This window comes from Sceloporus occidentalis, unplaced genomic scaffold (assembly GCF_023333645.1).
Source record: "Sceloporus occidentalis isolate IW3139 unplaced genomic scaffold, rSceOcc1.0.p SCAF_173, whole genome shotgun sequence".
NCBI classification, from domain to species: Eukaryota; Metazoa; Chordata; class Lepidosauria; order Squamata; family Phrynosomatidae; genus Sceloporus; species Sceloporus occidentalis.
The window spans coordinates 155,667-216,614 of NW_028317153.1; the positions used below are offsets into that span (position 1 = coordinate 155,667).

At 45.5% G+C, this 60,948-nt stretch overlaps 6 protein-coding genes across 9 annotated transcripts; 3 read left to right on the forward strand and 3 right to left on the reverse strand.

Annotated features, from left to right (window-relative positions):
* The first annotated feature begins 3,993 nt into the window (after positions 1–3,993).
* On the forward strand, positions 3,994–8,803 carry LOC149279262 (histamine H3 receptor-like). The gene is made up of 3 exons (XM_089501381.1): positions 3,994–4,231; positions 4,485–4,651; positions 7,901–8,803. The coding sequence occupies exons 1-3, from the start codon at positions 3,994–3,996 to the stop codon at positions 8,801–8,803; spliced, it is 1,308 nt and encodes a 435-aa protein (XP_089357507.1).
* A 4,703-nt stretch (positions 8,804–13,506) lies between these two features.
* LOC149279263 (mitochondrial ribosome-associated GTPase 2-like) lies at positions 13,507–15,576 on the reverse strand. The gene is made up of 6 exons (XM_089501382.1): positions 15,367–15,576; positions 14,985–15,132; positions 14,769–14,884; positions 14,424–14,642; positions 14,039–14,177; positions 13,507–13,898 (listed from the first exon to the last, which is right to left on the reverse strand). The coding sequence occupies exons 1-6, from the start codon at positions 15,574–15,576 to the stop codon at positions 13,507–13,509; spliced, it is 1,224 nt and encodes a 407-aa protein (XP_089357508.1).
* A 3,809-nt stretch (positions 15,577–19,385) lies between these two features.
* Positions 19,386–26,605, reverse strand: LOC149279264 (calcium-responsive transactivator). The gene is made up of 11 exons (XM_089501369.1): positions 26,537–26,605; positions 25,736–25,812; positions 25,330–25,414; positions 24,809–24,953; positions 23,168–23,365; positions 22,904–23,068; positions 22,357–22,458; positions 20,451–20,546; positions 20,211–20,330; positions 19,776–19,903; positions 19,386–19,412 (listed from the first exon to the last, which is right to left on the reverse strand). The coding sequence occupies exons 1-11, from the start codon at positions 26,603–26,605 to the stop codon at positions 19,386–19,388; spliced, it is 1,212 nt and encodes a 403-aa protein (XP_089357495.1).
* Positions 26,606–27,124: 519 nt separating this feature from the next.
* Positions 27,125–29,546, forward strand: LOC149279265 (proteasome subunit alpha type-7-B). The gene is made up of 7 exons (XM_089501366.1): positions 27,125–27,220; positions 27,603–27,729; positions 27,911–28,035; positions 28,358–28,480; positions 28,568–28,687; positions 28,766–28,828; positions 29,457–29,546. The coding sequence occupies exons 1-7, from the start codon at positions 27,125–27,127 to the stop codon at positions 29,544–29,546; spliced, it is 744 nt and encodes a 247-aa protein (XP_089357492.1).
* Positions 29,547–32,189: 2,643 nt separating this feature from the next.
* LOC149279266 (protein LSM14 homolog B) lies at positions 32,190–36,255 on the reverse strand. 4 transcript variants are annotated; one of them, XM_089501360.1, is made up of 9 exons: positions 36,135–36,255; positions 35,417–35,580; positions 35,131–35,266; positions 34,607–34,726; positions 33,332–33,502; positions 33,012–33,065; positions 32,722–32,883; positions 32,480–32,635; positions 32,190–32,362 (listed from the first exon to the last, which is right to left on the reverse strand). In XM_089501360.1, exons 1-9 carry the CDS (start codon positions 36,253–36,255, stop codon positions 32,190–32,192), a joined length of 1,257 nt encoding a protein of 418 aa, XP_089357486.1. The 4 variants fall into 4 exon arrangements, with proteins under 4 accessions (XP_089357486.1, XP_089357485.1, XP_089357487.1 ...); XM_089501359.1 differs by having other exon boundaries at positions 33,012–33,083; positions 33,329–33,502; XM_089501361.1 differs by lacking the exon at positions 34,607–34,726 and having other exon boundaries at positions 32,190–32,355; positions 32,479–32,635; positions 33,012–33,083; positions 33,329–33,502.
* Positions 36,256–39,398: 3,143 nt separating this feature from the next.
* Positions 39,399–53,959, forward strand: LOC149279267 (transcription initiation factor TFIID subunit 4-like). The gene is made up of 16 exons (XM_089501383.1): positions 39,399–39,672; positions 40,347–41,267; positions 47,573–47,739; positions 47,982–48,101; positions 48,628–48,747; positions 49,033–49,155; positions 49,270–49,359; positions 49,925–50,158; positions 50,539–50,686; positions 50,904–51,018; positions 51,330–51,499; positions 51,718–51,848; positions 52,013–52,138; positions 52,347–52,403; positions 52,490–52,609; positions 53,792–53,959. Exons 1-16 carry the CDS (start codon positions 39,399–39,401, stop codon positions 53,957–53,959), a joined length of 3,084 nt encoding a protein of 1,027 aa, XP_089357509.1.
* Positions 53,960–60,948: the final 6,989 nt, after the last annotated feature.

The following is a 60,948-nucleotide window of genomic DNA, read 5'->3' on the forward strand; positions in this document are numbered from 1 at the left end:
ACATTAACCCCATCTGCGCTGGATTTCTGATCCATTTCATGTTATTTTAACAGACAAAATCTGTGTTTCTTTAAAAAAAAAAAAAAGGAAATTTCTAACCCCACACTGTAGTACATCAAAAAGAAAACTTCAACATTATTTAAAAACCCACCCAACTGAGTCTTAATACAATTTGAATTAAAGTGCTGGATACCGGGAGACCGAGTGGTGCAATATTTCCAGTGTCAGGGTATAAAGCCGCGTCACCGCTTTTTCCGAGAGGTGTCTTACCGTAGGTCAGGAGAGGTCGACTCGGTCCATTTAAACGTTAGTCCCCAGGCAGATTCACATTTAATGAGCTAATTGCGATGTCAGGGGCAGAGCAGGGTTTGAGATGGGGTTAATGTGTCCAGCGCGATGTTGCCATGCTGAAATATCATTAAGGCTTTGACTGCCATTCACTCCTGATTAAGAACCCTGTTCCAGATACTGCCCCTAGATTCACTGTAACAGAGCGACACGGGCAGAATATATACAGCATCTGCCCCTGAGCACAGAACACCAGGTGCCCTCACAGCCATCGCCCCCTATCTTTGGCTGTCAATCCCTTGTGCGGCGTTTAAAGGAATACATAGAACTGTATAAAAAACGTTTTAGGCAGGTGTGAAGGAATGTTTTCAAAAATAGTTTATTTGTGAGTGAACTGAAGGAAAATCCAAATCAAATCAAAATTTGGTGCAACCGCCCTTTGCCTTCAAAACAGCACCAACTCCTATTATTTTTATTTTTTAATGCTGCGATTGGCTGCTGCTACTCCTGTTGATTTAAATGAAAGCTCTAGAGCGCATGTACAGGAAGTGTACTTAAGTACACTTCCTGTTTCAGCAGAGGCGGCTGTGGGAGGAGTTAAATGACACAGAAGTCTCATTTTATAACTCTAATAACTAGAGAATACCTGCAGCGATTTGCATGCAGTAAAATGCACAAAAGTCTGTAAAAAATGGACTCTAATATGCGTTTGATGTGAAACGGAGCCCGGGACTCTTAAGCCCATGCTCAGGGGATGCTAGCTCTACAGTCGTTCTTTTGGTACGTGGATACATGGAGCTGTGGGATGTGCTGAGTTATCCCCTCTCCCCCTGTATACAGCTGCACTTGGCTATGAGTTCTTCTTCAACTCCAATCCTAAAATACCTTTTCCCAAGTCACAGCGACCTCGCCTGGTGGGAGACGAAACTATTCCGGTCGTCTCTCTGCTGTACAGACTGACCCAGATCATTGCAATATCTACGGGTCATCCCTGAAGCCCAAGACGGCTCTGCCCAGCGCAGATCACTGTGCTATTATGTGCGACATGCTCCACTGAAGGGGTTAATACAGTGGGAGCCCTTTTCAGCATCCACAAAGTGACTTGCATAAAGCGCACACGCGATGTGTTTTCATATAGCAACCTCCTAGATACGGTTACATAGTTAAATTATTATTTATTGTTTTAGTGTAGCACCATCTTATTCCATAGCTCTGTAAATAAGGTAATTAAAAGAAAATGTAAAATTTTTGCTGGTTTTATTACCAAATGATTCACCTTGGGAGTCCTCTGCCATCCTCAAATTTCTCTCTAAGTGGAAAAAAATAAAATAAAAAATTGCGTGATTGGTTTTTTTGGGGGGAGCTTCTTTTGGATCAAAATCAGGAAGGATCGGTAGAAGGGGGGACGTGATGGTCTTAGGTCTTTTTTCAACCGTAATTACTAAGTGAATTCTGGAATTTGTGGCAGTAAAAGTAATTCTCAGAGCTTGGGGGGTATTTATTAATGGCTATTATCCTGCATACGGACCAGAGAGACCCCGGGGGATGCACAAGTCATCATTACGGATATCCTCGGATTCTATCCACTCCTATTATCTGTATCCAGAAAGTTTCCTACGCAGTCCAATTAGAACTAAGTGGAATCGATGACTTCCAGTTCTGTGTCCACGGATTTCTATAAAAATAATGAGACTGTACATCAGTGTAGATTTCCGGGTCAAAATAATGAAAAATACGTAATTTTACAAAAAAAGCCCTCGGTTTTGTCTTTCGTATTTACTTTTCTCCCTATTCTAACGTAAAATATACTGACATTAATAACAGCTCCAGCAGATCTTCCCTTTACAGAAAGGCTTGTGGTAGAGGACCCCAAATTATTTATAGTCCAATTAAAATTCCAAAGCTGACATTTCGAAAAATCATTTCTGAAGGAGAAGCGTTTAAATTCAACCCGCAATATTTATCAGTCGGGGAGAATCTAGATATAATCATTTGCCTAAAATGGAACGCGGTCGTATCCATGTTGCAAGAATGTTACTGCTCAGGGCAAAGTTATTCGGGATTCAGGAATCACTGCTCTTCTAAGCTTTTCTGGACCACGGAGAACATTGATTCTGCCTCTAGACTATTCTGGACCCAGAACACGTTGATCGCGTTCACCTCCATTCTCTTTTGGAACTCATAAATAGAACGTTGATCAGGTTCAACTCTCAGTGCTTCTTGATCCTGTAAAACACTGATCCTGTTGAGCTGTAAGAGCTTCTAGACCCAGGAGCTCTAGAGACTCTAGAACACCTGTTTTCGTTCTTTCCAGATGCTGATTCTTTTCCATGTTCCGTCTCTGTTCCAGAAATAATCCAGGTGTTTTAAGTCTTTCTTGCCATGTCATGCATGAACTAACACCGAAAGCCCCTTTTGGATCTAATCCAAGACAATGAGCAATGGAGCTAATGCGCGTTCTTTAATGGGGGTATGAGATCCATATTTTAGATCCAACACGGGTTAGGTAGGAAGTATAACAGATATTGAGGTATTCCAAAGAAACTGATCACCGGAAACGTCAGATCTGGTTAAGCGAATCTGGTTCTAGGTACACGGCTGGACTCGTGATCTGGTTACCGAGCATCCTACACAGAGATAGATCTCTAGACTGTAAGCCTCATCATCTCTCCTGGGATCCTTGGCTTCTGTCTATGACAGTGTACTCCAGCCGTGATAATATGTTTCCCCGGCGCAGAGACAAGAGATTATTAATGAAAAGGACCGCTGCCCTCCTTGACAACCCTCAAACCGTGGGAATTAACTCATTTCTGACAATGCGCGTGGTTTTTTTAGAGACAGATGTTACAAACTGTTCAATCTGTAATTGGAAAAAAAAAAAAAAAAAAAAGGAAATTGTACGCATCGTCCTGTGCCAAAAAGGGCTGGCGCGGTCCTTTTACTACAATCAACCCCGTTTTCCTCGTCGTGAAGCAATCGGCTGTTGTCCGCTAAATCAAAGAAGAATTGTGATGGTAATAAGGAGCCGAGAGGATTACGCGGGACTCTCAGCGGTGCTTTTATCTGAGCCTTGATACTAGAGATACTAGTAAAGAGCTAAACCGAATCCCAATTAGAGGTCCCATCTCCACCGGGTGTCCTCTGCATACACAAATAGTTTTTAAACCCCCCAAGGCAGCCACTAAGCTGCGACTCTAAGGGGTGAAAGAGTTAACACGGGGTATCTCTTCGAAAAAGGTGATTTACGGCTGATTTGTGGCTGAAGAGTCCCATATTGTTCTCAGGAAGGCTGCTAGGAGTGTGAATTGCGTCTGAGGCTTCATTAATGGGGGTGGGTAGATAGGAGGGAGGGGAGGAGCGGAGGAGGTGGTATAGATCTTACAGTGGAGATACCGGGTCGTGTTTTCAGTATATTATTGGAGTGGGACATGCAGGTGGTGATCACATCAGATGGAACGTGAATCCTGTGACATTCAGACAGGCTGTCAGAAGGACGGGAACGCGGCTCGGGTTGGTAGATTATGCAAAAGTTGACTTGAATGGATCATGAAGACCCTTGGATATAACACCCTCCTGTCTTAATGACCACTTTGAGGCATCTCCTCACCAGTCAAATGTCTTCCATCCGTTTGAGGATGCACGCAGGGCTCTCCGCCGGTACGATGGTCTGATTCCTGATCTCTCAGTGGACGCTGTGGTACTGAAATGGACAGCAACCAACAGGACTGGTTCTCCAACGGGTCATGGAGGAGCGGCGGACTCGCCTTCAGTAACAGCTACCCCTTCTCCTGGACAGTGTTCCTCGCTGTGTTGATGGGGATTCTTATCGTAACCACCGTTTTGGGGAATGCTCTGGTCATGCTGGCTTTCTTGGTGGACTCCAGTTTGAGGACGCAAAATAATTACTTTCTGCTCAATCTGGCCATTTCAGATTTCCTCGTAGGTAAAGTATGTTCCGTTTCCATCCTTCCGGTTCTTGTGAAGCAACAAGTTGCGGGGAAGTAAGTATATGTGTAGACTTCTAATTTACCGTGCGGAAGGAAGATGTAAGAACGTAGAAGATGAAATGGAAGATACAATGTATCCGTAGGGCTACAGGCAGGACGATGAGGTCTTTAAGACCTCCGCTATGCGTGGGGAGGGGGTATGTACGGTCACAGGCTGTATTAGTGAAATACAATGTGTCTTCATTCCAGGAGCCCTGTGCATCCCGCTCTACGTGCCCTATGTACTAACAGGCAGATGGAGCTTCGGCAGGAGTGTCTGCAAACTGTGGTTGGTTCTGGATTACTTGCTGTGTACTTCGTCTGTGTTTAATATCGTGCTGATCAGCTATGACAGGTTCATATCAGTGACCAGGGCGGTGAGTATCTTGAACCCCAGGGTAGGGGTATTTGGAAAAGGCTCTGATAGCATACAGCGATACCCCATACTGTTAACCCTGTCAGAGGCAAGAATCGGGGGGGGAGGGGGAGTAACCTTTCTCTGTTAATCCTTTTAGAGCAGAGAAATGGGAAGTGTAAGGAGATAAACCTTGAACGGTCAGCCCATAGTGGGGGCAACTGACGAGCCTCAGGCACCCTAAGTACAGTTAACCCATTGACAGTGTTGGCTTTGTCCGGTTAACCCTTCTAAGCAGTCAATCCTGCGGTGGAACTGACCTTGTATAGTTAACCCTTCTTGATCCAAGATCACTTTCTTGACATGTAGGTAATCATGTGGGCTGTGAGTTAAATGGCAGGTGTGATCCCACACAAAGATGACTGAGCAGCAGAGGGTCTTTTATTGTATACTTAAGACTCTGTATAACCATTTCAGTGCCAGAAGGGGCCGTCGCCCGCTACAGTCTATGCACTCCATGCCAAACTTTGCTGAGTGCACCTGGTATTGCGTAGAGCCATAAACCATCATTAACTGTGTACGTACTTCACATGCTGCCGGGCTACACCTGCCAAATACCAGCCTGGAGCAAGCAGAATTCATACACGTCCGGCTTTACATGCGTGACAAACACCCAATGGGTCAGACAGAGGCTGGAACGCCCTACCCTACCCCATAGCGGTTACAAATACCATCTAGATTTCATTCTACCCTATACAGTTACTGGGAATTGCAAGGTACATGCCATTCCATTGACTGGAACCCATCAATCGCCCAAAACAGACCGTACCCCATAGGGTGGAATTCTCGCCCCCATATATTCTATGGTTTGTAGTCAAAGTTCAGGAAGAGACCTCTGAGGTCCTGAAAGCTTATGTAACTTGCGGCCCTTTTCTATGTTGGGACTCTCAGAGCAATATCTCTATCTAAACCCATTTACGTGACTCCAATGTATAATCCAGATACAGCGTATCATGCAATAGCACCACCAAGCGCCATCTCCCCGGTGCAACAACTGTGGGGCTAAGGGGTAAAAGCGCGTCACCCACTCGTGATCAATAGGACCACGAGACGCTTCCTGAAACGTGTCCCCCGTCAGTATATTACCCGCATTAAATGCACATCACACGGGACTGTCTGTATGGATTGGATTATGGACACTTAGTACATCTGTAGTTAGTTACGTTATTCTCCGAGGAACGAGTCTGTTAGAGGTAGACAGGATCGAACTGCTACAGGGAATCCTTATTGGATTTCGACCTTCAGATGAAATACCCCCTGCAGTCAGAGGGCCGGGGTAATTACTCCAAGCAGGCAAACTCCAGGATCTGTAACCCTCTGGCTGCTGGAGACTAGTAGAGCAGGATTTCCTACACAAAGCAACCAATTACCCCCTTGCTTCACTTTGAACTGCAGGGGCATTATGCCTCTCCGAATGCCCTATTAAGGGTATCGCCCAACCGTACGGACACAATCCATCAAAGTTGCCCTTTCCATACCTTTATATTAATCCATATAATACATATACATACAAAACACAAAATATATTTAACAAACCAGGCGGCTATGTTCGGGTTAAAACAATATCTTTTCGACACTCAAACAACAAGGTTTTGCTACAAAGTCTCTTCATCTTTTCTATGGAAATTCCTGGGGCTTGTAATTTATCTATGCCGGGGGTAGGTCTAGAACTGCACGGTGGCGACAAGTAGACCACAGAACGCTTATTACAGTTTCCAAGAACATCACGGACCGATAGGTAATAACTCACAGCGGGTGACAAAGTCCGAGACGTGCCCGATGCTTCATCTGCTCCACGTACTAATATTGTAAATAACCAAGATTATACCACACGCTCTGGGGTAATAGAGGGGTTTATCCATGACCCCCTAAGAGGTTCGATAAGAGGCAAAAATACACATTTTAATGAAAAAAAAATTATACTGAAGAGGGAAATTCACTTGGATCACGACGAGAAAAGATTTTGAGAAGGTGTAGAACCCTTGCTAAAGTTGGTTAAATAATATCACAGTATACTGGTTTGTTCTGAAACACTAAAAATTAAACAGCTGTTTTATATAAAATATAAAACAATAACTAATCATAATAATAAGAATAAAAACTAAATAACTAATATAAAACAATAACTAATCATAATAATAAAAATATTATTATTATAGTGGTTTTATATAGCGCCATCATTTTCCATGGTGCTGTACTAACATATAAATTAAATTATTTATCTGATACTATATGATATCGAGAGAGAACAGCATGGCGGATAGGCAGGTTCCGCTAAAAAACCAGTACATAAAAAAAAAAGCACAAATATGACTATTTTAACACTTGAGCTTTTCTTCTTCCCTTATAAAAAGACTGAGCAGCCGTTTGTGCTTTTTTTGAACCCAAATTTTGGCACAGTTTTCACCTAGCGGGGGGTTATGAGAGGTCTGATCTAGTTTTACAATTGGAGCCTATTTTAAACAGAAACGCATTAAAACCTCCAGTTACCGTGGCATAAGCGCTGCCTGGATTGTGGGAATTATAGTCCAAGGTGTCTGGCGGACCAAAGGTCCTTAACTCCATGGTCGCCATTCCAAAGCATCAAATAAAATAAAATAAAATGCAAATGTATCAGATAAATAAAAAGGGGCCACGTTATCCAGATACTTTCTGCCGGGAACAGAGGTTCGAAGCATCCTTCATTTTGAAACTGGTATAACAAAAAAAGAAAAAGAATGGTGTGTTCCGAGTGAAAAGAGAATTACATTAGAAATACACAAAGCAAACAGATAAAAGGTATCACAATGATTCGTTTGACACCAGTAATCAGTGGCGAACAGGCGTTGGATGTCAAGCGCAGCGGACACGCGAGTAGCCTCTGAATATGACCGACCGCGTGGTTTGCTACCTCGTAGTCTTGGTGGTCTGATTGGAGCCCAATGGTGTGGAAAAGGGGTTTTGTGAACCCTAGACGCTTCTCCTCGTTTATCTATTTGCTGTTGTTACGGGGTAATTGTGAGTCACCACCAAACCTTGCCAACCCATCTGATTGCGATGCCTTTTTCACCTACGTACATTGTATCTGTTCATTCACTCGCCGAAGATGTTTCTTTGTCTCTTTCATACGACAAGTGATTCAGTGCTGAAGACACAATAGCAGATGTTTCTCGCGGTATCATTATGTCACAGGTTCCCTACTAATAACGAATGTATTTTTTTTTTTTTTTAGGTAAGCTACAGGGCTCAGCAGAGTAACAGCAAACATGCCGTGGTGAAGATGTCCATGGTTTGGCTTTTAGCTTTCCTGTTGTACGGGCCGGCCATCATCACCTGGGAGTACATAGCAGGAAGGAGCATCATCCCAGAAGGAGAATGCTTCGCTGAATTCTTTTACAACTGGTACTTTCTGATGACGGCTTCCACCCTGGAGTTTTTCACCCCTTTTATTAGCGTGACGTTCTTCAACATGAGCATCTATCTAAACATTCGGAAACGTACCAATACCCGACTGGACCTCCTGCAGGAAGCTCAGAGCCAAACCACCACTGAGGACCACAGGGAGACTGCGGAACCCAAGAGGTCCAGCTCTTTGAAATGTTGGAAGCTGCAGCAGAAGATTTCACGAGCTGGAGGACAAGGTCGAAAAGTGGCAGGGAAGCCAACGGAGGCCGAGATGATAGGGAGGGTGAAAGAGGTCAAGAGAGCTTCATTAAACGGGAGCACACTGACTGTATTGGGGAAGTCCCGAAGCACTAGAAGAAGCTTTAATGAATCTGGCTCCACACCATCTCTGGAGAAACGCATGAGGATGGTTTCTCAAGGAATTGCTCAACGATTTCGATTGTCCAGAGACAAAAAAGTGGCCAAGTCCCTGGCAGTGATTGTTTGTATATTTGGGCTCTGCTGGGCCCCTTATACTCTGTTGATGATCATCAGGGCCGCTTGCAGGGGACACTGCGTTCCCAATTACTGGTATGAGGCTTCCTTTTGGCTGCTGTGGATAAATTCAGCCGTCAACCCCATTCTGTACCCTCTGTGCCATTACAGCTTCAAGAGAGCATTTAAAAAGATCTTGTGTCCCCAAAAATTAACACTTAAACCCAATGGCAAATCTCATCGCTGTTGGAAGTGAGCGCGTTCCCGGGTAACGAGACCGTTCCGCGTGAGTAAGAGGGGAGCATTACAAGAAAATCAGACAATGGGTGTTTAATGTATAAGTGTCCTTGTAATGCTTGAAGTGAAAGGTTAGTCTGGGGCACAATGGCATTCCCGGCTTGCTGGGCCATTAGTCTTCAAATGAAAAGGCTACATTGGATGTGGTCAGAGAAGGTGGGACGAGGAAATGCCACCTTCGGCCATTCCTTTCGGGAACGTTGTCTAATTTAGCCGATCCATACCTTTGTACCTCCTCTGCCGTCCCAAGAAGGCGCGTCAATAGTTTCACCCTAAGGAACGTTCTTGTGGCTCAGTCTACGTGGCCTGTTGCATGCGTGTTTCTCCACGACCCCTGAATACCAAGTCGTGGCTGGTGCTTTTATAATTTTTTTTTCTCTCCTTAGCTTTCCATGCCAGTTAAAGCAAAAAACAAACAAAAAAAAGTACAAAGCTATTCTAATATTTCTGGATATTCTGTTAAGATGATGGAGACAGCAAAGATGTAAATCATGCATCGGGGGCGCGTATTGTGACATCTGCCATTGAACATTGTCGTTTATGGATAACGTTCTATGTCGGAACAGAGAAACAAAAGTCAACATGTATCTAAACATATAATGTAGCAGGGATCATGTATGTTGATCTGTGATATGACTCCTGGCTTTAATCCACTGTTATCTCCCACGTGGTCTGAGATCTCTGTGTGGAAACAGGCTGTGAGCTTCACGTGTGCTCTGCATGTGCGTGTGTCAGAAGGTCCCAACTCGGTCAAAAGACCACCTTTGGTAACAGACACAATTCCTATGTGACGTGTGGTGTCTCTGTGCTACCGTCTGGAATAAAATATATTTTCTTACACAAAAGGAGTCTGTGTTGCAATAACTGTAACTTGTTACTAACAATATTTCCACGAGTTCTACTCCAACCCTGGAGATACAAAGTAACCTCATTGAGTCTTATTACAGGTCTACGGAACGGAGAAGGTTGAGGAGATCTGATAAATACATGGTTACTTAGTTTCCTAACTAAACCATGAATCACCTAAATACATTGGAGGTTTGATAGGCAGGGACCCCAAATTTTCCTGCAGGAAGGTCCAAGCTATGAATGGCCAGGGAATAGCACAAGAAGAAACCCAATTCATTTCGGCTCTTAGCAAAAAGTCCAGAAAGAGTTGAATAAAACCCAATTATTTATAGAACAGAGCGACAGGCTGAGACGACCCCATCCAGCAGCCCTACGTAACGATTTATAGAAAAGGCAATAAAGCCAGCTAGAAATACCATCACAGACGAGGTGAGATCCCCGACAATGTCTGCTGGAAACATAAGATGTTATTTCTTAAGGACAGATATCTGGATACCGGCTGCTCTCTCTCCAGCCTGTTAAATAGGCTGATAAATGCGTCGGGTGCCGATATGAAGTGCCCACCCCAGCACTTGGTCTCGAGTTTCTAATTAAGTTATTTCGGGGGTTGGCAGGTGACAGCGTGACAAGAACCAGAAAGATGAAAGGAGACTGATAAAAGCGAGGATGAATCCTGATCAATTTCGCATAAGCAGCCGAGGAACAATGAGAAAGAAACATCTATTCTCCGAGTGCAAATCAGGAAGGACGGCTGCATAAATATATAAAGGCAGACACGCAGCCCTGGGGGGGGTGCGCCTGCAGGATCTATTATCTGCCCCTGTAGTCTCAATTAGCCCTCGCACAATAGTCCAGTGATAGATACTTTATATCCCAATCAGGCACTCATTTACAGGTCACTCGGAACCCATGTTGGTTAATCGAAAGATACATTGTCCCTCCTCTGTCTCAACATGGGGTATCCCCACGCTGGTAATATTAGGACCCCCAAAAACCCATTAACACAAAGCGAACTTACATTTTTTAAAATTATAATAATGATGTAGGTTAAATGTGCGCAAACGCTTGATGCAATGTAACAGGACTATTTAATTAAGCTAATTACACATTAAACGAATTAATAGGGGGCTGTCGATGCTAAGACCCCATTTGCTGTGACGTTAACAAAACCAAACTTGGATTAACTAACGGCTGCTGCCACAAGAAAGATCCGAAAAGGCTTATTTTATTATTTTACACTGTATATTATACATTTCCACCTAACATATTCCTGCGGCGCTGACAGGCGCACTTTAATGTATGCAGCTTTTTTAGAATCTCATAAAGAAATCAAATGTATGCGGTTCTGCAGGAACTCTTTGCTAAAAGCAAGAGAATATTATCATGTTTTTTAACGCGTGAAACTTCTCGGCGCAGATAGTGATTAGGATAAATAAGGAATGCGTTACTCAGACCGACACGTGACGCTCATACTCAGGACCAACTTGTCTCAAGATGCTGGTTGTTGGACAGAGGAGGAAACGAACGTACGGGTCCCGGGCGATCGCTTGAAGGTTGGCTGAACCTCGTGGAGAATGTAGCCTGAAACAGTAGGATTAGAGACAATGTATCTCTTTCCAAGAAGAAGCTTGGCGTCCATGGCTAATGGCGCTCATCTTCAGACACCATAACCAGATGTTGATCATTTAAGTCGAGGAGAGGGGCTGGGGGTCTTCTATCCCTCTCGTAATTATGGAGGAAAGGCTTCGCGAGATACAGAATAATCCTCCAATGAAAAGTTGTGCTTAAGGATATAGCGATACATTAATGTTAACTTAAGACCTGCTAGCGGAACGGCCTTCGTAAAAGTATCTTCTTGGTTGCCAAACACACAAACAGCCACCGCGCGACCCAACCGGTCAACCGAAAGTGTCTTCTGCTCCGGAGACCATCCTCGTTGACTCGATGTTGGGCTCTCTGGCCTCTAATTATGATGAATGTTTCTCGAAATGATCTTAATCCAGTTGCTGACAAATACAATTTCTGCCATTTAACCATTTGGAATTAAGCATGGGGGGAGGCAAGGGGCATTTCAGAATCAATCCATCAGTCTCAATTGAGATATCACGCAGTCCCCGAGAGTTAATTGCCCGTGGGTGAGACTGGAGACTCGTTAACCCTCCGTCAGCCGGAGGGATGAAGGTCCCATCTAAAAACTCAGCATATCCACAATTCTGCTAGACGCCGGAGATCAAATTGGTATTAAGGGGCATGGGATTTTAATTGTCTGCCATTTTCTCGACCTCCCACCAAACTAATTATCGATCCTCCTTCTCTTAACGCGGAAATAAAGAGCATCCCCACACCATCCGGCACCTTGGCATCCTGACGATTAAAGTAGAAAATGACTAAATCCCTAGAGATAAATTAACAATTACAAGGAATCCGGAAGCTGCGGGATATTCGCAGCATTATAGCACAAACCGACAATGATTACTAAGCCAAGCCGTAACATTCACGTATATATAGAGCCCGATAGACAATAAGCAGCAAAGCCGATTATTTTAAGAACAAAGACTAGAATTTGAAGAGTAACAAAAACCTAAAAATTAAAAGTTGGATGCTGGGAAGTAAGAGCAGATTACCTGCTCGATAACTTTTTTTAATCTCCGTGGATACCAGACAGGTCCTGCATTCCTATCCTATCCGCTGTTAGGGTAAAAATCCCATTACTCTCAGCCTGCCTCCTCTAGGCTTTGATTAAATCAAGAAATCCACAGAAGCTTCCAATGAAACGAAGAGCGATTCACGACTACCACGAAAACGACTCGGGGACCCGTGGAGGCAGCCCCGCAGGAAGGTCTCCACCGGTCATTGGACTACAATTCCCATAATGCTCAGACGTCATATTGGCGGCTGGTTAGCAATTGAGCATTATGGCTTTCCATTTCGGGAAACACACGGCTGCAGCCCGTTCTCATTAGATCGAAAGTCCACGGCAAAACGTAACCGTGACAGGCGTACAACAGCAACATTATTTTTTATATTAAGATTATTCCTGGTCTGTCCGCGCCGGCTGCAGTTTATAATTGCCTCAGGTCTGATCTTGCTACTTGTTATCTCATTAAAACAGCCTGAACATTTCACGAAGACAGCCATGCAAATTATCGCTTCACAGCGGGGTAATTGCTGAGACGTTTAACTAAACAGAATGGTTTTTTTTGTTGTTGTAATTTCTATGTATAAATAATATTCGGGCACGGACAGCTCAGAACGTCTGTTAAATCGAGTTGTGACACACACTGGTTTTTATTTTCTTTGGTATGGCTACTAGTTTCACAATAAGACCCCCTTTGTTCGGATTGCTTCCTACCCCAAAATAAACTTCTCAGCAGCCTTACCTGTTCATGCATCATTGATACAGGTTTATCTTTGAGACTTTAGCCCCTAGGAGACTGCTCTTGGGCCAGATGTTTAGATGCACACAATATACCCCAGGAAGATATACGGACCACCCATAAAACATGTATTTTAAAGAAAGGAATAGACATATTTAAATAACTATTATATTATACATTTTACATGGTGTACAGCACCACCTAGCGGTTCCATAGATTGTCGTCAGTGCCTTTCTCGTCAAAAAAGTGGAACTGTATCGCAGCGAGAAGAGAACGATTTCATCTAATAAACACAGGCACAGGGGTAGAAGTCTGGAAAATTCCTCTATTCATTTCTCAACCATTCCTGCTTAGGTTTCTTTTGCGTTACACTGAAAATGTTCTGGATTTGTAGGAACGTCCTTCTGGTGTTCAGAGGTCACCATGTTCACAGAGGTCACCATTTCAAGGAACGCCTTTTATTCCTGCTGTCCTCCCTATATTTATCATACATCTCTCTCAAGTGGAGTATCAGTTCCTCGGCATTCTCTCCGGTGAGTGCCGACACTCCGATAACTTTACTCTCCGTCTCTTGGCGCAGCCGCTGCAGAGTCGCTCGGGCTTGAGGAAGGTCTAGCTTGTTGGCTACGATAACGTGAGGTCGGGCAGGGAGGCTGTCGTCATACTGCCTCAATTCATACTGCAGGCATTGCAGCTGGATCCAGGGCTGCGGGTGGGAGAGGTCCAAGACATAGAGCAGAAAACAGCACCGTTCGATGTGCCGCAGAAAGGACAAGCCTAAGCCTCGGTTCTGGTGGGCTCCTTCAATGATGCCGGGGATGTCCGCCACTAAAAACGTAGGAAGATGCGGGGGTTATTGGGAAATCGCTATAGAGGGGACAGCTTCCCCCAGAAGAGTGCGCTGCCGCCTGCTTTACACCTCGGGTTAAATGTTTCTGTTTCAGTCGATGATAAAGCCTCACGCGTACCTGCGATCTGCTCGTAGTCTCTGTAGTTAATGATCCCCACGTGAGGATTGAGCGTAGTGAATGGGTACGAAGCCACAGCGGGGCGAGCGTTTGACAGAAGGCGCAACAGAGAAGACTTTCCAGCATTGGGAAAACCCACCTGAGGATAAACACATTTACCCAATTTTCAGGTCTTTTTGTTTTTATATTTCACGGATTTCAAGATACTTCTTGAAAAACTGCTTCTGGCATTTTGGGAACTCATCTCCTATTTTATTTGTCTTTTTTGCACTAGTCATAAAAGTTAGTTTAGATTTTAAAATCTGGAAAATGAAAAGCAAATAAGAAATGAAAAATATAAAAAAGAAAAATAAGTCTCCAAACTCTACACACAGCCGGTACTCACCATGCCGGCATGAGCCATTGTTTTAATCTCCAGCTGCAGGACCCTCTCCTCTCCCGGATCACCAGCCGTCGCCATCATCGGAGCTCTGTTCTCGTTTGTGAGGAAAAATCTGTTTCCCTTTCCCCCAGCTCCACCGTGAGCCGCCAAAAACTCCTGCCCAGGTTGAGACAGATCAGCGAGTACTACTCCGTCCTCCTTCACTAGTGTGCCAAGAGGGACCTGGGGGGGAAAAAAAAACCACGGATCCCTTTAACCGATTCACTTGGATGTTCTCTCTCTTTTATATATTTTTACTCCCAAGTATTCTCCCCCTTCCCCCAAAAAATACATTAGTCCCCGACTCACCCCAATATACAAATGCTTTCCATTTCTTCCAAAGCAATTATTGCTCCTGCCCGACTCTCCATGGTTACCCTGGTACACCGGGACAACGCTGGACAGAGACTTGATCCGAGGGTCAGCTAAAAAGGTCAACGATCAAAGATATTACGATCTTTTTTTGGGGGGGGGGGGGCGGGAATCAGTCTGTGAGGCCACAATGGAAGACCAATATCAGAATACCTCGGAAGATTACGTGCCCACCATTTCCACCGTCCCCACCGTCCGGTCCACCATACTCTTTCCTTGGCTCACTATGAAAGCAGCAGGCGCCATTCCCGCCGGACCCGGCTACTATCCGAACTTTCCGGTGATCGACAAAATAACGCGTCTGAAAGGAAACACGTTAGGGGTAATTATGCTTGTATGAGAATATATTTTTCCCATTAGCGATCAAACTCTGACTTCTTCATGCACAAGTTTATGAACCCAAGGCTGCGCACGGCGGGGTTTCTTGAATCCAGTACGTCAGGAGGGAGGCAGGCCATAGAAAGCTTCGTAGCTGGATCAGCCTCACGGGCAAAGCAAACCTGTGTGCTTCGTCACCTAAATCCGCATAACTTACCAGCTTCTTTTCTGAAAGGTCCCGCTTTCTCTTGGCCAGATCTCTGGCCTTTGCACAAGCACGGCTACCAACAGACAGAGCACGACAATGAGAGAGCAGAAGACCCCCGTGTGAAGCCGGGTAAATGGTACGCCGGTAAAAGGCAGGCTGGCGGAGGCGCAATTCCTCAACCAATCCACGGAATCGGGAAACCAGCTGCAGCGTCCGCATGGCTACATACCGCGGTCAAAACCTGGAAGAACAGGGGTTAATGTTAGGATTATAGATCATCTGAACCCAATACTGACACAAACTCAGATTTCATTCCATTTCAATAAAAAGAGATAATCTGTCAGCCGACATAAAAAGACCTCATTGGTGTTACTAAATTGGCAGTCGCCCCAGAGTTATTTATTGACTGATACAGCACCGTTGTGCCTTATGCCCCCTTTTCCTCTTGGTAAAGCCCCGCTGAATCGCTATAAATGATATTAAGAACCTTTAATCATGACATCATACAAAGTCTGTGTTTTAAAGAACAAACTGTACAAAGATAATAGAATGGGAATTAATGCGAGACACAACGTGGTCTTGCGTATTTAACCATGGTTGGCTTGACCACACTGACTAGATTGTAAGCTCCTGGGAGCAGGACCCCTCATCTCCTTTTGTTTTGTTTGTGATTTTGATTTATTTTACGGACTCCGTTGTAACAGCGCTACGGAACACGCAGGCGCTATACAAATAAATATAATGTAATCTATACGCTGGCTGTGGATAGGTATCCGCTCACGTGTCATCTGACGCCATATTAATATTAACACTGATAGGAAAGGATATATGTGATATATTTAGGCCCCAGATAACTGTGGAGTGATAATGGTGGGGTTTCCAGTGGCTGGGGACCCTGGGGTTCACTTTTTGGGTAACTTGGAGTCCTCTATAGCTTGAAAGCCTGGGGTCCCCTATGTGGGAAACCCATCTGTAGACATCTTGGGGTCCGGGGGGGGCTCTGTGCGTACCTTAGGGTCCCCTCTGTACCTCCTAGGCACATGACTACACCGTTTGTCTTCAACTTCCGGCAGATCCAGGTTCCTGTACAACGGCACTTCCGGGACATCTCCCAGAATGCTCTGTTTTGTAGTTCACAAGCTGCACGCGTAGACACCCCCCCTCCTTAACTATCTGAGCGCTGGTGGATATTAGAAAAACTTAATGTGTACTTTATGGAGAATTAAATAGGTAAAATGGGGTTTGTGATATAGAAATAGAGGGTTTCACAAGGGATTAAAAAAGGAATACAGTCTGAGAGTAAAATAAATATTTTATTGACATTTATATTTAAATGATGAAGAATTAAATCTAATTAAAGTAAAAAAAAACGTTCTAAAAAGCATACTTTCACACACACACATTTTATATATATATAGATACACACACACATACATATACACAGACACTATATATTTATATATATTAATCACTGTGTAAATTATATATATATATATATATATATATATACGGTATATATTCACACACACATACATATACATAATATATATTATATATAATTATATACAGCAAATAAAGTTGATGCACTCAGCGGGTCTTCTTTTTATAAAATTTATTGACTTCACCAAGTCAAGAAAATTTTATACAAAAGAAGACCCGCTGAGTGCATCAACTTTATTTGCTGTATATATTTTTTGGATTGTTAGCACCCGGGCATATTGCAACTGCTTCCAGTCAAGTGAGTGCGTTACAGTCTATATCTTTTGTTTATATATATATATATATATATATATACACACACACACACACACACACACACACCCCAGAGCTACGGAAAAATATATAAGAAAAAAATACACGAGAGGCGTGAATGAAATATTATTGTATTCTTCATATAAAGCAGAGCCCAAAATGTAATGACATTTCTCTAAAACATTCAGTAGTACAGAAAAAAAATGGCGTCTTATTTACAATTTCCTTCGACAAGCTTTTACACAGAAATAGGCCAAAAAACAAACAAACAAACACGAAAGCCCTCGGTGATAGAACGCACATTTCCAAATATCAGACTTATTAAAAGGAGGGGCGTACGCCAAACCTCAGGCATCTCCAGCACGCTAAGCATGGCGGCCATCGTTATCGACAATAGACACGGTAACCGCGCTACCTGTGCTTAAAGGAACATTAAATTATGAGAACTAAAAATATTAAATATTTAAAATAAACATTTCTAAAAAAACAAACAAACAAAAAAATATTACCACCATCTCTAAGGGAGTAGAACTGGCCAAAAAGCGAGAAATTGCCGACTTTTCTCCCTTTCCTCATCTTCTAGATTGTAAGCTCACTTTTTGTCCAAATTGTTATGTGATTCATTCCTCGTTATGTCCTGTTTCCCCCATTGTACAGCGATGCGGAATATGATGGCGCTATTTAAATCAATAAATACCCGCAGAAGTGACATATTTTTTTGAGGGGGGGCATACACATCTGCTGAGTATTATGTCATACTTATGTGAGATCATTTTTAGAATACAGGCCTACCTCTATTTGGTAGATACCAACTAAACGATACCAAAACTCTAATTCCTCCCCACTGCTTTTGATGTCATTTTAAAGCCAATAGGGGGAGAGCCTGTGGCTGTTAGAAGGTCCTCATTGAAAAAGTTAGGAAAAAGACTGAAAAAATATTGTTAGTAAATAAATAATCTATAAAGTTAGTGCTTTTGTTCGAAGCCTTTAATGTTCCTTCAAGGACGACGACCCATAAAGCCCGATGCGCCGGGCAAATATCATAAATATGCCCCTATGTACAGAAACTTACAATGAAGTACACGTAATGAACACGTATTACTCCAAAACATGTGCCCTGTACAGCGATTTCACCCTTTCAGTGCCACGTCAACACGCCTGGCACACGAAGGGTCAAGGAATAAACCAGCTGCAACAAATAAACATTTCATTATTTAAAAAAAACACATTATTTTAGGAATATGATGAATGTACATGTTTCGACAAAAACAAAACAAAAATACGTACAGTTCCCCCTCGATACTACCCCAAAAAAGTGCTCCTTTAAAAGTAAACCTTAACACGTCACACACAGCCAACCAGATTAGGACGCCGCAGCGGAATCTGCACTCACGACACGATACGTTGTATTTCACACTATTCCGATTCTAGTGCAATACGAAAAAAGTCAATAAATAAAAGGGAGACCGACGACTCCTCCAGTCCTTCTCAGCACCGGCACTAAAGAAAACATGGCTATATATGTATATATATATATATATATAAATATGTATATATATATATAATGGGATTTGCTGCTAGCTGAGGGTTATGGGAGTTGTCAGAGCTGCACAGACTCCAGTTTGGCTAATCTTGTTATATGACATCATGGCGGAGTCACCCCATGGGAGGTCCCCGCAGAAACGCCATTTAATGATGTCGGCGCATGCCGTTCACATACAGTTAGGATGATCAGAGGCGGATCTTACCCTTCTGGCAATTAAAGGGTAAATATTTTCCGGTGTTTGCGGGGGAGGGGGTTATTATAAACATATAAAACATGGACATTGATACAGCGCTCTATAATTTAGGGCCACAGAAACAATCACCAAAGTGGTAGGTAATGTTACTTGAGAAAAGGTGTCTCAATTACTAACTGAAACATCCTGAGAAATAAAATTATTGGTCGCTTCTGCGGGGTCTCTGTATCTCATTTACTGGGTTGATTTAACCCTTTGTAAAAGACTGTTCCCTTTGTTTGTAGGCGCTGTAACACCCCAAAAGTGTAATTTTTCGCCTGTTTAAATTTGATTACCACCTCTGTTGGAAGGCTGTACCCCGATGACTAATATGCTCAGTGCCGCAGACCTGTGAAAAGGGAAGGTCCCTAAAGTTATCTGTGTGTGACGTTAGAAATGACGATGAATAGGCCATGGGCCCCCCAAACGAGTTCTCCCTTTGACCCTCGCAAGTCCGGTGGCGGTACCATGAGAAGGTATTAGGCATCACCTGGTTTGCTATTGCTGGTAATTTCCGTATTGGCCCTGAAAGAGAAAGGAAGAAATCAAAACAAAGCACTACTAAAGATGGTGTGAGGAAGATATAGATAATGGGAAGAGGAGAGGGACACGGGGGCCGGTGGAAGGTGATAAGATGGACATGGGGGCCTGAAGTACATAATGAGACGTAGACAAGATGGACAAAAGATCCAGAACAAGGTGAAAAGGTGGACACTCGGTCCAGAACAAGGTGAAAAGGTGGACACCTGGTCCAGAAGAAGGTGAAGAGAAGGAAACAGGGTACAGGTGAAGGGGTAGAGATGGACACTTAACATGTGGGCCAAGAGGACCCACAGAAGCGAGGATGAGTATGCATACTTATTACACAGTCAGGCTACACTGGCTCACCTGCTCATAGCCATAGGGTCTCTGCTGCTGGGCGGAAGATGCAGTCTGGGAGGCTCGGTAACCCGAATACTGTTGGCTTTGACCCTGCTGGTAGCTGGAATACTGGGAGGTGGCACCCTGAGCAGGAACTGGACACAAAAGCACACAAGAGAGATAACATGACAAGCCCTCTGGGTCAGCCAAACCAGAACATTCAATCTATTAACTGCCGGACGTGCCCCCTATGATACAAAACATAATTCAATGTTTGCATATACCCCACAGAGGAAATTAAAGGGGGCTTTAATATTTTTTAGGATGCCCCAAATAGTCATTAGCCAAGGTTAACCATACATGGGCCATGCCAGTTACCACTGCCCCCCCAGTAGACCTACTGGTAGGGGTACTGCTTCCTACCATTATGGCCTATGTTATTCGGGCGTCTCCCAGTCTCACCGTAGCCCTGCTGCTGCCCGGGGTAGTTCTGCTGGTTGGGGTACTGCTGCTGGGAATATGCCTGTTGCTGACTTGTTCCTTGTTGATACCCAGACTGCTGCTGGCTGTACTGTGTGTTTCCTGGAAAGGGTTAAGCACAACCAAGGCAGCTTTTAGCTAAATAAATAAATTAAAAGGGAGCGATTCGTCGTGAGCGGCGCCTGGAAGGGTAAGTAAGGAGGGTAACAGAGGGTTACTTACCCCCTTCGTAGTAATGTTGCGAGGAATCCTCAAACGTTCGACTGTCGTAGCTCTGCTCGCCGTACGATGATTGTTGGTAGCTGTAGTCACCGTGTCCTGCAGAATACAAAAGGGTTCAGTTTTATAACCAAAAAAAACTTTAAATCCTCAGCGAGACCCGCCAAAAAGCATTAAATCCGGCAGAAGGCGTTATTAGTCCCCGTTAAATGTTATGAAAAAGCTAACTTCTCTTAGAATGTTGAAGAAATGTTTTGAATCCAGAATCAAACCAGCATGTATGCCCCACATCAATTTTTTCACTTTTTAGCCAATTTTCCCCTTTTTATCAAGTTATAATTTTGAAGCTGAAGGTGTTGGGGGCCAAGTCTAGAATGCTTCGTCCCCGTTGTTAGGGATATTAATGAGACAAAATAGGCAAAAGCCAATATTTTATCACATACGCAAAATAACGACGCTATCAAATATTGTAGTACCACATCCACAATATGAATTTAAGGAGATACCCTATATTTTATCTCCGATCCTAAATTCTTTCAGATCGCCGAAAATTATAATTCAAATTAGATAGATATCACGAAAATAATCAATCAAAAATATTATTTATTGTGAATACAATTTATCAAATCTATATATGGGTCACACAGTGCATGATATAAAACACAAAATTCTTAAAACATATCAAAATGAATCAATTCAAATACAGTATATTATCGATAGTTATCAATATAAGTTACTACTTTATAAGTAACACACAATTAATTTCCATCCCACTCAGCAACCAAAAATTTATAATAATCTGGGCAGTAATAAAAATATCACTATCTCTCTAATATTAGTTCAACTAATATAACAAATTAAAAATAATATAATTGTGTCTAAGAGTATTAGTGAAGTTCCTAATAGATGCAAATAATGTCAAACTTCATCTATAGGTAAAAATACCTTTTCATTATTGTTATTATCACGGGTTATAAGCTGCAGTCTCACAAGCCGTCATATACAATAATGCAATATAGTACTTCCCAGAAACAGGGAATTCTATACGAAGAAGACAAAATTCATCTCTATTCAGAATAATAAAACAATTATAATTACCACCACTTGTTGCTGTTATCCCACCGGTCCTTGTAGAAATTAATCCAGGTTCAGTGGCAAGAAATTAAGTGGAAAAGAAAATAACTTTCTACCAGTTATATAGGTTAGAACTCAAAGTAACTCCAAGAGTGAAATATGGTGCCAGAATCTTAAGATTCCAATTCTCTGGGGTAAATTTGGTGAATAAGTCCGTCCGGGTCTGTCTGTTTCAGGGTGCCATCTTTTTAAGGTCCCCCTCTTTTTTTTTTTAATTATCCAAGACATAAGCTTAAAAACAGAGCTTATTATCATAGCCTCCACCTCTTGATTGGAATTCTCCAATCATAACGGTGGGTTTTACCCATTATAATTAGAATTTCTACTCATATTTACACCGTTGTAATTTCTTACTTTACCTGTGAGAGACGCTCTGGTCTAAGAATTAATTTAAAACCATTACATATATGTTTGGAATTTATCCTTGGTCACCCTAATCGCCAGGTGTTACCTCCTAGATAGTAACTCAGGCCTTGGTAGTCTTACCATGTATCCCCCATTCCAAGTTACATTTCTAAAGATATGCAGCGTCTACTCCTTAATTTTCTCATGGAAGATAACATTAATTGTATCATACTTACTGAAACATCATTATACATGAATACTTCTTTGTTCTCAATTATAGAGAGAACAAGGACAAAAAGAAATAATCACTATATGATTAATTAAAATAAAATGGCTCTGACTCCATTTTGTTTTCATGTAAAATACAGAATATGTGGAATACATGTTTTCTATCATAAAATATCTGACACCGTTCCCTGGATTAGTTTACCGTCTGTGTAATACTGCTGGCTCATGGGTTCCGCAGAGGCCTGGTTGTGACCGTATTGTTCGCTGTAATATTCCTCCTGGCCCAGGTACTGCTGGGAAGATCCTATATCGACAAAGAAGAAGAAACTGATAAGTTCCAAAAAGAGGAGAATATCAAAACCCTACTAAAGGTGCAATAAAGCACATAACCTATCAGGCAAAGGAAGAGAGGGACACTGTGCCTGGAAATAGGTGAAGAGTGGGAAAGATGGTGGCACAGGAAGAAAAGAGGAACACTGTGCCCACAAGTAGTTGAAGGAGAGGACACAGGGGCGATTAAGAGAGTAATAACGGAGCTTGAGGAAGAGAGGGACCTAAGAAGAAGAATGGGACACAAAGCTCGGAGGAAGGTAAATAGTGGGTACAGGGGCCAGGGAAAGAAACACATATGAAGAAGAGAGGGACCAGGGCTGGGCCACAGCACACAGGTGAACATAGTAGAAGTGCCTTCTTGACATGGCTTCCTGGCAAAGCACTCACCTGTCTCAGGCCAGCACATGTCCTCCTACCTTGCTGGGTTGGTCTGTAGGGACCTAGTGGTCTTTGTCCCATCATGCCAGACCCTTGGTTGTTCTGACTCATCATGGAGATGGAAGATTGTGCTTGGTAATGTTGGCCGCCTCCTTGTGCCGTGGTGTAATGGGAGCTGGCTGCTTGCTGGTGCATCATGGATACTAGGCAACAGCAGGGAAGATAATAAAGACAAGGTAAAGTCCAAAAGAACTACAATGGCGCCATTCGTGTGTCAGGTGGACATGTCTGCTAAGAATTACCTGGGTTAGATGGCATGTTCATGTTGGCTCTTGATACATAGTTGCCAATACTCCCTTGGCTTTGCATTGGCATGTTTTGGGAGCTGGGCACAGGGTGGTTGTACCCGGGGGCAGTGCCGTGTGAGCTGACAGCCATGCTCATGGTTGACGTTGGCATGGTGGTTTGTCCAGACTGCTGCATGGACACGTGGCTGGGCCCTGCAATGAGAGATCACGGTTCAACGCGCTGGGCTTGTGTCTGAGGAAAGGTTATATGGCTGTTCTCCACGTAAAGCTCAATATCAAATTAGGACCCCAAAGTTAAGTCTAATATTTCACACACTATGAACCAGGCCCGGACTGGCCATCGGGCGGGTCAGGGCCGGATTGACGTAGGGGCTGATGGAGCTGCAGCTCCAGGCCCCTACCTTAAAATAGGCCCAGTCAGGACGGGACTGACTGGGCCTATGCAGCCGCATTAACGCAGGGCAGAAGGGGCACCTGCCCTTTTAAGCCCGCAGCAACTGCGACCGGGTCCGCAACTCTAGGGGGCGGGCATCCCCAACCAGGGCCGGCCTTAGGGGTGTGTGGCCGCACAGGGCTTAAATTAAAACATCGGGGGGCTTTTTTGTTTACTTTATTTAACATCCTCCATGTTAAATAAAGTTTGTTTAACTTTATTTATCATGGAAGATGTTAAATAAACTTAAAAAAAAACCAACAAAAAAAACCTGATGTTTTAATTTAAGCCCTGTGCGGCCGCACACCCCTAAGGCCGGCCATGGAGGGGGCTGCCCAGCCCCCTAGAGTGGCAGGCCTGGTCGCAGTTGCTGCTTACTCCGGCAACAAGGTAAGTGGGGTGAGGGAGGGGGGTGCAGTGAGAGGTGGGAGAGGGGTTACATAGAAAGGGGGAGAGGGGATAGATAGTGAGAGGGGGTACATATTGAGAAGTGGGGAAGGGGGTACATAGTTAGAAGGGGCAGATAAGAAGGGGAGGGGTAGATGGGGAGAGGGGGTAGTGTGAATGCGTACGAGAATGAATGAATTAATTGTGTGGATGAATTGCTTGAATGATTTGTGAGACTGCATTAATGAATATGTGCTTATGATTTGTGTGAATGAGTGAGTAAGTGTTTGTGTCTATCATGAATGTTTAAGTGATTTGGGGAAATGCAGAGGGTACATGAAGGGTGGGCTTTAACAATAAATAAATAAATAAATAAAAATGGGCTGCTCAGTCTTAAATGCCCGGGCCTATTTTTTGTCCCAGTCCGGGCCTGCTATGAACACCCGCTGGAGCCGCCATCTTACTCATGCCATTGTCCAAACCTCTATGGCTAATATTCACGATAATATCGACGGCTGCATCTGAAACCCTAACCAGCTGTATCGAATTCACAAATACTAATAGAACACATTGCGAGATATAAGATAACGAGGTTACATACAAGCACACACGCACATGCAGACACCACGGTCACCCACACTGCGATTAAAGGGATAGGGCATGTTCTATTAATTATCTCTCACAAACAAGGACGCAGAGGACACGTTAATGCCCCCCCAGGACCCCCGCCTGGCACCTCTACGAGGCTAAGGGCACACGCAGCATCTGTACTTCTGTTTCTAAGCCATCTAAAGGCGGTAGAAAGGGGGTCTCACCGTTACTGATCTGACTCTGCATGAGGGAGGCGGGGGGCAGGCTGGCACCCAGGGCATCACTCACGTTACCCTGGGAGTGGAGGGTCTGGCCGGGCACCGTCTGGCTCATCCCTCCAGGGCCAAGATTCATATTCTGCGTCGGAGGCTGCAAGGAGAATGTGGCCGTTTAAACGTCAAAAGTGGCTACATAGCAAGAGAAACTGTAACCGAGTTCTACCAACGCACAGCCTGACATCTTCTTACAAACTCTTACAGTTACATTTTAAAATGTTTTCACCCCAAACAAATGTATCATTTTTTTAAATAACGAGGCTTAGGTATAAAAGGGGATTCTGGAGCGAAATTTGGCCAACTGGACCATTCCGTTGGTTGCTACGGTTATAAAATCACATCGCAAATCCAGAATCTTTTTTTTATACATTACCCCATGTTCTTAAACCAGTCTTCTTGAGACCCTCATCGCCTGAATGTTAGAAACCAAGTAGGGGAAAGAAGACCACCCCGGTGAACTATACACTTACCGCCGGGAGCAGGGACTGCATGTTCTGGTTGGAATCCGCTATCGTTGCCAAATAAACCAAATTCCTGTGTAGAATCTGCTGATACCTGGGGGGGGGGGGGGTTTGATTTGGAGACGAAGCAAAAAGAACCAATATCAACGGGTTTTGTGCGTAAGAAGTGAGTTTATCGCCCTAGAAACCAAAAGAACGGCTGCAACATTTTGCTAGTTGCTATGGCAATAAGACTACTTTTCAAGTACCACCTTTTATGCAGAAGACCAAGTATCTCCATGTCTAAAAGATGCACTCATAGAAACGAAGCGTTCCATACAAGAAAATGCCAGGGAGTCTTTGGTTTAAGATAGTGGACGCGCCATCGTTGGCCCCGATAAGCCAACATTACCCTTGCTCCTGAGCGGATACTCACTGGGTGCACTCGGCCGTCTTGCCCTTACTCTGATAGTCCATTATACATTGTATCAGGTGATGGTTTTCATCCAACATCTACAAAAAATTAAATAAATCCAGAACCAAATTAGAAGATCGTCCACTCCGGCACCAGACATGCTCCATCTCTCCCACCACCTACCCCATACAACCCGATCGAGCCCGCGGATGAACCCCTGACAGGGCAGTTAATGTTAACATTCGGGGGGTGCTGTACCCCGAGTTACGAAGCAGCCGAGGGCATCTTAATACGCATTCGCCTAATGAGTCTCCCAGAGACACGTCTTCACCCCCCCAGCCGGTATCACAGAGTAGGATCTTACGTACCCCGTGGCTGCAGGCGAACAGAACGCTCCCTTATTCCCGTCTCGTACGGGCTTTCGGGGGATCACCCACCTCTCCGCAGAGGGCAGAACGCGGCGGCTGCCACAGACCGGCACGTATAACGGAAGACAATGGGAGCAAACAGCACCTTGTGCACAAACCCTCCCCCTATAGCAACAAATAGGGAGCCATTCTGTTACTGTCATCATGGAGGCAAATAACATCTGGGAGGGCAGATGCCATGCGATAAATATGCGTGTGTGTGTGGGCATATGGATGTGTGCACATATATATATATATAATTTTTCTGGCCCCCCCATTTGTTTGTTTTTGCCCCAGGGCCCCCCCACACCTGGTTCTGTGCCCTCTGCATTATGTATAACATATGAAGCATGCACTCCCCTCCCTCTCCTTATAATAAACCAGATCCCAGCAGGCAGCTCCTGCAGAGCTTTACCTTCTGGATAGTTTGCTGGGTCACCTCTCCTTTCCCTCTGGGTCTGGCTGATGCAAAGGCCACGGACATGGTCGCCCCTGTGGCCCCTGGGTGTCTGATGCAGGCTGTCAGCTGGGGAATTATTCCAGATATTCCTATAATATGCACCCTATTACTGGCCAAAAGGATTGTCATTATCTGCAGCAGACAGGGGGGGATTTGTGCTGATGGCATAGTCCGCTATCCCTGGGGCCCACTGTGTAGGGAAGGAATGCAGTTCATTTTTTACAATAAAAATTAATAAAGAATTCGGCACATTTTTACTTTGACAGCTGACCCCTACGTGAGTTGTGAGGGGTGGGGTTGTACCCAGCTCCCCCTGCGTGCACATGGTATGCTCCACAAGCCGTGTTTCCTGTGGCAGGCGCCGGGTAAAGCAGGTTCCCGGGGGCGGGGCTAGGGTTGCGCACTTTGCGTAGCGTAGTGAGCCATCTGGTGAATTGAGCGACGCTGCGCTCCCGGCGGAAGTACGCTAAGTGAATAGGCAGGGGATGAGTGCGCTGTTTTGAGCAGGTTTCGGTTTGTGTGCGCATCTCCTCTCCATTGAACATGAGTTACGACCGAGCGATTACCGTCTTCTCGCCGGATGGGCATCTCTTTCAGGTGGAATATGCCCAGGAGGCGGTGAAGAAAGGATCCACCGCGGTGAGGAGGCTGATACGGGGCCCTAGGGGTGAACCCCGTGGACACAGAGGCTTGGGGGAGGAGTAAGCGGGGCTCCTATGGTGCCCTGTGGTATTGGGGCAACTGTCAGGACATGGTTTTGGTGGGAGATTATGGTTTTAGAGAAGGTAGAGTTAGGGGGCATGGTTTTGGGGCAGGTAGAGCGAGGGGGCATGGTATGTGGGGCAGTTGGGTCCTGGCAGTCGTATGGTTTAGCCAGTATAGGCTTAAGGAGGGTGCCTGCTGTGGTGGGCTTTTAAGGACATGGGGGCTCTTGGTGGGGGGTTCCAGCTGAATGTTTCTTCCATGCTGGTTCCTGACGCGTGTCAGTGACCCTCTTGTCTCCCCGTATTCTCCCATTCAGGTCGGGGTGCGCGGTAAAGAGATCGTGGTCCTCGGAGTAGAGAAGAAATCGGTGGCCAAGCTCCAGGATGAGCGCACGGTGCGGAAAATCTGTGCCCTGGACGACAACGTGTTCATGGCTTTCGCTGGTAAGACGGGGCGCGTTGGCTGACGATATTATATCACGGATGTGGTTGAGTTTGGGGAGCGAGACCCTATTTTCACTACTAACTGTCACACGGAGCAGATGACTTGTGGTTGCTGACGTTACACAGAATGCTTCTTCTCCTCTTATTGAGTTTGAGTTAAAACACTTGTTCTGTGTTGTAGGCCTCACAGCCGATGCTCGGATTGTTATAAATCGGGCGCGAGTGGAATGCCAGAGCCACAGACTCACGGTGGAAGATCCGGTAACTGTGGAGTACATCACGCGGTACATTGCCAGTCTGAAACAGGTAAGACTTCTGGTACATAAATCGGTCCTTCACAGATGGGGTATCTGCCCTGCTCTCGAGGAGCTTACTGATTATTACTGGGAATCACTTGTTCGTAAAAAAAGCTGTACTTTATAGACCAAAAAGCTTTATTTTACAGACCAAAATCTTTATGCAACAAGATATAGTCACGTGATTTTTAGGCCTCTGAGGTCTCCGTCGATAAAGGAGTGCAGTTTGGATCTTTTGACCGCATAAAAGTCTTAAGATGTGCCGATAGGTGCCACCAGCTGCTTTATTACTGAAGTATGAGTCGGTGTTAATCCTAACCGTCTCCCCTCAGCGTTACACTCAGAGCAACGGACGCCGGCCCTTCGGGATATCTGCTCTGATCGTGGGATTTGACTTTGATGGCACTCCACGTCTCTACCAGACAGATCCCTCTGGCACTTACCATGCCTGGAAGGTAAGCGTGCGTGCGTGCAAAGTCTCATCTGCAAGCCAGCGATGTAGAACTTGTGTACTAAACGTGCGTTTTTCTTCCGTCACGCAGGCCAATGCCATCGGCAGGGGCGCCAAGTCTGTGCGTGAATTCCTGGAGAAGCACTACACCGAAGAGGCCATCGAAACAGATGATTTGACCATTAAACTCGTCATCAAGGCGCTGCTAGAGGTGCGCATCGTGTTCCTCCCTCGCTTTCCCTCCTAGATGTTATATAGGCTGCCGTCTAACGTGATAATATTTTTCCAGGTTGTACAATCCGGTGGGAAAAACGTAGAATTGGCCGTCATGAGGCGAGATCAACCGCTCAAGGTGAGCGTCGGGTGGTCGTGGTGGTGGTATATTATAGCTCGCTTTTTTGTAGGTCATTTACAGAATTATCCGTAGAGTTTAGGTGTTAGCTTAGTGTTTATCATAATTTACAGGTAGTTTAATGCTAAACCCATGAAGCTGATCTTTCTTGGTATTTCAATATATGTCACCGTTCAAAAGTTTGGTGTAGCCTAGAAATTTCCTTGCTTTTGAAAGAAACGCAAATTTTGCCCTTTATCACTCCCATCACTCCTGGGTTCCAATGGCACGTTGTGTTCGCTGATCCAAATTTGTTTTAAAGGATAATTTTCCAATTATGTTACAGCCAGAAATTGCCTTGTTTTACAGCAAAACAGCTCAGTGGCCCCAAACGTTTGAATGTTTTTTTTATTTTTATATATTGGTGTCTATCTTCAACTTAAAAGGAGAAATGTTTTCAGTAGACACCTTTCCTAAAAATCCTAGCCAATCGGTAACAGACCCCGAAACTCATACAAGAAATGGCCCTTATATTAGACCACCCTCCCATCCTTGTAGGCTAAGTGTTGTTATATCAGTTGGCTTGTGGCCCCCCCGTGGCCATCAGACGCCAGACTTGCAGCCATTAACCCATCTGCTGTTCTGACAGATTCTGAGTCCTGACGAGATCGAGAGATACGTAGCGGAAATCGAGAAAGAAAAGGAAGAGAATGAAAAGAAGAAACAGAAGAAGACATAACGTGTTCTCTGTGTACTGTGTGTGTCCGGTATGAGATCCTGCGAATAAATCACCTGCTTTTATAATTTCACCTGCTTTCTGGACTGCAGATATGTACTGTACCTTAAGCTCCGGTATAAATGCTTTTCCAAACATGACGGATCGTTTAGATTGTTCTCTGTTCCAACTTTATTAGTCTGTCTTGGTTGGGTTCCAGGTACAGGATGTGTAAACGGAAATGTCTATTTCTAAAGCTGACAAATTCTGCGTTAGGTTCTTGGCAATTGGACTTTAAAATATATCTATATAATTATTGGGTCTTCACGAGAGGGCTAGAGGTCTGCAGTGGAAATAAGTGAAGCATTTCAGGGGTTGTACAAAATAGTGAAAAAATGCCAAAATCCAGAAGTGTAGCTGGAGGAAAAGTACCGTTGTACCCCTGAGTATAAAGAAGTAAAAATGCTGCGGCAAATCTGTGGACCTAAAAAATCAAGTAGGAAAAATCTGGTGGCTTCTACCTGTGACAGCTGACAAGTAAAGCTCCTTAATTAAAGTCTTTGTTGTCAGATTGGATTTAATAAAACCTGAACATCGTGAAGGGGTTAAACCCCACACACCAATCCTCTGCAGCTCCTGCCACAGAAAAAGTTAAGTTCTATGGGTGGGTTACCACTTAACCACACCGTTGGTAGCATTTGTAAAGGGCCACACAGGCCTGGTTCCCCATCCGTTACAGGGAGTTTATCACCTCTGGCAGGGAGGCCACTGGTTTTCTTTGATGTAAGTAGTTACCCTCTTTGCACGAGGCAGACATCCAGTATAGGGGTTCTGCGGTCACATGGTGGATACTGATATAATAGACATGGTCTGGAATACACTGTATGCGTATTAGTGATTTCATATTGCCTGCAATCATATAGAGTAGGATGAGTTAATGTGACCCTGTGAGGAAAGGGTAGCAGTAGCCTGTATGTAGGAACTGGAATACCCCATATCACCCAGCAGGTGGGGTCACATGTTCAAGGGAGGGCAAAGAAGTACTTGAGGGTCTTTTAAGTGGGATTCGATCCTAGACTTGTGTCCATTAACTTTAAAATTAAATCACTGATTACATGTGCTGAAACCTGCACCTCTGGCTGCAGAGCCTCACTTGTCTAGAAGATCCATAGCATGGACTGTCACCAAATACTGCACACTCTTGAGTTTGCACTCACTTCTCAGATCATGCCAGTGACTATCATTATGGTGTCAGTCAAAGATGGATGAAGGATCCTTGATCCAGGAACAAGTTCTTGGCCCCGAGTCTCCAGCGGTTCATTATAGTCCCATAAGGACATTCTAATGCAGAATGAGGATTTTGAAATCTATACAAGCCCAACTGGCATCCCTCACTAATGCAAGTTAGGTTTCCATGAGTGTAATCCATGCCCCAGCATTAAAATACCAGCTGGAAAGCTAAAGTCCTTCTACACTGAATGCAAGACAGGAGAAAACGGGTCGATACGACAAGGAACAAGCCTAAACCATTATAAGCCAAATGCTGATCACTGGCCATTTAGTTGCAATTCTTGTTACTTTGTAAGAAGGTTTGCTCTTCAGGATGGATTTGTAAGATTTTCCCTCTCCCTATGACTAACCCAACCTCCGACGACAAACACCACAAGGACATAGTAAAGAGTTTTAGGTTTATTGGTAGATAAATTTACATCACATCCCCTTCCATGTGCCATTTATTTTCTAGCACCAAACAGCTACAAAAAAAAAAATAGTCACCTTTAAATTAACTTATTGGTCATAACTTAAAAATTGTCATGGGGGGGGGGGGGGGGGGGAGTTTGACAATGACTGCTAAGTGCCATTTTCTAAAGGAAAAAAAAAAAAACCCACAAAATTAGACCCTCATGCAAGGTTCGTCTTGATCTGCTGAAGGATAATAACATGCTCCTTTTCGGCAGTGAATCGCTACCTTCACGTCAGGCGGGATGCGAATGATCCGCAGTAGTCAACATCTCAGTCAATCTTCAGCCGAAGGGGTTCAGTTTTGGTACCAACCCGGCTACGCTGTGAAACCATAAGTGCTCAGGAAGAAATAAAGAAAAGTTATAAAGAAAGTGAAGGAGGTGCGAGTCTACCACCCAAAACAAGCCATCCGTGCTAGAATTTATGTCCTAAGACACAAAAAGTCCTGAGTGGTGCAATAAAATAAATACTCCAGACATCCAGAGCCGGAGGATGAGCGTATATCCGCTCAGAAAGGAGAGAACTCCTACTACTAAAACAAAGGGGAATACGGTGCTTGAACAAAAAAAAGTTAATGTTAAAAAGCAAAATAGTCCAAGACGCTGCCTCGAACACACCTGTCGGGGCTTCTAGAAAAAAGAAAAAAAGCTGCTCGTGTTTCCGCAGGCTTATAACGAACGCAACCAGTTTCTTTCCCCTGTAAGTACACCTCAGCTCTCTACCTCCTAAATCACACACAACGTTCCGATTCCACTCTGTAGCCTATACAACCAGAACTAAATGGATCTGAGAATCTAATGGGGCCGCAGCCGGGTTATATCATGAATTGCTACGATTGTTTTGGGGGAGAAAAAGAAAATGTGGAAGACAAGTACGTGTGGGGGAGCAAGCCACCCTTCCAGTCCATATTTGCGGTGAGACATCTCACACTCTCCCGGTTCCGGCCCTTTGGGTCGCCTGGTTCCTGCGAGAAGGTCCGCTTGCCCTGCCCCCTCTGAAGCCGCCACGGAAGCTGCGTCCCCTCAGGAATCTGCCGGAGACCCCGAACGTTTCTGTGTTCAGCTTCCTTTCTTCTGCCCACGTGGTGCGTCTGGAACAAGGAAAGTTGGAAGTTTGACATAACCCAAAGTTGCATGACTTGGCGGCTTGGACCTCTAACAGTACAAGCAGTTGGCAATTAAGTATTTTCTTGGGGGGGGGGGTAAAAGTTTACCTGGATTTCATCTCTGAAGAAATGTTGTCGAAGAAAGACTTTGACCGATCATAATAGATGTTGGGTCCCAGTGGATCTTCCTCTGGATTCCCATCACTGTTTTGAGTTTCCACCCCTGAGTCTCCCTTCTCTTCCCCCTCCTTCTCTGGCTTGTCATCTGTTGGGTAGAAGATACAGACAACCTTACAGGACCATCCTTCGGACTAAAGGGGGCAGCAGTTAAGGAAAAGTTAATTCGCTCACCTTTGAAGTTCAGTTTATCCTTAAATTCCTTGTCCAGTTCCTCACGGTTAAATTGGGCATTGGCAGTCTCGAAGTCAAAGTCTCCTTCAAATTTTATCGCGTTCTCCTTCACGGTAGTCGGTCTGGTCTGACCACGGGAGCGATTCCGTGTCCGTCTGTTGCCTGTTGATGAGCGACCGTTACGGGGTTCACAGTGGGACTGGAGAGGTGGCCGAAATAAGGGAGACAAGGACTTCCGGACCACAGAACCAAACCAAAAGAACCAGAACCAAAAGAGTAAGTCTAGTTACCTGATCGCCGTCTGGGAGGCCTCTTGTTTTCATCGTTCACCAAGTTCTGTGTAGGTGCAGCGGGAAGTGGAACTGCAAGTTAAACGAATAAAAGGAATTGTCCCGTAAACATGCCTTCTGAACACAAGCCAGCCAACGAGTTGCTACATCTGTATTTCAGAGACAGGGAGAATTTGCCCCCCCCCCCCCCCGTGCAATTCACTATTCCGGGAATGCTGCATCAGCGCAGAGAACTATGAGACATGGAAGTTAATGGTGTGTATGATCGGGGCGATTTGATTGGCACCCCTTCTGTTATTAGCAGGTTCTCTCCTTACCATTCAGTGGAGCTGGCTGGGCTGGTGTCTGACCCTGTCTGTTTCCACGTGGGACAACAGGAGGTCCCTTTGCCAGCTGCAGCTTCTTCTGAGCCATGTTCTCCACCGGGCCGGTCTGGACAGCTTGCTCCACCATGGGGCTTTTCCTCACCGGGATAGAGGGGAAGCCTGCTGCTGAAAATAATAAAAACATAAATCTCAAAGAACGTTGCCAACAGTGGAACAGAGGACACATGGAGGCCACATTCTGTAGCCACGTGAGGCTGAAGGTCAGATAACCTTACAGGGCACAGAATGCAGTCTACAACTACAATATAAAAAGGAGGCTCATCACTAAAAGCCAGCACCGTGTAAAGCAGCCGCACATCAGAGGACGATAACTGCCCGGACTATTAAATCTCCCCATGCCCTCCCGAGCAGGACTGGATGGATGAAGCTTTAGCTTGAAAGACAGGATTCAGCACCGAGGCCGATTCGCTAATTACTGCGAGCGACAGTAAACGTGTTGTGCTTTTAGTGATAATACCTGTAAAAAATAAAGCATGCAGACAGCATTCCGACCCAAAGCAGTTAAAGCAAGCAAGCAGCGGCCGGGTCATTGTTATACACGGGGGGGATAAGTCAGGGTTCACGGGGTTAAGAGACAACGTTTTAGTTTGGGAAAGTTCTACACCCATCTGCCAAAGCTACCAACATCTTAAACCGAGCCAAGGTTTCAGAAAGCACGTCGACGTTTCATGTTATCGAAGTGCATCCGAGACATTTAAAAGTCAAGAAACTCTTGGAAGAATCATGGAGCACAGACTAGAAGACGTTAAACTATGAATTTAGCCTGATTTAGTATTGATTAAGAAAAGGAATTGGACTCTTTTTGGAAACCATTACAGATAAACCCGTGGAATCTGATGCAAGAGGTTTTATTAACGAAAAAAAAGCAACGAGACCTCGTTAAACCGCTCAGTAACACAATGGGGAACATCGATCAGAACATGATTAACCAGAGGCAGATCCCAAGCCACGTCAGAATTATTCCGCCCCATTCATTACGTACAGGGTGTAAGACACCCTGGGCGCGGTAGGACCTTTTTTGAAGGGGGTTTAAGGGAAGACCGAGCAGTTCCCATGAAGCTTTAACAGGCGAGATCTTACGCCAGTGACGTGTCACTCGCATCAGATGCCCCAAGTTATCCGTAAGGGACGAAGCAGAGCGAGACAGACGCGAAGCCAGGCTACACAGCAGCATGCAGAGCTCATTGCATAGCGGATCCCCGTCGTTACCCTTTGAAGACAGGTGCAGAGGCTCTGCCAAAATATCAGGGTCCGGCGCCACGGGCTGCGGAGAGGGAGAAGAGCAGGGGCTGGACGCCGCGGCTGATGCCGGGGGACTCACCAGCTTGTCTGCGTGAAGAGATAGATGCAAGAAGACAGAACACACATGAACACAGGGCCAAAGCGCTCTGTACGACAGCCGGCAGCATTATCCGCGAGGTTTAATAGAGTAGAGGAATGTCACCCATGATCACACGTCATCCGCAGTCAGATAACTTTTCGGGTGGGACTACGTGTACTGCCAGGAGATAGTCGGCCTGTTAAGCCAGCGCGCCCGGCACAACGCAGTCTTGGCACGGATACCGGGGCGATGTCTTGTGCAAGAAACCACACTGGCAGTCCGCCCTGCTCCAGCATGGCTCATGAGGTCATACCACGAGCGCAGCGTGCCAAACGCTCCCCGACACCGTTCCAGACCACGCTTACACGTTCCGTGACACGTCCTGAGGTGTTTACCCACAAAGCACACTTACCCAAGCCCAGTGAGGCGGCATACTGCTGGCCGAGGAGGGAGGTGGCGGCGAGCTGGCTGTAGGTCGGCATGCCTCTGAACGGACTGTAAGGCACGGAGGACTGGTAAGAAGTGGCAGGAGAAGAACCCAGAGAGGACTGTGGACACAGCAATAAAACGGAGCATGTTAGTAGACACGTCTGTTTAGCACAGCGGCCAGTGCGTGAGCGGCGCTGACACGTTAACCCAGTGCTGACAGAGTCATTCGAGACTCCTAGTACCTGCGCAGGTAACATGAGGTGCCATACCTGGACGATGGCAGGGTCCTGCGGCAAGGCATGCTGGGCCTTGGGAGGCTCACATACAGTGATGTCCTTTATATCGCTGCCCCGGAATATGATGTATTCATACACTTCCTCTCTAGGGGGGGCCGGGCGGTCTGTAGGACGGTCTTCGGTTCCAAAAGAGCGAACTTATTGGGAGAAAATATCAAATACAGGAGTTTTACGCTGTTTAAAATGGCATAAATTCACCAGCAAGTTGGCAGGAGAGAACCGGCTCACAATAGGATTCTAGTTACAGAATATTCAGTGTGATGCACCAGCAGGCACTCATGGAGTTGGGCTATCCGGTACCGAGAGCGAGGGGCCGGTAACGAGCCATCAGATGACATTCCAACCACAACAGGAAACATGTCACAGGCTATTAGGTGACAGGGAGGGGGGGGGGGGGCAGTTATTAGGCAACGGGGGCATCAGCCTGGTGACACCAAGGGAGCTGGGGGTAGGATGCAGTAGATACCCCACAACACTCAAGCAAACCTATAAAAGATCCTCAGCCAGTTTAGGTGGGGGAGGGGGATCTGTGAATACTCAGCTGGGGCAGGAGGCTGCAAATACCCCCCCCCCCCATGAAGTGCAGGTGGGGTTTGACAGCCAAATACTGTTGATGGGGTGGGTGAAATAGAGGAGCAAAGACACCATACGAAGACAGAGCTGTGGCCCTCGGAGTTAGGGCCCCACGCACCTTTGGCCAGGGCCACAGTAGAATTATCCGTGTCGATGGTGTACAGGATGCCCTCATAGCGGATCTGGGCCTTGGAAATCAGGCTGATCTTGCTACCGATGTACGGGGTACCCGAGCTCATGGTGCCGGCCTGGCTGGCGCGGGGCTCCCTCTCCCGGGTCCACAATACAAACTCAAACACTCCTTCTGCCCCCGAGAAACCCGCGGACTGCTAGGAGCCGCCCATTACAGCCCTATAAATACCCGAGCCCCGCACACGCCCACTCGTCTACGTCCACGAGATGGGGGGGGAGCCGCGGCCGTCCCGATTGTTTGTTGCTGCGCAAGATGTGCCTTTTCCAGGTAGGTGACGCAAATCGCGTTGATTGGCTGGAAAGGACGGGACATGGGACCCGGCAACTGGTGACGCAGGTTACAGGAGACCATCGAGCTCTACACAACGGAGCTTCAACGCAACCTCCTCCTGTTGTCCTTACAAGATACATTTTGCTGGCGGTACACTAATAAATCCAATCTATATTATTTATTATTATTAAGATTTAACGCTTAAAATGTACAATTGTCTCAACTGTTTTGGCATCAGCAGGTACCTCCAATGCCGGAATCTCATATAAAGTGATGCATGTATGTACTTAACATCCATGTTTCCGGTTGGAAAGAAATATTATAGGGAACACACTACATATAGAATTTTGTGAATAATCTTCATTAAACTATTCTGATCAAAAAGCCCAGCATTTTTATATAATTTATACTGTAAAAGATGACATTTTTGGTAAATCAGAACAGGTCCTAGGACCTCCCCAGGTATCTGCTCCAGCTTTTCGGGCAGAGGTAGCCCAGGGCTCTTTAATAGGCACCTAATCTGAAGGAGATCCTAAATTCTATTGCAAACACACTCCCAAAGCCTCAGCTCTTCTCCGGCGTCTCTGAAATCAGGGCAATCAAAGGAAAAAGATTGTACAGTGTAGATCTACAGTTAAGGAAGTCTTGCTAGATCCAGGACAGTTGATACCTATGTACTTATTCTTATGGCACACATTATAACAGTAATATTCCACTGCTTATTATGGCGAGACTTTTTAATAAATAAAATTAAAAACTGAATACTTCGTAGCGCTTCCTGCAGTTGAAGATTTATTCTCAGAGCAGAATTTGTCAGCAGATCGGCTCCATCCGGCCCCCATTTCTCCAGCTGTAAAGACTCAAACTTTAAGGATTCAGGAGCCATGCATGTTTAAATTCGCTCACTGTATGAGCCGCTACCACTTCTACTGGGAGGCTGTTCCATTTATTTACCACCCTCTCTGTAATGCAGGAAACCTTAACGGTTAAGTCACTTTTTTCTCTTATGGCTTGTTGGCGTGGGCAGTAACTGGTAAGAAATCTTGTTATAATTGCAAAGCGTCTATATGATAAAGCTGTGGTGCAGAGTTTTGCTGCAGGGGACGCCCGGGGCGGTGATCTGAGACCCGCACGCCAGGCGGTGGCTACAGACCAGCCGACGGCCGTCTGTCACCCCATCAGCTATTGTCTCAGTGCTACTGCTCTGCGATACACCGATACGGGCGATACCATAGAGCCAACAGGAGGGGCGGTGACATCACAACCCCTGCAGCTATGTGCTCCCAATTATATCATTTAGATTCACCCGTCTCACCTTTGACCATGTGACCTCCAACAGGTACAGGTAAAGCCAAGAGGCTTGCAAATGCAGACATGGTTTCACCCCCAAAGGGCCAAACAGATCATCTTTAACCCCTCTGCCCAATTGGAAACAGTTTCCGATACATTATGTATAATAAAGCAGGCATATCGCTTCCATCAGTAAACGTGATACAATGTTACTTTACAGCATTGTACAAGGGTGAGCAGTTACAATAAACTTCCTGGTAGCCACTGAGGGTCATAGGAGGCTTTTATTTTGCATACATGACAACTGTCCCATTTCAGTAGGGACAACTTTGCCAGTTACACTTACACACACCGGGCTAGGTAGGAGGGGTCGATGTCTCGTTGCAAGCAGATGCCTCTCAGGGGTTAATGAATAGCTCATCAGAAAACAGATTACGTATTCATAGCAGGTAGGTCTATTCACTAAAGTTCAATCTGTTACCATGGTAACTTTACTAAGGTAAGGTCCACTAAACTAGGCTAACAGGAAGTCATCTGCTCAGAGTACCGTGCCCCTCAGAGTCTTTCCACCATCCTGGATTCCCAGCAGGGCTGCTGTCACACACCAACACGTTCTGGGTCCTCCTGGGGAGCCAAGTTTGGGCTCTTTGTGAATAGTTTGAGATCCGCCACCACGTCGGCCTGAGCCACACAATCATCAACCCAAACGTTTGCGAACGGACGTGGGGGTCTGACTGTTCCGCTCCGCTTGGCATGGGGGGTGTTTGCATGATCTTTGCGGGCAGACAGGGATTGACAGGTCACCCTCGCTGATCCGTCATGTGGCTGCTTGGCAACTTGTGCCCCATTTGTATCTATTCTATTACATAACACCCCAAAAGCTACCAGCCTCAACACACCCTGTGTAAACCCTCATCTCATGTACACCCCTCCCCCCAATCTTCTACTTACCTAGTTTTTTTTTGGAGGGGGGTGTACACCCCCCCCATTATGAACCTACCCCAGGGGGCTGTATTAACCATCTCCTCCATCTTGCACTTACCTCGATAGAAGCCCCCAGCAGCCCTACACCTTACAAGTACCATATAGCACCGCCTCAGACTCACCCTGCTAGGGCCACCCCGCATTCCTACCCCATGGGGCAGTATTTCAGCCTTATTACCGCCAGCGAAGTTCTATGTACAGATAAAGCCCGAGTACAACGACCTTCGCATATCCCATTACACCCCTCACCGCGCCCCTCTATGCACCCATCTTCTGCCTCTGTTGCCCCCCGGCGGGACAGGTGTGGCGCCCTCCAGCCCAGGGACACCCGCAGCCATTTTGAAAGAAGACAAAGGCGGCAGCCCCCCTCGTGCTCAGCGCCTGCACCCCTCTCCACGACCGGCTAACAGCCCTCACAGGCTCGCCCAAAGCCCGTTAGCCTCTGCGGGAGCCGCAGGTATAGCCCCTGACCCTTTTCCTGCATCCGCCTCTCCGCCCGATCTCCAAATACCCCTCGCAGCCATTTGCCCGCTATTTATATAGCAAAGCGCCGGCCAATGGCAACCCGGCGGGCTCGTGACGTCACCCGCCCGCCGCGCATGCGCATAGCCGCGCTGCCCTCCCGAGTTGAGCGGCGGAGTAAAGATGGCGGCGGGTTCGGATCTGCTGGATGAGGTCTTCTTCAACACGGACGTGGACGAGAAAGTGGTCAGCGATCTGGTGGGCTCCCTGGAATCTCAGCTGGCAGCCGCAGCCCACCACCATCATCATCTCCACCATCACCAGCAGCAGCAGGTTCCAGCTGAGGCCCGCAGCCAGGCCCTGGCCAACCATGTCTCTAGCCCTGGGGTAGGGGCAGGCAGTGCGGGGGGCCAGGCAGAAACCAAGATAGGACTCAGCGCAGATATTCCCAAGACCGGTGAGTCGGGGGGAGCCTGGGGGCTGCGGCTGTAATGGCTCTTGGACCTCCTGAGGGTGTCCAGGGGCCCCTGGCTGCATGGGACCTGTCTGGGGGGTACATGGCGTCACTTTTGGGGTACGGAGGCTTGGCAGAGGGTCTCCGGGGATCAGTGAGGGTAGCAAAGCCTGTTGGAGGCAACTTGTGGCGTTAGGGATGTCTGGAGTCTTCAGACTGATAGTCGGGGCAACTTTTGGGGTGTAGGGGTCCCTGGAGGGGGTGGAATAGCAGTTCATGCTTATTGTCACCCTGTTTGAGTGGCTGTCGGTGAGTTGCGGCTGGCGGGTGTCCGATCTGGTGAGCTTTGGGTGGGAGGCTGTCGTGAGGTTATTGAGGGCAGTTATTGAGGTCCCGGCTCTATTGAGCGCCCCTTCATGCCCTTGGATTGGGGGGCGCTGTGATTGGTGGGATCAGGCGTAGTATAGTAATGATCGGAGTACTGTCTGATACCTTCTGGAAGAGTATGGGTATTATGGAGGGAAAATGAGTCTCGGGTGGCGTGAGCCTTAGACAGGTCACATGCGGCTGGGAAGTGCATATGTGTAAAGAGAGCCGCAGGGCTTCTATACTATGGGCTTAATTTTTGTGTTTTTGTTTTTTTTTCTCATTTTTGCTTGTAATATTTTGTCCCTCAGGAGCAGTTGTATCTGGAGTAGCAGGCGGCGTGATCAACAATAACAGTCGACCGCAAGCCGCAGCGCCGCAGGACGGAGCCCAGTCTGGTGGATCTGATGCATCGGGGGCTCTTAGCCAGGCTAAAGCTGGGGTCCTTGGCACCATGGCAACTGCACTGTCCAATCATGGCCAAGGAAACGGCAAGACCGCCACACTTCAGACCATGAACGGGAATAATGTTGTGATTAATTCTCACGGACCTGGGGGACACGCTGCCCCGTTTCAGGGCAACAGCAATCCTGCACCTGCTGTAACTTTGGTGAACAATGGCCCCGCTCCTGTCACCAAGGGTGGTGTGAACGCAGGAGCCAACACCGTGATCCAGGCGTCTTTTCTTGGAACGACCAACGCGTCTGTCATTTCCTCCTCTTCGACTACCGCTGCTAGCGCGGCTGGGCAACAAGTGGGGATGGCGGGGGTTCCCACCACGGTAGCTTTGGTGAGACCACTGATGCACCAGGGAGTGGCAGCCACCCAGAATGGGAGTAATACTGTGATCAATTCCCCTCTGCCACCCTCTGCCGGGGTGCCGCTGCAAATGAACGCTCAGCCCACCTCTGTGTCTAGCCAGGTGATAAAGTCTGAATCTCCAAAAACTATTATCCAGCCCCCCCAACAGAGCCAGCCAAACCCCGGCAGCATGGTGATAGGACAGACGATTCAGGCTGGACATCCGGGCCCTGGTGGGGCAGCTAATCCCCCCGGCACCCCTACGGGGATGGGCAAAGCTACAATAAGCACCGTGCCTCAGAACCTGCCAAGGACTCCTACAGCTCCGGTTGGTGGCATTAGGGCAACAATCAATCCTCCTATGCTAGCTCCCCGCGTACCCCAGCCTCCGCAGAACCCGCCGAACATTCAGAACTTTCAGCTTCCTCCAGGTAAGTGGAACGGTTATTCCTGGCGCCGCACGCAGGGCACACGGATGCCCTCGGTAGCTCGGTGCCTTTGCGTGTTATGTTTTTGGATGCTGCTCCATGTGGTTCTTGGTGTCAGGGACCAATCCGTGGTGCTGAAAGCTAACCGTCGTGTTTCTGTGTGATCGTCGCGCTGATGGAAGCGTCTTCTCTAATAGAGCTCTGTGGTTTTTGGATGATCCCGCAAAGTATCAGCCGGTTTTAAAGAGCGGCCCTGATTTCAAACTTACCTGGAATGCCCCCGTCTGCCGTGTCCCCGGGTGCCCCTTTACCCGGAGCTCCGGGATGTAGATGCTTGTGGGTTTAGGAAGCGGACTGCCGAAGCCGTTAGGAACCTTAGCAGTTAACTCTTCTGCTTTTCTGCTTGTTCTTAAGGGGTTAACTCGGGATCCAGGCGCTTGCCCCCAGCCCGTGCCGCGCGTACCACAGTCCCCCTATCGCTTTGCCAAATAACGCAATTAAATGAAGAATCATTTTGTACGATTTGTTTCTGGCGCACAATTTGTTTCTGATCTTGGCGTGAGTTATTAGCATTGTTACAAGAAGCCTGTTTAGTTTTGATTGTCTCATGCAAAGTAGTAGTAGGCAGGAGACCCCCATGGAGCACGGGCAGAGGTGTTAGGTGCACAGTAAGCAACGTATTTGAATATCATATCGTATTGCTCGCTTCCCTGAACGCTAATTTGCGTTTCATCTAGACCAAACATTTTCGTGTTTTAAATGTTACCTGCCCGTTGGTTTTACGACAACCACCCGGATTGGGGGGGGCAGTACGGGTACATTGTCTGACCGTGGGGAAACAGGTGAATCCGACAGCCGCAGTGGCTAATCCAAGTCTCTCTATCATCGTACTGCCGCCGGGCAGGGCAAGCAGGTAAATGCATTTCTGCATCCCAGGGGACCCCAAAAAGAACATCTTCTCTATTCTACGGCTTTTACGTTGGCGTTTTCGGGGGGCTTTGACGGCACCAGCTGGGGGACTCCGTGTCTGAAAGCAGGAGGGATTCTTTGAAGTTGGAACTAAGACGGTCTCAAAGGACCGAGTTCTCTTTGGAAGAAGGGGAAAAAAAAATATAAAAAATCCTTATTTCATTTCTGTTCACCTCCAGCTGTGATAAAAACCAATTTATTTTTTATTTTCCCACGGACTCTAGTGAGTAAACTTTAGAATTTGTCATTGCTTTAGTAAATATTTTTTTTTTCTTTCTAGAAAACCAGGAGTAGATGGCTGTTCCTTATTTAAAAAAAAAAAAAAAAAAAAAAAATCTCAGAATTTGATCACAAACATTTACATGGTAATTTTAAGGTGATTTTTTTTTTTGCCTAAGGGCATATAATGCATTGAAGTCTGACACCCATGCGCAGGAAGGTGCCATAATTATGCTATAAATCTAATATTTTTTATATTTTAATTTTTTATTTTATTCATTTAAAAAATTCTGATATTTAAAATGTTGTCAGGGGCAAAAAAAAAGAAATAAAAGTAATACAGATGCAATATTGTGGTCTGGCTCAACACATAGACATCTGTTTGGCCAACAAAGAACATAGACACCTGGAGCATTTACTTTTGAATTTTTTTTTTTTTTACAATTTTTATTCTACCAATTTATTTAAAATAATCTTGGCCATAACCTGTAGTTTGTTTGTTTCCCTGTTCCTCCTAGGGTGCATATACCTCGTTGAATGTTTATGTTGCTCTATCATCTGAGGACAGCGGGAGAACATATCTGAGTATTAGGGGTTAATGGGGTTAATTGACAAAAAAAATGACTGTTTAGGGTGTTTTTTTGTTTGTTTGATCCGGGCTAAAATTTCAGTGGCAGATATCCTGTGGTTTTTCTCTCCAATCCGTAGTCCCTGTTGAGTAAAATAGTTGCGTCCGTGTACAGCACTGTGTACACCCCAGCAGATGTTTTGGCATTATTTACTAGAACAAGCATTTTTTCTTTTTCAACTTTTTTTTGGGGGGGGGAAATTTTTTTTATTAAAAAAAAAAAGAGAGAAAAAAATATATATATATTGAAAGATATTTTGCGTAACCCAAATTCCTGGTGATCGCTCAGGATTTCTTGCAAACCATCCATGTTCTACAGAATGGAGCCGCTCGGGAAGATGGGGTCCGGCGGAAAAAACACACCAGAAGTTTAATAAAACATAAATATCGAGGCATGAAATGAAATTTTTAGGAGGAGTTGGAGGGCTTGATGGCTGAAACTGGAAAGATTTTTATGCATTTATGGATTTGCTAACGGAGTATATTTAAGGGAAGAAAGGAGGCTGCCTGGGGAGGGACGCACTTTCACCAAAACAGCGGATCTGCCCCTCCGTATCACAAGTGTTCTAACACCCCGTACCCGGGGGCCGTGTAACAATAAAGCCTGTCGGCACCTTTTTGCGACCCTCTCTTTGGTTATACGGCATAGCCGGGAGGTTCTACGGCCGATGTCCCTCCGTATAGCGGAAGATAAGCCTGTCCTCCGAGTTACGCGACCCGACGCTCTTCTGGATCCGTCAGGGGTCGTCAACGAGAGGCAACTTTTTAAAGATGGCTTGGGGCATTTAGGAGGGCAGTTAGTGTTGAGGGGCTCTGGCTGATGCATGATGGGAGTGTATGTGGGTTCACCTGATTGGCTGGTGGGTGTTTCGGCTCTGCTGGATGTATGGATCAAACTTGCTTATCCGTCCTGGCATGGGTTCGTGTAGCTGTCGAGTGCATGGTCGGTACGTCGTATTAACCCCGGCGTGAGTGGCTTTTAAGACGTTCAAGTTTCCAACCCAGGCATGATCTTCCTGCGAGAAGGTCTGCGGTGGACTTCTAAAATAAAGGGTAAAATCCGAGTGATCCTCTTAGCTGGGCTAGGCTCCGTATAACGGAGCGAGTTGAGTCACGTCTTTATTTCGGTGGCCCCTATGGGTGGTAATGAGGAGTAGGTGGAGGGAGGCGCTGGCTAATGGTTTGGTGAACCGGACACCGTGGTGTTGGCGCTCCGGATCATTCGATCCGAAGGGGCAGTGGGTCCTTTAAAAATGGCGGCCGTTTGGCACAGCACCCGTTACTTGGTGACAGAATGAGAGCAGGCGCAGCACAGGGAGGCAGACTGATGACTGTGGTTGCCATGGCGATCCACATAGTGATGGGTTTGGGGAGTTTTGTATATGTTGAACGTATATATCTATACAAACACCCGTGTCTGTGTACACTGCCTTCAGATCACCTAGGCCAGTGGTCTCCAAACTGTGGCCCCCCAGCTCTTGCAGGACTACATCTCCCACAACCCTCTGCCAGCTTCTAAGCCCAAAGAGCATTATGGGAGTCCCGCAACAGCTGGAGGGCTGCAGTTTGGAGACCCCTGGCTTAGGGTGACGGATGCTACGGATGCTTACTTGCCCCGCCATTTTTTAATGGACTCCAAAATCTTGATAAGGTGGTCCAAGAAGCGCGTACCGGCTGCAATATGTAGAAGACACGGGTGCCGGGCGGATGGGGTTGGTCTGGCCTGTGATGGACCGTGCGGCGCATGTTTTAGCATCTCTGAGGGTACGGTGTAATTTGGGATATAATTTCGATAAGCCTTTGGCCGTGTGTGGGGGGGTACCTGCTTTTGGTCAGTATTGTGTTTTTTTTTCACGTCCCTTTAAATGTCCATTTAACTTTAGCTATGGCTGAAACGATTGTCCGGAAACCAGAACAAGCGATATATCCGTGTAAGGATCGCAACCCGTGTGGTCCCGGCTTTCATACATTGCAGGGAACCGGTTCACGGAGCCGGTGATCCGGACTTGGTACTCTGTGTTTTGGGGAGTGATGGTTGAGTTTAAACGGCCAGTGAGCGGTTAAAGCTGCCTGATCATGGAAATTTCCCTGTTATGATGTATAGATCAAATGCAAAGCCCTTAAGAGCCCCGTCCTTAATTTCCCCGTCTATCTATACCCCGTGTTTTACATGCTAGAGCCTCGTACCCGGAACAATCGGTTATCTCCGTAACTCCATTTAGCTGGAAGTTTTGGTCCTTTGAAACGCTCTGATTTTAAACATCAGATGTCGGCTGCATCTGGTACTCCTAATAAACCGCGCAGAGTAAGGACGGTACTCGAGACAAGGCCGGGGCCGGCATAACGTCCTCAGTTGAACCCCAACGACTTAGATTCCCATGCGATCCCCTCACTGTATCGGGCTCTACCACTTCTGCTGTGATGCTGTTCCACCTATCCACCACCCTCTCAATATAGTAAAACTTTCTTACATTACAAGTCTTATGAAATAATTTGAAGCAGATTTAATAAAATTGGCAGCCAGGTTTCTTACGTCACGAAGCCATGGTTTGGAAAAGCACTTGGCAGGCAGACGGAGAGCCTTAAACCTCGTCTTCCAGAATCCTCTTATTTCATTTATTTGCTCAGCGAGGGCTTGTGGGTATCTCGTATGTATTTTATAGCCCCCGGGGTAACGCTGGTCCCCGTACTGGGCTTCACCTTCCCTAAATCCCTACAAATTCCTGCATTCGCAACATTTAAAGGGACGCGGCCGCGAGCTTTGTCTGTGTATTTAAATGTTGGTTAGTGGAAAAAGCTTCGTCTCCGCTGCTCGGGTTTAGCGTTATGGATTTATCTGCAGAGCTTTTACACAGACGTCGATATTCTTTACAGGAGATAATTTCTCTCCTGGTTTATTAAATATTTTTGCCCCGTTAGACTGACCCACTGTGAGTCAGTTTAATGTTCTATGCAGCCTCACAAACTTTATATTATTACTTAGGTAAAGATACCTCTATGGTCCCTTTTTGTGCCACTGATTGGCTGCTTAAACCCCCCCGGCATACACTCGTACTGCCACTCAAATGAAAACTCAAATCCACTGACTGCGCTTAACCACGCCACCGTACATCGAGACACGCATACCGCTCTTAGCCACGCTTGCGTATGTTCTAGCACGCATCCCACTTTCAGACAAGCTAATGCACACGTAAATTATCTAAAACACGCACACAAATACACATCACACATGTTCATGCACACGTGTGGTGCGTTGATCACCCATACAGAGGCAGCACCTTCACCGACACCTCGGATCCCTCTTGCCTCCGTGTTAATCTATTATCACAATGATCGCTCCAACTCCACTGAAGTTTATAGGTGAAAATGCACCTTTTCCAAAATTATTACCGTATTTGCTCGATTATAAGACGACCCTGATTATAAGACGACCCCCCCCCCAAAATCTGAGTATTAACTTATGAAAAAAAGAAAGCCTGAATATAAGATGACCCTAAAGGAAAAAAGTTTTACCAGTAAATGTTAGTTCATGTAAACTATGTGAAGAATTGTTTGTTAATAAAAGCTATGATTGAGAAAAATATTTTGTTTTTATTTCCTTTTTTTTTTTTTTTCAACCTGCCCCCCAGTTATGCACATCTGCCCCCAGGCTTGCCACTCTGCCCCAGAAATGCCTTATACCCCATATATGCCACTGTGCCCCATGATCTGCCTTTTAACCCTCTAAATGCCACTGTGCCCCATGATATGCTTTTTGACCCCCTATGTGCCACTCTGCCTCCAGAACTGCCACTCTGGCATTTAGGGGGTTAAAAGGCATATTATGGGGCAGAGTGGCATATAGGGAGGTATAGGGCATTTCAGGAGGCAGAGTGGCATTGGGGGGGGCGCATAACACAGGAGGATCCAGGTCCCCTGCCTCCTCCTGTATTATGCCCCCCCCCCCCCCCGGTGCTTCTGAGTCCCCGGTGCTTAGTCCGGGAAGCGTGTAGAGCTCTACACGCAGCCCGGACTAAGCACCGGTAAGTTGGGGCGGCATACCACAGGAGGATCCAGGTCCCCTGCATCGCTGCGGGGGATCTGGATCTTAGTCTCATAGTCAGACCTATTTGAGGTCTGATGATAAGACGGCCCCGCTTATAAGACGAGGGGTATTTTTCAGAGCATTTGCTCTGGAAAAAACCTCGTCTTATAATCGAGCAAATATGGTATTTTATCGGAGCTAAATTAAGTGGCTTTTGGGGTGACCCTTTTATAGCCAAATAACCTTCTGGCTGGAGGAGCTCCCCACAGACGGCCCTTCTTAATAACTGTGGATTAACAACTCCTCAATATATAAAATGATAAAGTGCCAAAATAATATTTAAAGCGGCTCCCCTCCTCGTTCCTCACCTTTTTGTCCGCAAGGCGTAACAGATCATCGTACGGATGGGCGCGATAAGGTCACCCGGTTTATCCGTTCCGTAATAACTTTTTATTTCTTGCCCCACAGGAATGGTCCTCGTGCGCAGCGAGAACGGCCAGCTGTTAATGATCCCGCAGCAAGCTTTGGCACAGATGCAGGCCCAGGTTCAAGCCCAGTCTCAAAACCAGAACGCCATGGCCACGCGGCCAGCCACGCCAACCAGTGCCCCCCCGGTGCAAATCTCGGCCGTGCAGGTAAGGCTGGCGCCTGATTGTTGGTCAGGAGCTTCTGCTCTACCTTTGTCGTAAGTCCCAAGTCGGTGGAATGTCCTAAAAGTTTAATTCCAAACAAAGAGTCTTCACCTCGTGGACAACTCGCGTATTTTGGGCTCATAAACATATTATTTATGTAGTTCTTGTTCTGTGTTGGTTTTTAGAACTTGGCCTGCGCTTTTTTATCTTTTTGCTTTAACTCTCTCCTCCTTTGGAATTTTCAGTCTCCGGGAGCCCCTCTTCTAGCAAGACAGGTGACGCCAACAACCATCATTAAACCGGTATCTCAAACCCCGACAACCGTGCAGCAAACCACCACACTACAGCGGCCCCCGGTTGTGCAGGTGAGTCCCTCTGCGCGATACCGCGAAGGCAGCAGTCGTGCGCTAAGAACCCCCCCCCCCTCCTTCCCAGACTTATTCACTAAGGTGCGAGCTGCGTCTCGATGGAACATTCTACGGGATGTTCATACGAATGAAAGCTCGCACCCGTTGTATCATTCCGTTCGCTGAGCTTTCTGTTTTGCAAACTCTATGCTCGCCCGTTACGGATGGCTGGGCTGTGAAAAGGCGCGTTTGAATGATGCAAATGAATTGGGTCTTTTAAGCGACTGCGTGTTGGAGATTGGAGCGTGGTGGGTACCTGCGCTCTCCATGCGCAACATCACTTGTGCCTTCACGACTCAAAGACAGTTTCCATGTTTCTTTATCTGTATTACGGCGGAAGTCATCAACATTTATGAGTGTCTCCTATACCGTGTCTTGTATCTTAGTATTGGGATAGTAGGTGAAGAGCTGGCTAAGCGGGTCCCTGGATCCCCTGCTGAGACGGAGATCTGTCTTTATGGCATGTCGATGTCTTTCTTTGCAGAACCAGATCGTGATAGGAAGCACCACGCAAACGGCCACATTGGGGACTGCGACGGCAGTACAGACGGCAACCGCACCACGACCGGTGCAAGGAACGGTCACCACAGCCACAGCCACCACGGTGAGCGTCTCCCACCTCAGCCAGTCCGTTCCACTGGGGTCTCCCAGCGCCAAGCTGGTCAGCTACAAACCCCCTGCGCTGTCCGTATTGGAGGGTGTCGAGAAGCGCTCCTCTGCCCACTTTTCGTTCTGTAGAGTAATTGTGTACATGCCTCGTAACGAGGCAAACTCGGCTGATTAAGGAAGCAGTCTGGAAATGACGCGTTGATTCTAATTAGAAAGAAAACACATTTTGACAATGTTTTTGTTGCTCGGCCTCGCGCTGACGTTTTTATTTGTTACGCAGGAAACCATGGAAAATGTGAAGAAATGCAAGAATTTTTTATCCACGCTAATCAAGTTGGCTTCATCAGGAAAACAGTCCTCCGAGACAGCGGCTAATGTGAAAGAACTTGTCCAGAACCTTCTGGTAAGGAGCCCTTTGAGCACCGACAGCGTCCGTGGCGCTGTATAAAGGCCCTGCGGCTTTTCGTATTATCTATTATTATTATTATTAACGCAAGCAAATCTTTTACGTTAACAGGACGGGAAAATTGAAGCTGAGGATTTCACCAGTCGATTATACAGAGAACTGAACTCTTCACCTCAACCGTACCTAGTGCCTTTCCTCAAGGTATGATCGGAGGGCTGATGTGTTTAAACAAATGGCCATATATTTTTTTTAATATACACGTTAATTTTGCTTCTTTTGTTTGGCCCCTGAATCCTAATCTGTGCTTCTAGTTCTTACATCGTGGGACTGTTCCGGGTGGGTGGAGCTAATGGCCACACTAATAATGATGTCATAGGGTAACTTTACACCTTGGTCAAGCTGGGAGGGCATCTCTGTTTAGGGAATCGACCACTAAGCACTAAGCCCATCATGCTGGAGAAGTAGAAGCACAAAAAAAGGTTTTAATCTTTAAATGTGTTAAGAAGAGACGTTTACACGAGACGGGGGCATAAAAACAAGTTAAGTACAGCGCTATATGGTGGCACTATATAAAACCATAAATAACGTCACATAATTGTTGCTCGGTGACATTTGAGCGTACGTGACGCATGCAACCTCCCCCCGGATCCGTTTTTTTTAAATCTTGACTGTAATTGCTCACGGCACGCAATCAGAAGTTTGTACTAGTGACTGCAAAATGATTGAAAGTTCTAAAATTATATTTGTTTTTCTTTCCCTCTCTCAGCGAAGCCTTCCTGCTTTGCGGCAGCTGACGCCTGATTCGGCAGCCTTCATCCAGCAGAGTCAGCAGCAGCCGCCGCCGTCACAGGCCACGACGGCGCTCACCGCTGTCATGCTGAGCAGCTCTGTACAGCGCACGGCCGGGAAGCCCACCGCCACGGTCACGAATACGTTACAGCAACCGGTCATCAGCCTCACTCAACCCGCACAGTCCAAACCAGGGCAGCCTACGCCACTGGTACGTGACCACCGAGAGACTAACCCATCTCTGCTTACATCGTGTTCACGCTGCTGTTCCACTTGTACTTCGCTTCACTGATATACATTTTATTCTCTCGCCCTGTTTTGCTGCCTCTTATGTTAGTCTTGCGTTGTACGTTTCTCCATCCAGTTATAATATTCTGCATTAGCTTTTTGTCCCACTTTAGAAGGTGATTTCACATCATGTTTAGTCATTAGCACCTGGTAGTTCCGCACCTTCTCCGGCTGCAAAGACAGAACGTGTTAATTTCTTTCCTGACTACGTTGAGTGACTGTGGGATGAGACCGTATCTGCTGGGTGTCTTTGCGCTCTCTCAGGCCCGGAGTCCGCTCATCGTCATCCTACTCCTATTCTAGGTTATCCAGCCGGCACACAAAGCAGGGGCAGTGGTACGTCCTCCGCAGGTCACGCTGACGCAGACGCCCATGGTAGCCCTCAGACCGCCTCAGAGCCGGTTAATGCTCACCACGCCTCAGCAGATACAGTTAAACCAGCTGCAGACAGGTGAGTCGGGGTACCGGGAGCTTCGGTGGGTTTACTACCACCTCAGGGGGGCTCCCCAACAGTCACGGCATCCAGATCAAAATCTTCTCCGCCAGGCTCTTGTCTGGTACCTGAATGCATCTCTTTGCCCAAATACCCTTTGGGTGTTGTTGCCTTGACTTTTTATGTCCATGTTTTAGCGACTGGTATAAACGTGTGCTGTTTGCTGTCTTTGCAGTCCCAGTGGTGAAGCAGACGGTGTTGTCGGGTACGAAAACAATGTCCACAATCACCACACAGGTTGCGGCTGCCCAAAAAAACAAATTAAAAGAGCCAGGGGGAGGTTCGTTCAGGTGAGATATTCTACCCCGTTGAGGGTTCGCCGTGCCTTTGCTCTGGTTTTAAGCCATTCAGAGAGACCTTTATTGTCTGATGTCTAGAAATACTTTATAGCATCCTTAGTGTAGTGCCTTCCATGAGAGTCTTCTGTTAACCCTCCGAATTCCATGTCTGTTGTGTGTCCACTAATATCTGTAAATCTGCACGTTAAGGTTTAGGGAAGAGAGATTCTTCTGTTAGTAACTCTGGAAAGTTATATCTTTTATGTGTATTAACTGCACCCAGTAGACATCTTTTTAGAAAGTTTTATTTTCTCTTTGTTCAGAGATGATGACGATATTAATGACGTGGCTTCCATGGCCGGCGTTAACCTGTCCGAGGAAAGTGCGAGGATTCTGGCAACAAACTCTGAGCTTGTAGGCACGTTAACGAGGTCCTGCAAAGACGAGACCTTCCTCCTCCCTTCGCTGCTGCAAAGAAGGATACTCGAAATCGGTGGGTCCTTGTCTGCCGTCCCATAACTTCACTTTCTTCAAGACTTTTGAATGTGTAAATGTGACGCGTTACTATAGATACTCACCAGTGGTAGCCCCCAAAAAACATATTCATGATCATCGTATAACGTATGTAAAGAGGAGGGCTGGGAAAGTCTTAAGTGTATGCGTCCCGTCTGCTTGTTAAGTTAATTTGACATTTCTTTGCGTCATCCGCAGGTAAAAAGCATGGAATCACAGAGGTGCACCCAGATGTGGTTGGCTACGTGTCTCATGCCACACAGCAGCGGCTACAGAACATCATGGAGAAGATCTCGGAAGCGGCCCAGCAAAAGAACACCTCTCACAAGGTGAGGATTGGGATGAAGGAGCAGGGCGCAGCGGGATTTGTATCCCATTACAGCGTAGTCGGAGCCAAAAGGGCCGTGCTGTGCTCCAGCTTTGGGAAGAGTGTTGCTTGTCGTTTATGGCGTTAGAAGCCAACCGGTGGTAATCGCCCTCGTTTTTCCTGCAGGAGGATGACCGGTACGAGCAGTCGAATGATGTTCGGACACAGCTAAAATTCTTTGAGCAGCTCGACCAGATTGAGAAACAGAAGAAAGACGAGCAGGAGCGAGAGATCCTCATGCGGGCAGCTAAGGTTAGTGCTGGATATCACAGCTCCGTGTCATATGAAGACCGTTAACGGGTGACGCTGCACGTCGGCGCCAGTAAAGAAATGCCGTTGTCACCGGAGACCGTGTTTGTTTTTAGGGGCAACGATCTATGCCCGGTGTGTTGTTGGTACACAGTCCTTCCGTGATATTTGTTTTTTAAATGGAAGTTTATTTTCATTTTCTTTCCCGCAGTCTCGGTCCAGGCAGGAGGACCCGGAACAGTTACGGTTGAAACAAAAAGCAAAGGAGGTAAGGAAAGCGGGTTCGAGGAAATGGGCCATGTCGCTTGGTGGGGGAACCAAGACTAAGGGGGCATGTGTTTGTCTCCCCCGTAGATGCAACAGCAGGAACTGGCACAGATGAGACAGAGAGATGCCAACCTCACAGCGCTGGCAGCTATTGGCCCTCGAAAAAAGAGGAAAGTAGAATCTCCAGGGCCCGGCTCTGGGTCAGAGGTCAGTACCTGCAAATTCTTGGTTCCTTGCATTCTGTAACATTTCTGGGGACCCTCGTTAAAGCACCAGCATTATTTTCATTCTATGTCATATATTACAGTTTTTCTGTTTCATTTTGGACTGTACAGGGGGCCTTAGCAGACGATGAATACTAGGACTCTAGGAGAGGGAGTGAACGGAGTATACAGACCTGGGGAGAGTAGAGGGCCGGGGTAAAGGGGTTTCGAGTCCTGTATCATTTTTATTTAATAAACTTGTATTCAATGAACTAATATACAATAAATAAAGTAGCATTTCTTTTTTGTGATCATTTTAACTAAAATAGTTCTTGGGTGAAATGGCAGCTTTTGGGACGGTCCTTTAATTTAGCGAGCGATTAGACGTTTGGCAGCTCACCCTGTTAGACAGATGTTACTCGGGGCCCGAATGGCAGCCGCACCTGCCGCATGGATCTGCCGCCAGCGGGGTGGGCAGTTCGCTGGCGCCTTTGGCTCCTGATGTATCCACCAAACTCCAGCAAGCGGACCTCCTTGCCAGATGTCGGGCTTTTTAGCGATGTCTCTGATTTACCTTAAAAATCCTCCACAGCTGTGTGGTGTTGGCCGGCACGATGCTTCGCGAGCAGGGAAGATGTCTGCTTTCTGGCTACTCTTCTTTGTAATTTGCACAAAGAGAGGCAGAGCGATCATGATGGAAATTAAAACATTAACTAGGAGAGGTTATAAAAATCCCAACTACTTTTTGGGATGGGTGACCCGTTATCGTAATATCAACTTAGAGAGGAACGTTCATCGTTCAGACCTCGGTTTCCCTTGAGTTCTGCTTCTAATTTAGGGACCTGGTGAAATCACATGACCAGCCTCTCTTGCCGTGCGCAGTCTCTGATTTGCGATGTGCTGTCTTACGCAGCGATCGGTTGGCCCAGCTTCAGATCAACCAATTAACCCTTGTAGTTAGGAGACCACCAATAAACGAAGGCATAGTCGCTGAAGGTGAGCCTCTCCCCCGGACAGGCTGATCTTCCGTGTACGTTTGATGATAGGAGGTTACAGCGCACCTCTGAGTATACAATGGGGTACATCTTCAGTACATGCGCGTTCGTCGTCTGGTCAGTCGTTTTCAATGCTCTGCTAACCATTTTATATCTTTTTTTTTTTTTTCTTTTTTTTTTATGTTCCCCAGTCATCCAGCACAAACGCAACGACTGCCAGCAGCTCAGGGGGAGGAAGCAGCCGACAGTTTACAAGACAAAGGATAACGCGTGTTAATCTCAGGGACCTCATATTTTGTTTGGAGAATGAGAGAGAGACTAGCCATTCACTTTTGCTATACAAAGCATTCCTTAAGTGAAAGAAAAGAAAAAAACAAACAAACCACAACACACAAACTAAACAAAAAATGGAAAAGATCAAGGTATATATATTATTATTATTATTATTTTTTGCAAAGGCGACAACTAATCCCTCCCAGGACAAATTTATATCAGCGCAAATTTGTTTTGTTTTTTTTTGTTTTTTTTTTTTACATTTTTCTTTTTAAAGCTTTGAAAGCAATTTACAATCACCATACCCCCTAAAAAATCTTAGTTATATTAAAAAAAAAACAAAACCCCTGGTTTATAAAAACCTGCATTCAAAACACGATGTTTCTCCTGACGGCGAGGAAACCCGCAAAGGACAAAACCCGGCTTCAGAATCTGCTCCCTTCTCCAAAGCAAGCCATACACGGATTATTCACCGCAGCGTGGTCCATTTTAACCCAAATGTGCTGTATGTTTTTTTCATTAAGGAATACTTAGATTTTATGTTTTTTGGGATTTTTTTGTTTTTCCTGCCTATATAATACCTGTTTTTAATGTTTTTTTCGGTCACGAATGGCAAAGCCCCAGAGCATTTTATATACTTCAACTTGTTCTCTGCCGGGGAGGCGAAGAACTAAACACATTCTGCCTCCTTTTCTTTCTTTCAGACGCCAGATTTTATCCTTCAACCCTTTTCGTATTTATTGTTTTTAATTTGCTTGTGGAATACCGCTTCCTCGCTTTGGCATTTTAACAATTTTTTTTTTGTGCCCCGTAATTTTTGAAATATTTCCCTTTATAAGATTAAATAAATTGTTTTTTATCTGTATGGAAAAAAAAAGTTTTAAATAAAAAAACGATGCAATGGTATTTTGCTTTTTGTTTATAAAGTGGAAACGTGTGGACAGATGCAACGGCTTATAAATGAGGAGGACGTGCTGTGTAGCATAAATCTCTATTTTACTTGCACTGTTGTGTTTCTATATAATTTTTTTTTTTTTACATGTTTTCACTTTTATTTTTGTATCCACTTTACCCTCTGTGTACTAGAGACTGCAAGTTGCTTGTACAGAAAGGGTTAAGTTTTGATTTTTATTATTTAATATTCCACATCAACGCGGCAGAATCCAGTCTGTAAATCACAAAACTGAAACCTTAACCTGTTTTTTTTTTTTCTCCTTAATATGTAATTAACCGTAGATTTTCTTTTTTCTTTTTTTTTCTTTGGCATGTTATATCGGGTAATAAATTAAAACATGTATCGGACACAATGATCCCGTATACACCAATTTATCTTGTTAATGACAGTATGCAAACTTTGGTGACTAACATTACCAGTCGCCTCGGCAAAGCACCCTTCTTTGTACCTATTTTTTTAATGCAAAAAATATACTAATTGGTTCTTTATATTTTCAGAGGTGGCTGTATTAATTTGTCAATTGGTAATATTTTCTGAGTGTATATAGTTCGGCTTTGTGTGCACCCCCCACCCCCTTTCCCTTGTTACTGAAATGTATCTGCCTTCTAAACTGAGCTCAGATCAGTATTTTTAGCAGACAGCTGTTACGCCATTTTGTCGTCTCTTTGCGGACCTTGTCTTTCCATTTTTTTTCCTGTAAATTTTTGCACAGTTTACTGTTTATATGTAAATATTTTACTTTTAAAAATGAAGTTTTTAATTGCTATTGTTTTATATAGGATTGAAAGAAAATTAACTCCTTTATTAAAAACAAATTTATCTGTACCCTGTGTGTTTTTGCTCCTTGGCTCTGTTTTTTTCAAACAAATTATTTTGGATCATTTGACATATTATATATATTATATACCGTTTTTGGTTGATTATAAGACAAGGTTTTTTTTCATCAAATGCTCTGAAAAATACCCCTCTTATATTCGTGGTCGTCTTACAATCAGACCTTAAATAGAGGTCTGACTACGAGACTAAGATCCAGTTCGCCCGCAGCGCTGCAGGGGTCTTTATCTTCCTCTCTGGCAGCCGGTGGACGTCTCCACAATGCGCGCAGACATCCTCCGCTACTGCCGGCACTTTTGCTGGGGCTTCTATGGCATCACATGAACTTCCGGTGATCCACCACAGAAGTATTATGTATTAGATTGTGATATGTATTATATATTCGATTAGATTATGATATATAATCTAATATATAATGTATATGTTTTATATATATTAATATTATATGTTAATATTTATATTACATATATATCTATATATATTAAAATATAATATATATATTGTAATATATATATATATATCGTAATATGATATATGTATATTATATATGTATATTATATTTATTATCTATATATAATATAACTATATATTATGTATTGTTATATAATATATATAACAAATATATTATATGTATATTATCTGTATAGTGTATATTTACATATTAAATACTGTATTTGCTCGATTATAAGACGACCCCCCAAAATCTAAATATTAATTTAGGAAAAAAACAAAAAGCCTGAATATAACACTACCCTATAGGAAATTTTTTTTTACTAGTAAGTATTAATTCATGTAAACAATTTTTTCATATTTAATAAAAGCTATGATTGAGAAAAATATATTTTTTTATTTCCTTTTATTTGCCAACCTGCCCCCCCAGTTATGCACATCTGCCCCCAGGGTTGCCACTCTACCCCCAGAAATGCCTTATACACCCTATTTGCCACTCTGCCCCATGATGTGTCTTTTAACCCTCTATATGCCACTCTTCCTCCAGAAATGTCTTATACCCTCCTATATGCCACTCTGCCCCATGATATGCCTTTTAACCCCCTATATGCCAGAGTGGCATATAGGGGGTTAAAAGGCATATCATGGGGCAGAGTGGCATATAGGGGGTTAAAAGGCATATCATGGGGCAGAGTGGCATATAGGGGGTTAAAAGGCATATCATGGGGCAGAGTGGCATATAGGGGGGTTAAAAGGCATTTAATATATAATATATATTATATTAACTAATTAGCTAACAGCAATCACACTCCTATCAAGCCAAGGCAGCCAGTACATGCTGGAACCTGGGGATGATAGGAGTGTGAGTACAGCCTCCCTATGCTATGCTACCACCCCCACCCCCCTTACACACCCATGCTATCACACACACACTCATTCACAAACATTTAAATACTCATTCATTCCATTAATCACACATACTTGCTCAATGCTCAAAAACCCTCCCCCACCCCCTTACCTGAACTGCAGATCTCCCACTCGCAGACTTCTGCAGAGGCCCGGCTGTGCGAGCAACTTCTCTGGCCCCGCCCCCAGAGGAAGGAGGGGGGAGGCAGAATTATGTGACACTCTGCTAGCTTCCTGTTCTCCTGCTGCTAGTAGAAGATACGCTGCTCGCGACCAAAGCCCGGTAAGCAGCCTGGCCCCAGCGGACATTTTTTTGAGGTCTGATTATAAGACGACCTCGATTATAAGACGAGGGATATTTTTCAGAGCATTTGCTCTGAAAAAAACCTCGTCTTATAATCAAGCAAATACGGTATATATATATGTGTAATGTATATTGTAATATATAATTGTTATAATATATTATATAATGAAATATATATTATCTATATTACATTATAATATATATCATACATACCGTATTTGCCCGAATATAGGCCGCACTACCCCCCCAACCAGTCTTTAAAGTGGGGGTGCAGCCTATATTTGGGGTTTAGCGCAGAAATGCGCAATTCGTAGGCAGCAGGATTAGGATACAGATCCCCCTCAGCGCTGCAAGGCACCTGCATCCTACTCTCGGATGCGCTGAGACAGCCTCCCCTGCGAGCACTTCCCACGGGGGAGTGCCGGCACGGGAGATTGTCTAAGCGCATTGCGCAGACGTTCACCCGCTGCGGCGTTGCGCTTAAACAACCTGCTTGATGTGCTTTAACAATATCCCTTGCTGGGACTTCCCAGGGCGGAAGTTCCGGCACCGGAAGTTGTATATGCGTATTGCGTAGATGTCCCCCGCCGGCCCCGCAAGACACCCGGGAGTCTGCTTTGATTGGGGTCGGGCACATCTTGGGGGCAGAGTGGTGGCATATCTTGGGGGGGGGGGGAGTGGACAGAGTGGTAGCATATCATGGGGGAGGGCAGAAAAAGCACCTAACATTTAGGGTGCGGCCTATAATCGAGCCGATACGGTATATAATATAATATTATAAACTGGGAAACCGAGACCTGTGAATCTCATAAAGGAAACCGGTTTCTGACTATAAGTAAGGATAATTATCTGTCCCAAATGGTACAGGACCCGACCAGAGGGGGCGCCCTACTGGACTTAATATTAACCAACAGACCTGACAGAGTAACTAATGTGCAGGTCAGGGGACATCTAGGAAATAGTGATCACAATATGATGCATTATAACTTGTCCTTCAATAAGGGAACTCTTAGAGGAGCCACAAGAACTATGCACTTTAGGAGGGCAAAGTTTGATCAACTAAGAGAAGCCCTTAACACTGTAAATTGGGAAAATGTCCTCAAAAACAAGAGTACAGACGCTCAATGGGAGATTTTTAAGAATATCTTAAATTCTCACTGTGAAAGGTACATACCGTATGGGAATAAAAGAGTCAGGAACAAGAGAAAACCAATGTGGATAAATAAAAATGTAAAGGGGGCAATAAATGGCAAAAAAAGGCATTTAAGCTACTAAAACAGGAAGGCAGTGAGGAAGCACTAAAAAGCTATCGGGAAAAAAATAAAATATGTAAAAATCAGATAAAAGCAGCAAAATTGGAGACAGAAAGACTCATTGCCAAAGAGAGTAAAACAAACCCCAAAATGTTCTTTAACTATATAAATAGTAAAAAGGTTAACAATGAAAGCGTTGGCCCCTTAAAAAGTAATGAGGGAGAAGTTATAGACGGGGATCAGGAAAAAGCTAATCTATTAAATATATTCTTCTCTGCTGTATTCACAGAGGAAAATGAAATGCCAGGTAATATACAGCAGGATGAGATAACTGCCCCAGTACATGTCGCCTGTCTAACGCAGGAAGAAGTGCAGTGCCGCCTAAAAAAAATCAAAATAGACAAATCACCAGGTCCAGATGGCATTCACCCCCGCGTTCTAAGGGAGTTAAGTAATGTAATAGACAGACCCCTATTTCTAATATTCAAGGACTCTATAGTGACAGGGTCTGTTCCCCAGGACTGGCGCATAGCAAATGTTGTGCCAATATTCAAAAAGGGGACAAAAAGTGACCCGGGGAATTATAGGCCTGTTAGTTTAACTTCTGTTGTGTGTAAACTGTTTGAGGGTTTCCTAAGAGATGCTATTTTGGAGTATCTCAATGAAAATAAGTGTATGACTCCATATCAGCATGGGTTTACAAGGGATCGGTCCTGTCAAACTAACCTGATCAGCTTTTATGAGGAGGTGAGCTCAAGACTGGATCAGGGTGAATCGCTGGATGTCGTATATCTTGATTTTTCCAAAGCATTTGATACGGTGCCACATAAAAGGCTGGTACATAAAATGAGAATGCTTGGGCTGGGGGAGAATGTGTGTATGTGGGTAAGTAACTGGCTCAGTGATAGGAAACAGAGGGTGGTTATTAATGGTACATACTCTGAGTGGGTGACTGTTGCTAGTGGGGTACCACAGGGGTCAGTTTTGGGTCCTATTCTTTTTAATATATTTATTAATGACCTTGTAGAGGGATTGCATAGTAAAGTATCAATCTTTGCAGACGATACTAAGCTCTGTAACGTGGTTAACACAATAGAGGACAGCGCACGATTACAAATGGATCTGCATAGGTTGGAGGCTTGGGCTGGGATGTGGCAGATGAGGTTCAACACAGATAAATGTAAGGTTATGCACATGGGGAAGAAAAATCCAGGCTGGGAATATGTATTAAATGGGAAAACACTGGGGACGACTGACATGGAAAAGGACTTAGGAGTTTTAGTTAACAGTAAATTTACCTGTAGCGACCAGTGTCAGGCAGCTGCTGCTAAGGCAAATAAAATCATGGGGTGCATCAAAAGGGGCATAGATGCCCACGACAAGGAAATAATTCTACCCCTGTACAAGTCACTAGTCAGACCACACATGGAATACTGTGTACAGTACTGGGCACCAGTGTACAAGAAAGATATAGTGGAGCTGGAGAGGGTTCAAAGACGGGCAACCAGAGTAATAAGGGGAATGGGAGGACTACAGTACCCAGAAAGATTATCAGAATTGGGGTTATTTAGTTTGGAAAAAAGACGGCTTAGGGGGGACTTAATAACTATGTATAAATATATAAGGGGACAGTACAGAGATCACTCCCAGGACCTATTTATACCCAGGACTGTATCTATAACAAGGGGACATCCTCTACGGCTGGAGGAAAGAAGGTTTCTACATCAGCACAGACGGGGGTTCTTTACAGTAAGAGCGGTGAGATTATGGAACTCTCTGCCAGAGGAAGTGGTAATAGTAAACTCAATAAAAGAGTTCAAAAGGAGCCTGGACGTGTTTCTTGAAAGCAATAATATTACAAGTTATGGATATTAGATTAATAGGGACAGAACGTTGATCCAGGGATTTATTCTGATTGCCATATTTGGAGTCGGGAAGGAATTTTCCCCCTGGTATGGGGCAATTGGCATCTGCTTCATAAGGGTTTTTTGCCTTCCTCTGGATCAACACAGTAGGGACACAATATGTATATAGGTTGAACTTGATGGACTTTGGTCTTTTTTCAACCTTATGAACTATGTTACTATGTTACTATGTAACTTGTCTATTCACTCTCTCACCATGTTTTGATTTCTGTAACTTGATTTAGAGCTTGCGATGCTCTGGTGAAATCGTTAATGTGTCTGCTTTTAATGTTTCTGGCAGGCGGAAGCTGTAAATATAAACTACATTGCACATCATCCTCTGCCCAAGAAGGATCTGGTGTAACAGCTGCTAGGTAGCTTTGGTCTGTCACTTAGGATTATTTCAGTCCCTTATTTAAGAAAGGAAAGGCACTGGTGGCCTGTTTGGACCTTCTTTCTTGGGTGGAAG

Coding starts and splice junctions, on each gene's coding strand:
- LOC149279263 (XM_089501382.1), bottom strand. CDS start 15,576: ATGCGGACGCTGCAGCTGGTTTCCCGATTCCGTGGATTGGTTGAGGAA. Junction 15,133..15,366: donor ACCTTTCAGAAAAGAAGCTG/GTAAGTTATGCG, acceptor GTTTCCTTTCAG/ACGCGTTATTTTGTCGATCA. Junction 14,643..14,768: donor GAAAGCATTTGTATATTGGG/GTGAGTCGGGGA, acceptor TTTCCCCCCCAG/GTCCCTCTTGGCACACTAGT.
- LOC149279267 (XM_089501383.1), top strand. CDS start 39,399: ATGGCGGCGGGTTCGGATCTGCTGGATGAGGTCTTCTTCAACACGGAC. Junction 49,360..49,924: donor ACCTAGTGCCTTTCCTCAAG/GTATGATCGGAG, acceptor TCCCTCTCTCAG/CGAAGCCTTCCTGCTTTGCG. Junction 52,404..52,489: donor TGAAACAAAAAGCAAAGGAG/GTAAGGAAAGCG, acceptor TCTCCCCCGTAG/ATGCAACAGCAGGAACTGGC.
- LOC149279262 (XM_089501381.1), top strand. CDS start 3,994: ATGGACAGCAACCAACAGGACTGGTTCTCCAACGGGTCATGGAGGAGC. Junction 4,232..4,484: donor CATTTCAGATTTCCTCGTAG/GTAAAGTATGTT, acceptor TCTTCATTCCAG/GAGCCCTGTGCATCCCGCTC. Junction 4,652..7,900: donor TCATATCAGTGACCAGGGCG/GTGAGTATCTTG, acceptor TTTTTTTTTTAG/GTAAGCTACAGGGCTCAGCA.
- LOC149279266 (XM_089501358.1), bottom strand. CDS start 36,255: ATGAGCTCGGGTACCCCGTACATCGGTAGCAAGATCAGCCTGATTTCC. Junction 33,503..34,606: donor TCTGCACCTGTCTTCAAAGG/GTAACGACGGGG, acceptor TATTATTTTCAG/CAGCAGGCTTCCCCTCTATC. Junction 32,884..33,011: donor GCCTCCCAGACGGCGATCAG/GTAACTAGACTT, acceptor GCTCATCAACAG/GCAACAGACGGACACGGAAT.
- LOC149279264 (XM_089501369.1), bottom strand. CDS start 26,605: ATGTCCGTGGCCTTTGCATCAGCCAGACCCAGAGGGAAAGGAGAGGTG. Junction 25,813..26,536: donor CCCAGCAAACTATCCAGAAG/GTAAAGCTCTGC, acceptor AATTTTTTGTAG/ATGTTGGATGAAAACCATCA. Junction 23,069..23,167: donor GAACATGCCATCTAACCCAG/GTAATTCTTAGC, acceptor GCTGTTGCCTAG/TATCCATGATGCACCAGCAA.
- LOC149279265 (XM_089501366.1), top strand. CDS start 27,125: ATGAGTTACGACCGAGCGATTACCGTCTTCTCGCCGGATGGGCATCTC. Junction 28,688..28,765: donor TCATCAAGGCGCTGCTAGAG/GTGCGCATCGTG, acceptor ATATTTTTCCAG/GTTGTACAATCCGGTGGGAA. Junction 28,829..29,456: donor GGCGAGATCAACCGCTCAAG/GTGAGCGTCGGG, acceptor CTGTTCTGACAG/ATTCTGAGTCCTGACGAGAT.